The sequence below is a fragment of the Somniosus microcephalus genome, chromosome 9, assembly GCF_052327205.1.
Source record: "Somniosus microcephalus isolate GS21.2 chromosome 9, FLI_Smic_1.0, whole genome shotgun sequence".
Classification (NCBI taxonomy): domain Eukaryota; kingdom Metazoa; phylum Chordata; class Chondrichthyes; order Squaliformes; family Somniosidae; genus Somniosus; species Somniosus microcephalus.
Genome location: NC_140995.1, coordinates 200,874,269 through 200,945,975, shown reverse-complemented (window position 1 = coordinate 200,945,975; position 71,707 = coordinate 200,874,269). Strand labels below are relative to the sequence as shown.

The window sequence follows — 71,707 nt, the reverse complement described above, 5'->3', positions numbered from 1 at the left end:
CGCGGATCAGCGCCTCCGGGCCGGCCGATGCGCAGGCTAGCGCGTTGAGTCCCGGCCGGACTCACCTTAGCTGCGGTTGACGCGCCTCCCGAGCTGGTTTCAAGACGGCCGGCGGGCCCCGTTGCCGGGGTAACCCTTCCCGCTCGCCAAGCCCCTGCCGAGAGCCGCAGCGGGCCCCCGTTGCCGGGGTAACCCTGCCCGCTCACCAAGCCCCTCCCGAGAGCCGCAGCGGGCCCCGTTGCCGGGGTAACCCTTCCCGCTGTCCAAGCCCCGCCCGAGATCCGCACTCCCGAGAGCCCCGCCCCCCCGCCCGAGCCGAGCGGGGAACAGAGTGACCTGGTGACTATGGGTCCGGCTCTGGGGCGGGGCTGTTGACGCCGCGGGGAAGTTTTGTGCGCGGCGGCTCCCGGCACGGCCCGCAACTCAAGGCCCAGGCTTCCCGGGCTGCTAGGCCGCGCCCGGCGCCGGCACAGCCGCTCGAAACGGCCGTCAAAGTAGGCGAGCCTCCAGGCGAAGGGCAGGGGATCACTTCATTTCCTCCTGTTGCTAAACACAATTTAAAACTCAAATAAATTGTTATTTAATTCCCTAACACATAATTCAAATATTTACCTTAGTTCCCTAACACACAGAAAGTGTGGGGAAAAAATCGTGAAAAATCAAGATGGCGGCCACTCACCTCGGTTCAGAACGATAAGGTCCGCCCACACACGCACTGATTGGTCGACTGTCAGGTCACCGAAGCGTAGGATTGGTCAATCGTCAAGTCACTCAACACTCAACTGTAGGATGGCACGCGCCAGGAACCCGCCGTACGATTGGTCGACCTCGATGTCACACGGTCGCTAATGAGATGCTAATGAGCGGAATCTTGAACGTTTTTTGGATACCGCGGGCGCGATTTTTGTCCGGCCGAAACGTAAATACGCCTATGACCAGTCCGTAATTGCAAGCTTTCTTTTGACGCGACGCGCGCGTCGGTACGCTCTATAACTTTCAAACGTATAGAGAACGGACGGACAGACAGACAGACAGAAGAGCTGCTTTATTATATACTAGCTGAAGTGCCCGGCGGATCCGAGGCTTTTTCGAGGGAATGTTGTTGTTGGAAGAGAGAGAGAGAGCGACTGGGGGGAAGAGAGAGAGTGACTGGGGGGGAAGAGAGGGAGGGGGGGGAGGGCGGGGAGGGGAGGGCGGGGGGGGTATGGGGGGAAGGGAGGGCGGGGGGGGAAGGGAGGGGGGAAGGGAGGGGGGGAAGGGAGGGCGGGGGGGGAGGGGAGGAAGGGAGGGGGGTGGGGGGGGGAAGGGAGGGGCGAGGAAGGGAGGGGGTGGGGGGGGGGGAGGGCGGGGGGAAGGGAGGGGGGGAGGGGCGGGGGGGGCGGGGGGCCCCCCCCCCCGAGGGTCGCGGCCCCCCCCCCCCCCCGAGGTGAAGACCGCCGATTGCGCTCGCAGCAGGAGCTGAGACGCGGCGTCTCTCTCTGGCTCGGCCGGCCGACCCAGTTGCCAGGGTAACCGTGACGCTGACCAAGCCCCGCCCCCCGGGCCGAGCCAGAGAGAGAGAGACGCCATGTCTCAGCTGCTCCTGCTGCACGCGCGGCCCCCCCCCCCCTCGAGGGTCGCAGCCCCCCCCCCCCGGAGGGTCGCGGCCCCCCCCGAGGTGAAGACCGCCGATTGCGGCTGTGCGAGACGGCCGGCCGGGGTTGCCAGGGTAACGTTGATGCTCAGCAAGCCCTGGCCGAGCCAGAGAGAGACGCCGCGTCTCCGCTCCTGCTGCGCACGCACCCTAGCGGCGCTGGGCTGAGGCTCGGCCCTCCAGCCTGCGAGTGGGGCCGGGAGGTGCCTAGCTCGGGCGTGGGTGCGGAGGAGACGCCGAGGCTTCTAGGCCTACCTGGAAAAAACGGGGAAAGGTAGGAAAATTAATGAGATTAGATAAGTTAATTACTTTCTAAATCATTTTTTTCAAAAACAATATGTGTTTTAAAAGCAACGTTTTTTTTTAAGACGCAGAAAGCGGGAAAAAGAAAGGAAAAGTTTGGAATCAAGATGGCGGCGACGCACCTCGGTTCAGAACGATAAGGCCCGGCCACACACGCACCGATTGGCCCGGCGGCACACGCCAGCAACCCGGCGTACGATTGGTCGAGCTCGAGGTCACTCTTTCGCTAGGTATCAGTCTGGTGAATCTTCGCTGCACCCCCTCTATGGCAAGAACATCCTTCCTCAGATAAGGCGACCAAAACTGCACACAATACTCAAGGTGTGGTCTCACCAAGGCCCTGTACAAGTGCAGCAAGACATCCTTGCTCCTGTACTCGAATCCTCTCGCTATGAAGGCCAACATACCATTTGCCGCCTTAACCGCCTGCTGCACCTGCATGCTTACCTTCAGCGACTGGTGCACAAGGACACCCAGGTCTCCTTGCACTTTCCCTTTTCCCAATCTATTGCCGTTCAGATAGTAATCTGCCTTCCTGTTTTTGCCACCAAAGTGGATAACCTCGCATTTATCCACATTATATTGCATCTGCCATGCGTCTGCCCACACACCCAACCTGTCCAAATCATACCGGAATTTCTCTGCATCCTCCTCACAGCACACACGCCCACCCAGCTTTGTGTCGTTTGCAAACTTGGAGATATTACATCTAGTTCCCTTGTCTAGATCATTAATATATATTGTGAATAGGTGGGGTCCTAGCACCGATCCTTGCGGTACCCCACTAGTCACTGCCTGCCACTCGGAAAAAGACCCGTTTATTCCAACTCTTTGCTTCCTGTCTGCCAACCAGTTCTCTATCCAAGTCAGTACCTTGCCCCCAATCCCATGTGCTTTAACTTTGCACACTAATCTCTTATGCGGGACCTTATCGAAAGCCTTCTGAAAGTCCAAATACACCACATCCACTGGTTCTCCCTTATCTATTCTACCAGTTGCATCCTCAAAAAATTCCAGTAGATTAGACAAGCCTGATTTACCTTTTGTAAATCCATGTTGACTTTGTCCGATCCTGTCACTGTTTTCCAAGTGCTCTGCTATTACATCTTTAATAATGGACTCTAGCATTTTCCCCACTACCGATGTCAGGCTTACCGGTCGATAATTCCCCGTTTTCTCTCTACCACCTTTTTTGAATACTGGGGTAACATTAGCTACCTTCCAATCCATGGGAACTGTTCCAGAGTCTATAGAATTTTGGAACTACTAAACAAACTGCTAAAATATATAATGATGAAGTATAATATATATGTTATCCCAATGGAAGATGTCCTTCTGAGAGGTGCTAAGCCTCCAGTAATATATGTATTCATGTTACTACAGCAACAACTTGTATTTATATAGCACCTTTAACGTAGTAAACCGTCCCAAGGCGCTTCACGGGAGTGTTATAAGACAAAAATTTGACACTGAGCCACATAAGAAGAAATTAGGGCAGGTGACCAAAGCTTGGTCAAAGAGGTAGGTTTTAAGGAGCGTCTTAAAGGAGGAAAGAGAGGCAGAGAGGTTTAGGGATATGCTAATAATTTACTTATTAACAAAATCCTCTGACAAGTGTTCTAAACAGTATGTTGCTGTGGAGAAAACCACTTTACAACTTTCACTTTTTCATCGGTCAGTGGTAGGATGAATCCCACTGTCAATAGTCATGTGAAAAGAACTATATAAAAATCAATTCGCCACAATCCTGGAAATGTAGGAACACACTCCCTCTCCTGCAGAGGAATAGGATTGAACAAAAAGAGAAGTATATGTGCTACAGTAATACACTAAGTACCTGTACAGTAGGGAAGCCCGACTTTATCACAGCCTCTCTAAGGCAACCCCAGGAGGTTCTTATTGGTTGTAAGGCCTTTTACATTTTTTTAAATTCTTCTTTTGTTTCCCCTTCCCCTTTCTGTAAAAATGCTTCCTTCTCAAAGTCCAAATCCTCCCACTGGTCAGGATTATCTTGGAGGTTAAGGACAATGCCAGGCTATCCTTCTCAGTGACAAACCAACTCCTCAAACTCCTCTCCCATCACTGTCATTGAATCCCTTCAATCTGTTTCCACTCTGGTAAGTTACCAATAACATCCTTTGTGACTATGACCATGGTAGACTACCCCTCCTTGACCTCTGCACAGCATTCAACGTCGTCGGCATCTCCAACTCTCCTCTGTGGTCCACCTCCATTGCACTGCCCTGCATGGTTCCATTCCTACCTGTACCTGTAAGACAGAAAACATCACACCGCCTATGATGGCTTTTCCTCCCATGTCCACATGGTCACCGGGGTGCGTTTTACAGCTCCATCCTTGATGCCCTTTCCTTCATCTACATGCACCCCTTCAGCAGCATCACTTCTAAGCATGGGGTCAGCTTTCACATGTCTGCTGGTGTGATAACACCAAACTCCTTTTCTCTGCCTCTGCACGTGCCTCCTGCACTACCACTCTATTGTCTGACTGCTTAGCTGATATCACATCCTGGATGAGTAAGCACTTCCTTCAATTCAACATCCACAAGATTGAAGCCATCATGTTTGGCTTCTGCCTTAAATTTTACACCTTAGCACCTGACTCTCTCTCCTTTCACTTTGCCTACTTACTTAGGCTAAGTCCAACCATGCGGAACCTTGGTATCTTGTCTGACCCTCAGCTAAACATCAAACTACACATCCTAGCCACCCACAAGACTGCCTGTTTCAACCTCTGCAACATAAGCTGTCTTCACTCCATTGTCACCCCGCAGGGCTGAAACCCTTATTAAGCCTTTGTCACCTCCAGACTCCACCGCTCTCCTTTCCAGACTCCCAAATTCTCTGCCACGTGCATCCTGTCCCACACCCAGTCCTACAACCTGATCACCCGTACTCTCACCGACAACCCGATCACCCGTACTCTCACCTACAACCCGATCACCTGTACTCTCAGTCATACAACCCGATCAGCCCGATCATCCGTACTCTCACCTACAGCCCGATCACCCGTACTCTCACCTACAACCCGATCACCCGTACTCTCACCGACAACCCGATCACCCGTACTCTCACCTACAACCCGATCACCCGTACTCACCGACAACCCGATCACCCGTACTCTCACCTACAACCCGATCACCCGTACTCTCACCTACAGCCCGATCACCTGTACTCTCAGTCATACAACCCGATCACCCGTACTCTCACCTACAGCCCGATCACCCGTACTCTCACCGACAACCTGATCACCCGTACTCTCACCTACAGCCCGATCACCCGTACTCTCACCTACAGCCCGATCACCTGTACTCTGTCATTCAACCCGATCACCTGTACTCTCACCTACAACCCGATCACCCGTACTCTCACCTACAGCCCGATCACCCGTACTCTCACCTAGAGCCCGATCACCCGGACACTCACCTACAACCCGATCACCCGTACTCTCACCTACAACCCGATCACCCGTACTCTCACTTACAACCCGATCACCCGTACTCTCAGTCATACAACCCGATCACCCGTACTCTCACCTACAACCTGATCACCCGTACTCTCACCTACAACCCGATCACCCGTACTCTCACCTACAGCCCGATCACCCGTACTCTCACCTACAACCCGATCACCCGTACTCTCACCTACAACCCGATCACCCGTACTCTCACCTACAACCCGATCACCCGTACTCTCACCTACAACCCGATCACCCGTACTCTCACCTACAACCCGATCACCCGTACTCTCACCTACAACCCGATCACCCGTACTCTCACCTACAACCCGATCACCCGTACTCTCACCTACAACCCGATCACCCGTACTCTCACCTACAACCCGATCACCCGTACTCTCACCTACAACCCGATCACCCGTACTCTCACCTACAACCCGATCACCCGTACTCTCACCTACAACCCGATCACCCGTACTCTCACCGACAACCCGATCACCCGTACTCTCACCTACAACCCGATCACCCGTACTCTCACCTACAACCCGATCACCCGTACTCTCACCTACAACCCGATCACCCGTACTCTCACCTACAACCCGATCACCCGTACTCTCACCTACAACCCGATCACCCGTACTCTCACCTACAACCCGATCACCCGTACTCTCACCTACAACCCGATCACCCGTACTCTCACCTACAACCCGATCACCCGTACTCTCACCTACAGCCCGATCACCCGTACTCTCACCTACAGCCCGATCACCCGTACTCTCACCTACAGCCCGATCACCCGTACTCTCACCTACAACCCGATCACCCGTACTCTCACCTACAGCCCGATCACCCGTACTCTCACCAATCTCCATTGAAAGAAAAAAAGAACTTGTATCTATATAGCGCCTTTCACGACCCTAGGACACCCCAAGGTGCTTTACAGCCAATGCACTTTTGAGGTGTAGTCACTTATAATGTAGGAAACATTGACTCCTGATCCCTAACACATCAATTTCAATGTCCTTGTTCTCACCTACTAGTCCCTCTCTAATCTGCACCCTCCATCAGCCCTAGGTTCCACAGTATTCTTTCTGCTCTGCCGACTTTGGCATTATTTGCATCCACTTTCAGCCATAGCCTTTTCAATCCCACATTCTGGAAAAAACTCTCCCCAAAGTTCTCTAATTTCTTCCTATCTCCCCTCTTTCGGAAACCTCCTCAACCTACTACTTTAATCTTGCCTTCAGTCACTACACCTAACCCTTCTCCCCGCATAGGCTGGTGTCCAGTCCCTTCTGCCTCTGTGGAGCACTTTGGGATTATTATGCTGCAAGTGCAAGTTGGTGTTATTGTTGCAATAGTAGAAAACAGTGACTCATGGATTACATTTCCACGGGTATTTTTGGCTTCAGTACCTCACCCGTTTAGACGTTCTTCTCGTATGAGCGTAGACAGTGAGTAGGATATTCAACAATGGGGGTAACATCTACATATGTGCATTTTCCAGCTGGAGTCACCTGATGGTCGATAGAAGCAGGAATGCTGTCTGACTGTTCCTTCCCTGTCCTGGGAACAGAATTGTAGCAGCCGTCGTGCCATCCCAGCGGGATCAGCTAACTCGGCACGGGCAGCGATGGAACTTGAAATCCTCCTGCTCTGCTTGGCTCAGTACCACCTCTTGTGGGGCGTTTAACTATTCAGCTGTCAGGGTGGTCTCTACATCTGTAAATAAGGCTTCTAAAATCTGAAATAGCACTTCCAGTATCTGAAAACTAATTTTGGAGCTTTCCTCCCAAGAGTCCAAAATCCACTTCTAGGTTGTTAAGAAACGGAGTAGAACTTGCCTACCACGCACTAAATGGTTGTGGGGGTGTCCCCCAGCAAATAGCATGCAGGTCTGGCTGAAATATGCACCTTAAGGAACTCCAATACAATAAACCAGATTGATTATAATCAAGGTCAATCTCAAAAGAGTTCCTTCGGAGTCACTGCTTCTCCAGCGACTGGGCAAGTTCTTAGTCCCAATCTAAGATGTTCTGTTTGAACATTAAAACCTTCTAAGGAGTTTGAACTGGATGAGCATAGCCCTCAACACACCTGCCTCCATCTCATGCATTCAAAACTGTACCCCTAGGCCAGTGCACCTTCCCATTCTTACAGCCTTAAGTTCATTGTCTTACTGACTTTGTATAAACCTTATACTTTTCGAAACAAGGTATTTGCTTTCCTGTCGCACTAAAGAGGCATGGTTATCAACTGGTTAAATCCAGAAATATCTAAGGTACTGAAATTCTCTGGACATCTTTCTGCTTTAGCTCCGGTGTCCAAGTCAACTACAATTTTGTTCACAGGAAAGAGCTACAGCAAAATAAAGCTTGAATTCAATAATGAATACAACTGAGAAATCAATGAATGCTATTATCGTATTGTGGGAAAAAATAATTTGATAGCTTTATGTTTTCCTCTCCCCCTCACAGAGACAACAGTCAATATTGATAGGGTCAAAACAGAAATAAGCACCAAAGAAGATGATGTGGGCGGCTCCAGTCCAGACAGAGCTGCAGAGACCAGCAGTGTACAGGACGTAGCAAAACGAAAACAGTTACAGAATGGTTCTAGTGAGATGACTACAGAACACAAGAGTCCCGTCATCCTTAAAAGGAGACGAGTTATCTGTGAGGTAAATAGCGCCTGCACTCCAGTGCATTCTAACCGTGCAAAGATCTTTTAGCCTTTGTTTGGAATAATGCCTTGTCATTCTTTATTACAAAGAAACACACAGTTTAAATGTTACAGATCTATATGTAGTTATATTTTAATGTGCTTTAACTAGGGGCCACTGGGAGTTTGGTAGGGCTGTGCTTTGGAATACTGAAGTCCTGCAGTGATGCTATGGTAGAACGCAGGTTTGATTCCCCTCTTTGCGAAGTTCTTGATCTCAGTTGTGCTGCTGTCACTGAGTGTGGGCAAGTGCATCCCTACAGAATGGAACTGGACAACCCAGCTCTGATTTCCATGGGCCACGGTTGTGCACCTCTCGGCGGTAGGCTCAGAACAGCAATATCTGGACAGGTTGCTTCCCTGGTCCACAGGCCCACTGTCAGTGAGACATGGGGAAAATAGAGGGATTGCATTTTATTCAAAATAAATGCTAATACTCCCATACAGCATCAGTCCTTGTTTTAATTTTGTTCTCATCAAGGTGAGGAATGTTCATAGTGGGAAATGGAACTCTTCCCGGAAGGAGGCCATTCGGCCCATCGTGTCGGTGCTGGAAATAGTGTTTCTGACCTCATAGGTCAGGTATAGCAGAGTTAAGCTTCGACTACTCTGTCTGAACCTCAGAAGAGTACATGTTTGGTGATGTTATTTTAGAGAAGCTATTTGAGCGAGCTACAGTGTTCTTCCCCTCTGTGATTAGTGTAACTGGATTGTTATTCAATGGGATAGAAATTGGTACACATTGTGCCCTTTTTTCAGGTATAAAGCAGGCGCGAATCATACCAATTTAGTAGTGGCACAGCCTGCGGCCAATCTATTCAAACTATGCATTGAGTATCATTTAAAGAAAGTGAAAATATTTGCTATTGGTCTACTTTACAGAGATGGTCTAAAATCTATGTTAAGTTTTATGGAAAGCTGTTACATTTGCGGAGAGCTGTTACATTTGCGTATAGTCTCATTGCGCAATATTCACTAAAATTGTTTCACTTTGTATTTTAAGGACATGTTTGCAAGTCTGAAGGGCACAGACTCTGTAGTATCTTTCCAGAGAAACTATGAGGGTGCAAGCAAAGTCAAGGATGCTTTGTTGATGGAAAATGAAGACGCTCCTCAGGACAAGCCCTCATACAGGAAGCCACTATATAGCATCGCGCACAAAATATCAGACCGGCGAAACGTACAATCTGTGGACCAGCATGCGTCAGCTGAGGCTTCGGAGAGAGTTTACCTCAACAGTCTCTTACAACAGCGAAACCTCACTGACGCCCACAAGAATTACTCTTGCGCCTTGCCGGCCCATACTGCCGAGGGGGAGTCAACCCTCTACTCGTTGATCCATAAGATGTTTTTCACTCTCAACACTTTGAACTCTACGATGACCCAACTGCACAGCAAAATCGATTTGCTCTCGTTGGAGGTGAGCAGAATTAAAAAGCACGTGAACCCCGGTGAGTCGGTGGTGGAGTTCTTGCCACCAGCAGAGTACCAGCTCAACAACGCAGAACTGAAGCAGGTCCTAGATCAGAGCTCCTCTCCCGGAGACTTTGCCTGCCGGTTGCTTGTGCAGCTCTTCCCGGAACTCTTCACTGAAGACGAGGTCAGCAGGGGTTGCACTGCTTGTGGCTCCAGCTCTGAGAAGAAGCTGGACTCGCTCCACCTCCAGCTCATCAGAAACTACGTCGAGGTCTGTTATCCATCGGCCAGAAATGGCAACATCTGGCAGCAGGAATGCCTGCCACAGGTAAGCGACTTTTTCAACAGGTTTTGGGCACAGAGAGAAATGGAGAGCAGTCAGCAGAACATCAAGGTGATCAGCTTCTATGAGGCAGACCGGGCGGTGGAGCAGCCACAGCCTAACTGTTACATCGACGACAACACGCAAGATGAAGGACTGTCCTTGGATTCCTCCAGCAGTATGACCTCGGACTTGATTTTGGAACCCCAGGAGATAAACGAGTACTTGGATGAAGCTTCGTCACCTGGAGAATTTGCCATTTTGCTCGTCCACAGACTGTTTCCGGAGCTCTTTGACTTGAGAAGTTTGGCAGCACAATCCAGCTGTTACGGTTCGTCTGAAAAGCAGGCCCTTGACCCGCAAAGGCTGCAGATTGTCCGCAAATACACGGAAATCTACTTCCCCGATGTGCAAGAAGACGAGGTTTGGCTGCAGCAGGTCATCCACAAGATGGACGAAGAGCTAGCGAGCATTCATTCCGATGGAAGCGAGTGCGATATGTTCCGAAATGAAAGCCACTGTTCCTCGAATGTCTCCATGGTGGGAAGCAATGATAGCTTTGATTTCGATAAATCCACGCAGAAGCCCAAAACGATCTGGCTCATGCCAGTCGATTTTAACAGCCTCGTGATACCCCCTCCAGATTTTGAAGTAGCTTGCCCTGAGCACGTGCTCTGCAAACACCAGTTAAAAAACATTTACGAAAGCAGCCTGTCCATTGGGAACTTTGCCTCCCGGTTGTTGGTGAGGCTGTTTCCCGAGCTCTTCACGCCGGAGAACCTGAGGAAGCAGTACAACTGCAGTGGCTCCCTGGGCAAGAAGCAGCTGGACCCAGTCCGGATCAAACTCATCAGGCACTACGTGCAGCTGGTGTACCCCAGAGCCAAGTGTGACAAGGCGTGGAACCAAGAGTTCGTATCGAAGCTGGACGAAAGGTGCCGCCGCCGAGACACAGAGCAAAGGCGCGTTTATCAGCAGCAGAGAAAGAAAACCATCGTCGGCACCGAGAGCGAAGAGCCTACCACTTCAGCGGTGCAACCAGAGCAAGTCAGAAAGGAAGCGGTGCTGCTCGCACCAGAGCGAACCGACCGCTACAATAGGAACTTTTGCAAAGTGGCGCTCGATGAACTAACTGTCCCCGCCCTTGATTTCCCAGTCCCGAATAAGCACCTGCTGTCCACTAAAGAATTGAAGGAGATAGTGCAGGACAGTCTGTCGATTGGGAACTTTGCTGCCCGACTTCTCGTCAGGATCTTCCCAGAGCTATTTACTTCCGAAAATCTCAGGCTGCAGTACAACCATTCAGGCGCGTGCAACAAGAAGCAGCTGGATCCCGTCCGCTTAAGGCTCATTCGGCACTATGTAGAAGCGGTTTATCCTCGGGCCAGGAGCGATCAAGTCTGGCACCTCGAATGCATACCCAGCATTGATGAGAGGTGCCGGCGGCCAGACAGGAGGAAGTCCAAGATGATGGGCAAGTCCAAGGATAACAAAAGTGAAACGCTCACTTTGCCGCCATTAGAAATATTAAGTTAGGCTTTAAGGAGGTTTACCACAAAGTCGTGGCGAATATGTAAAGCTTACCACAGGCTCAGATAAGCTACAAATATTTTTTAAACTTAAAAGGAATCAAACGTGCCAGCTGAGAAAAGGGCACACCCTTGGAGTTCTCGCCTCTTATTTATTTCATGTGCAATTCATTGCTTTCCGATCCCTAACGACAAATGAATGAACTATTTGATAGCGTGCAGTCTTTGGACTGTTGCTGCCACTGGAGAAAAAAACTTAAATGTAAAGGAAATAAAATCTGCCCTGCTACTTTTTGTTTCTGTCACAAGGGGGAAAGATTTCCTCGGTGCCCTTCACTATGTGTAGTGAACTTGTAAACAAGGGCCGATTTTTAACCTGGGGTGGCGAACCTTTCAGCCCCCTGGAGCGTGAGGCCCGGGAGATTTTAACCTGATACTGACTCTTGCCCCAAGGCCAGCGGGAATGATGTCAAGACTGGTGAGGGGTGCGGTCTGGCCAACACTGGGGACTCATGGAAATGGTCCCCAGCGGGATAAATTAGGATTTGGGGCGGGGGGTGGTGGCGGTTTGACAAGTTTTCGGTCGTGGGGGTGGGGGGGAGGTGTATCCTGGGTTAGGGAGGCCCAAGGTATCACTGTGGGGCCAGGAGGAGTACTCTTTTTAAAGAGTTACGTACCTGGGCCTCCCATGGCTAGGATCCTTGCTGTCGCCAGCTTTTAGTGGCGGACCGGAGACTATGTGGGCATTAGACAGGCCGGAGGTTAAAATGGCGCTCCCGTCTCGATGACATCATAAGGACACGGCACCTCCATTTAAATTAGACCCCCATTCATCTGGGCCGGGCGGCCATCCCGTGCCTGAATTAAGGCAAGTAAAAATGGCGGGTGGTGGGAATGCATTGGGAAAATGGTGCAAATCCCCTGCCATCTTGACCCTCCACCCACACTATTTTTGCCGGGATGGGACGGGGTCGGGTGGGGGGGGTGGTAAAATAGGCCCTACAGTGCGTAAAATGAATATCGCACAACGTGGTCGGATGGGCTGTTGTTGAGTGTTTATTGCACTGACGTTTCATTTCCGAGGTCTGGCTTCAAATCCATGCCAGATCGATGAAAATGAAACTTCCCACGCCCCAGGAGCATGGGCAGGTGGGCCAGTGACCAGCTCTCAGGTCTCTGAGCTTTTTGCTACTGTTGCTGAAGGGGATGCACAAGAGCGGCCTGTGGTTGACTATCCCTGGGGAAGAAAACTGGCCTCCACACTGCAGCACCATCTGTGGAAAAACTGAGACCTGGAACTCGCGTAGCTTACCTCTCTGAGGCACAGCGTGTTAAGTGTTCAACACATCCAGAAATAAAAGCCTGTAGTTAATGTACTGAATGTGGAGTAGTGGTGCTGCTCCTCTGTCCTCATTGTGCGCAGGCTGAGGGAACAACAGCTGTTTACTCCCAGCACATGCCGTCTGTTATTGTGTTGCAGAAATATTTTTTTACCGGATCTTTCATAAGGGAACAGTTTTTGATGGTGAGGGGTGATGTGATGGAAGTATGTGCTTACCGAGTCTTGTTTGTGTGGCGACACCAGAGTAAGTGTGAAAAGCTGGTCTGGGAATGCTCGTTTCCGTGGAGATGACAGTGAGTATGGGAGGCTAGTCTGGCAATGCTCGTTTCCATGGAGACAACAGTATGAGAGGCTGGTCAAAGCTGCTCATTTCCATGGAGACGAGGAGAGGCCCGACCTTTTCCCCTACTGGAGTGTACAACTCAAAAGTTGTAGCTTTGCAAAGCAATTGCGAGTCTTCTGGAAGCTAAGGTGAGGTGAAATCATGCTGAAAACCATTTAAATATCCCACTCCTTTACCATTAGGTGTCAGAAACATGAGTACTGGAACTGGTCTCTCATGAACCATCCAGCTGATCACCAGTCGATGACACCTATGAGTTGCCTAACCGTTGTCACTGAAAAGCAATATCTAATGTAGGAAAAAGAATATTTTGAGAAAGAAACTGCTACCTGCTGAGATACTTGAATGTTTTCCAAGTTAACACTCGTTAGGTTTGTGGTAGTGGTTTTACTCAGAAGGAGTATTATAAACAATTAAAAACACAAACATTATATACCAAAGCGACGAGTGATACACCAACATCTGTGAGACTAGTTGGAAGGTTTTTATACTGAAAGAACTCTCGATTTTAGTGCTTTAAAAAAACTTGTAATCTGAATGAAATTGCATTTTTTTTAGTTTGTGCATTTGACTGCTGGACCCAGCCTGAGTTTTATAGTTTATTGTCACTTGAGACTTGGACATACTGTATCTTGTTTCAACATATTTGTGTATAAGTTAACTATAATCAACTCATGTAAATAATATGTTAAATAGATTTATTCCCTACATTAACAAAACCACTTGTATTGAAATGGACAAGTTTTATTTGTATGCTTTCTCTTGGAACTGTGAACATATTACTGCCAAAGTCCCTCATGGTTGTGTCAGTACAAAAGTACAACACATTCAACGTGACATTAAATTGAATGGCTTTCCTTTATAGAAAAGATTAAACTCGTGTAATGTTGATGACATTCTTTGAAATTTGTGTGATAGGCTACAATTTGTATTTTGCATTGTTTTAAGGTAAAACCTGGACATCAACCCAGCTTCTCACCATAATCCTTCAATCCCTTCTCCAGAAATGCATCCAGTTGTTTCTTGTACGCCTTTATATGCTGTGCTTCAGTGATCCTTCTTGGCAATTTAGTCCACAGCTCTTTATCACCCTTTGGGTTAAATATTACCATCTAACTTCCCTTCTCATTTTTAACTACCTAATTTTTAACTTGTGCGCCCTGGTGTTTGAACTTCAACATGGCGAAGAATTTGCCCAGATCAGTTTCGTCAGTTCCCTTATTAATCGTGAAAACTCCAATTAGGTCATCTCAAAGTTTCCACTTTTCCAAAAAAAAGAACCCAACTTTCCTCTTTGTTGTTGTCTCGGTACCTGCTCAAGGGCAGTAATATCCTTTGTATGATTATGTCTAATGAATCAGTCCCAAAGATCTTTTATGGCACATTGGCGGCTGGGAAGTGATTTTGTGGTATATAAAGGCTACTTAAAAGTGACTCTGAAACTGCAAAATAGATGTCCATAAGTGGGAACAAATTGCTCAAGATAAGAAAGCGCGGCGAAAAAACATCTATAAAGGCACCTCCTACTATGTGACCCATCGCATTGCTGATGCTGAATGCAAATGCCAACTGAGGACGTCTCACCTGAAAAATCAAGATCCCCAACCTGGTATATCCGGGATCCACTGTTCACTCTGTGGATACTTATTGCTAGCAAAAATCGGTCTCATCAGTCATCAAATATCTCACTGCAGAAAATGAAATGATATTCTGGCTGTGTTCTTCAATGTCGAAGGATGAACGAACGAATAATAATGATTATGTAAATTGCACTCCGGGTGGGATTTGGCTAATGCCTAGTTACTAATAATTTTAAACATACTCGTATTGAATTCCATCTGCCATCAACCGGTCCAGTTACTTGAAGGTTATCAGTTACCTCTGTACTGTCATTTCTTTGGTGAGGTAACAGAGGGTTGATGAGGGTAATGCGGTTGACATAGTGTACTTGGATTTCCAAAAGGCGTTTGACAAAGTGCCACATAATAGGCTTGCCAGCAAAGTTGAAGCCCATGGAATAAAAGGGACAGTGGCAGCATGGATACAAAATTGACTAAGTGACAGGAAACAGAGAGTAGTGGTGAACGGTTGTTTTTCGGACTGGAGGAAGGTATACAGTGGTGTTCCCCAGGGGTCGGTACTAGGACCACTGTTTTCTTGATATATATTAATGACTTGGATGAGGGTGTACAGGGCACAATTATAAAATTTGCAGATGACACAAAACTTGGAAGTATAGTGAACAGTGAGGAGGAGAGTGATAGACTTCAGCAAGACATAGACAGGCTGGTGAAGTGGGCAGACACGTGGTAGATGGAATTTAAGTTGTGAAGTGATACAATTTGGTAGAAAGAGGAGAGGACATATAAACTAAATGGTACAATCCTGAAGGGGGTGCACGAACAGAGAGACCTGGGGCTATGTGTGCACAAATCGTTACTTGACTAATCTACTGGAATTTTTTGAGGATGTAACTGGTAAAATAGATAAGGGAGAACCAGTGGATGTGGTGTATTTGGACTTTCAGAAGGCTTTCGATAAGGTCCCACATAAGAGATTAGCGTGCAAAATTAAGGCACATGGGATTGGGGGCAAGGTATTGACTTGGATAGAGAACTGGTTGGTGGACAGAAAGCAAAGAGTTGGAATAAACGGGTCGTTCTCCGAGTGGCAGGCAGTGACTAGTGGGGTACCGCAAGGATCGGTCCTAGGACCCCAGCTGTTCACAATATATATTAATGATCTGGACGAGGGAATTGGATGTAATATCTCCAAATTTGCAGATGACACAAAGCTAGGTGCGAGGGTAAACTGTGAGGGGGATGTCGTGAAATTCCAGTACGATTTGGACAGGTTGGGTGATTGGGCAGAAACATGGCAAATGCACTGTAATGTAGATAAATGTGAGGTTATCCACTTTGGTGGCAAAAACAGGAAGGCAGATTATTATTTGAATGGCAATAGATTGGAAGAAGGGGAAGTGCAAAGAGACCTGGGTGTTATTGTGCACCAGTCGCTGAAGGTAAGCATGCAGGTGCAGCAGGCGGTTAAGGCGGCAAATGGTATGTTGGCCTTCGTAGCAAGAGGGTTCGAGTACAGGGACAAGGATGTCTTGCTACAGTTGTACAGGGCCTTGGTGAGACTGCACCTTGAGTATTGTGTGCAGTTTTGGTCACCTTACCTGGGGAAGGACGTTCTTGCCATGGAGGGAGTGCAGCGAAGATTCACCAGGCTGATACCTGGGATGGCAGGAATGACGTATGAGGAGAGATTGTGTCGATTAGGCTTATACTCACTGGAGTTTAGAAGATTGAGAGGGGATCTCATCGAAACCTATAAAATTCTGTCAGGTCTGGACAGACTAGATGCAGGAAGGATGTTTTGGATGGCCGGGGAGTCCAGAACCAGGGGTCATAGTCTAAGGATAAGGGGTAAGCCATTTAGGACTGAAATGAGGAATTTCTTCACCCAGAGAGTGGTGAACCTGTGGAATTCTCTGCCACAGAGGGCAGTGGAGGCCAGTTCATTAAATATATTCAAGAAAGAGTTGGATATATTTCTTGAGGCTAAAGGGATCAAGGGATATGGGGAGAAGGCAGGGACAGGGTACTGAATTTGGATGATCAGCCATGATCTCATTGAATGGCGGAGCAGGCTCGAAGGGCCGAATGGCCTACTCCTGCTCCTATCTTCTATGTTTCTAAGGTGGCAGGGCAGGTTGAGAAAGCAGTTAAAAAGGCTTACGGGATCCTGGGCTTTGTAAATAGAGGCAGAGAGTACAAAAGTGTGGAAATTATGATGAACCTGTATTAAACACTGGTTTGACCCCAACTGGAGTACAGTGTCCAATTCTGGCACCACACTTTAGGAAGGGTGTGAAGGCCTTAGAGAAGGTGCAGTAAAGATTTACAAGAATGATTCCAGGAATGAGGGACTTCAGTTACGTTGATAGACTGGAGAAGCTGGGGTTGTTCTCCTTGGAGCAGAGAAGATTGAGAGGAGATTTGATAGAGGTGTTCAAAATCCTGAGGGGTCTGGACAGAGTAGATAGAGAGAAACTGTTCCCATTGGCAGAAGGGTCGAGAACTAGAGGACACAGATTTAAGGTGTTTGGCAAAAGAACCAAAGGCGACGTGAGAAAAAACTTTTTTACGTAGTGAGTGGTTAAGATCTGGAATGCACTGCCTGAAAGGGTGGTGGAGGCAGACTCAATCTTACTTATCTAATTCCCTTTTGAAAGATATCTGAAGGATAAAAAATTGCAGGGCTACAGGGAAAGGGTAGGGGAGTGGCACTAGCTGAGAGTTGGCACGAGCTCAGTGGGCTGAATGGCCGCCTTCCGTACTGTAACCATTCTATGATTCTATAAAATGTGACTAGAGGAGCCAGGTGCAGTTGAAGAGCAAGCACTGGCACAGGTGCAATGGCCTTTTTCTGTGCTGTAATTTCTATGATTCTCTGAGATTTAACAGGTAATGCCACACTCCCTACTGGGATTATCCCTCTAAATCCTTCTGAATCTGGTTGTATAGTTCCCCATTATTTGTGCTACCTCTCATTTCGATATCATGGAGATTTTGCACACACTACCTATTTTGTATTTCACGAGTGATTGATCCCAGGACCAGTTGCTAAGGTCTCTCACTCATAATTTCCTTCCAGACTGAGAAATTACTATTTATGGCTATCCTGCACATCCTGCTGTTAAGCCTATTTCCTTTCCCGTGCTGCGCCTCATTAATTACCAGTGTGAATAGCCTTCCAAAAATCTAGATTTCGAGAGCGCTCCTCAAATACTGAAAGACCCCTTGAGGCAATTTAAGGGACGGGGGAGGGGAAAAAAGAATGCGTGAAAAACAAAAGGCGAAGGTGAAAACCTAGTTGAAGAGGTGGGTCATTAGGAGGCTTTGGAGGCAGAGAGGCATGTGGAAAGGTGAAGGGGTTTGGGGAAAAGAGTTCCAGAAGGCAGGGGTGTAATGACTGCAAGAGTGCCTGCTGATAGTGGAGCAGAGGACGAGGACTAGGCCAGTGTCAGAGGAGTGGAGGGTGAGTTGGAATGTATGACCAAAGGAGATAGGTGAGGTGAGATCATGGAGGGATTTGAAAGCAAAAACAAAGGTCTTCAAGTCAATTCAGTGGGGCAAAGGGAACAAGTGGCGCTTGGCAATGAGATGGGACTGTGGGACTTTGTGTGGCTGAGGACAGGGCTGTGCCATTTTGGAACCATTTTAATTTCTGGAGATGAAGGCTGGCTTGGTGGGCTTCGAGGTAATAAAGGTATAGATTAGGGTTTCAGTGGGAGTAAATAACAGCTAGGAGTGGAGGTGGGCACTGTTGCAAAGGTGGACGAAAGGAGTCTTGGCAATGGAATAGATTGAGGGAAGGATATTCAACTCAATCAACAACAACTTCATTTATATAGCGTCTTCAACTTAGAACATCCCAAGGTGCTTCACGGAAGTGTAATCAGACAAAAGATGGCACCTAGCCAAAGGAGACATTAGGACAGGTGACCAAAAGCTTGGTCAAAGAGGTAGGTTTTAAGGAGCATCTTAAAGAAGGAGAGGTGGAGGCAGAGAGGTTTAGGGAGGGAATTGCTGAGCATAGTGCCTAGATGGATGAAGGCATGGCTGCCAATGGCAAGGTGAAGGAAGTGGGGGATAGACAAGAGGCCAGATTTGGAGGAACGTGTTGTTGGAGGAGGTTACAGATTTGGGAGGGGTGAGGCCATGGAGGGACTTGAACACAAATTTAAAATCAAGGCATTGCCAGACCGGGAGCTAAAGTAGGCCAGCGAGCACAGGAGTGATGGGTGAACGGGACTTGGTGCAAGTTAGGATAGGCAGAGCAGAGTTTTGGATGAGTTCAAGTTTATGGAGGGTGAAAGATGGGAGGCCGATCAGGAGAGCATTGGAATAGTCAAGTCTGGAGGTAACTAAAGCATAGGTGAGGGATTTAGCAGCAGATGGGCTGAGGCAGGGCAAAGACATGCAATGTTATGGAGATGGAAGTCGGTGGCCTTGGTGATGGAGAAGACATGGGGTCAGATGGTCAACTTAGGGTCAAGTAAATTGCCAAGTTTGTGACCATCTGGTTCAGCCTCAGTGGCCAGGGAGGGGGATGGAGTCGGTGGCTAGGGAATGGAGTTCGTGGCGGGGGCCAAAGACACTGGCTTTGGTCTTCCCAACATTTCATTGGAGGAAATTTTGGCTCGATTCAGGACTGATAACACAAAGGGAGTGGCGGGGTTGGGACAGGTGGGCATGAGGTAGAACTGGATGTCGTTAGTGTGCATGTGGAACCTGACGTATTTTAGAATGATTTCATTGAGGGGCAGCATGTAGATGAGAAATGCAAGGGGGCCAAGGATAGATCCTTGGGGGATTCCAGAGGTAAAGGTGCAGGAAGAGAAGCCATTGCAGAAGTTTCTCTGGCTATGACTGGATAGGTAAGAGTGGAATCAGGTGAGTGCAGTCCCATCCAGCTGGACAATGGAGGAGAGGCATTGACAGGGTAGATGCAGGGAGGATGTTTCCCCTGGCTGGGGAGTCTAGAACCAGGGGTCACAGTCTCAGAATAAGGGGTCGACCATTAAGGACTGAGATGAAGAGAAATTTTTTCACTCAATCTTTGGAATTCTCTACCTCAGAGGGCTGTGGAGGCTCAGTCGTTGAGTATATTCAAGACAGAGAGCGATAGATTTTTGGACACTAAGGGAATCAAGGGATATAGGGGTAGTGCAGGAAAGTGGAGTTGAGGTTGAAGATCAGCCATGATCTTATTGAATGGCGGAGCAGGCTCGAGGGGCTGAATGGCCGACTCCTGCTCCTATTTCTTATGTTCTTTGGTTCTTACAAAGAGGATGGTGTGGTTAACCATGTCAAAGGCTGCAGACAGATCGAGAAGGATGAGGAAGGATAGTTTACCACGGTCACAGTGACATAGGATGCCATTTGTTACTTTGATTAGTATGTTTCAGTGCTGTGGCAGGGGTAGAAACCTGATTTGAGAGGTTCAAACATGGAGTTGCGGGAAAGATGGGCATGGATTTGGGAGGAGACAACACATTCAAGGATTTTGGAGAGGAAAGGGAGGTTGGAGTTGGGGCAGTACTTTACAAAGACAGAGGGGGCAAGTGTGTTCTTTTGAGGAGGGGTGATGATTGCGGCTGATTTGAAAGGGAGGGAGACAATTAAGAAATATGCCAAAAGCTCCGCCCCTCCAAACTTATTTTGAAGTGTCTGGGCGGTCAGTGGAGCCAAGGCCAGAGACATTGGGTGCTGATATTAACTGGAGAAAACTTGGACTTGCCCGTATCTTTATATCGGATGGGCAGTTGGAGAGTGGAGCAACAGTCTTGGGATCAATGGAGAAGATGGCTGGATGGCATTAACATACATGAAAGCTGACCCTGTGCTTCTGAATGACGATGTCAAAGGGTACCATGTAAATGGTAAAGAGGAGACGAGCATGGACTGAGAGCCCTGAGGAGCACTGCGTGTGTCCATAGGCACTGGACAAATCTGTGCTTTTTGTTTCCTTTTTACTCTAAACCACAATCACTGACGCAAAACTCCCTGAAATGGGGTAATTTGATTGCAAATCATGTTCAGGGCTTAAAACTAAAGCACAAGCATTTGCTCCTGAATAAATTGGCAGTTATCAACGTGGACAGATGCAGCAGCTCACAGTAAATTTATACCATGTGAAATAAGCTGATGAGCTATGCAGTGTTGTGTTCTGGTACGGCGGGGTTGCTCCTGAGGGGATTCTGGTTTTCTAATTGCCTAATTTAAAATAAAAGGGCATTTGAGAAGAAACAAGACAAGCCTTCTAGTCTTTTTGCTCTCATTATTTGGTGACTAAACTAGACCAGTGGATTGCTCCAGTCAGACACAAGACTTTTGAAACAAATGCTTGATGAACTGTTTCTTATGTAAAAGACTTTATAATGTTTCAGGCTAGAAGGAGTGCTTTTCGCTGCTCTACAAATGCATTTTCTGTGAAAGATTGAGCTAGATGGGACAAATGGCCTCCCTCGCCTATACTTATCTTTGCAACGCTCGAAGAAATGCTAAAATGGCTCGGGTGCCTGCGCTGCCGATAACAGGAGCAAATCGGCGTCCTGCATTATAACGAGAGTTTATTATTACTGTGGGGTAAGGGGCAAGCTGTACCATGGGTCAACTAAAAAAAGTATTGCTGATCCGGATCATTTCAGACCATGGTATCTTTGCTGCGTCTTCCCCTCCCCTCTCACTCAGCACAGATGGTGAGAGGTTCATCATAAGGTTACAGATGTCAAGTAACTGTTGCCATTTCCCCATACAGCGGCCGGCCGATTTTATCTTCATTTAATTGAAGGCCTGTTTCAGACGTGCGGCCGTCCCCACCCAAATTTCCTCTGGCGATCCAGTGCAGTAACAGGAAAACCTGCCCCAATCTCTGCACTCGAGAAATGTTTCTCTCCCTCAAAGAATGTACAGCCAGGTCATTACTTCAGTCTCATTATTAATTTGCATTATAGCAGTTTCACAAATCAGAGCAGATGGGCTGATTATATTTGTTTGATGTAACTTTAACCCCTACCCCCATCTCTCGGTCAGAGAGATATACCGGTTCTTCGACTCTGTTGTTTCATTCAATGAGTGTGTAGGGCTGATTTCTCTGCATCCCTTCCCCCTCCCTGGCCCGAGACAGGAGCTTATCTGAAGTGCACTGCCCTTGTCCAGCTCCAGGATTGCAGGTATTTCCTGCCACGAGACATTTACCTGGCAGGGCCTAGGATCAGCGGAAAGGGCAATAAAGTCAAAGGTAGCTTCAGTTATGTAAAGAAATTGAAGAAGAAGCTGGCATTGTTCTCCTTAGAACAGAGAAGGTTAAGGGGAGACCTAATAGTTATTCAAAATTATGAGGGGGATTTGATAGAGCAAATAAGGTGAAACCGTTTCCTCTGGCAAGTGGGTCGGTAACCAGAGGTCATAGATTTAAAATAATTGGCAAAAGAACTGGAGGAGAAATTTCTTCAGACAGAGGGTTGTTAAGATCTGGAACACACTACCTGAAGAGGTGGTGGAATCAGATTTCATAGGAACTTTCAAAAGGCACTTGCACGTGTACTTGAAGAGAACTAATTAGCAGGGGTATGGGGGAGAAGTTGGGGTGTGGAACTAATTGAATAACTCTTTCAAAGAGCCGGCACAGGCACGATGCCCCGAATGGCCTCCTTCTGTGCTGTAAGATTCTATGATTCTAGTTACAGACCTCTCGGTCTGTCTGTCTGACCTCGGTAATCAGGACCTTTCAGAAGACAATGCTTGGGGTGAGGGGGGTGGTAGGGTGCTGTAACTCGTAAAATTCATCCTACTTAAAAGTCTTTGGTTTGTCCCAGAAATCCCGAGGCAATCCTTATGTATGCACAGTCTTGCCAAACCAAGGATAAGCTGGATGATTGAGACACAGTATCAGGAGTTGAGTTTATTAGTCTTCCAACTCTTCCCCAGAACAATTTACACAAAGTTCATTATTACAATTCTGCCACTTCATAATTTTTTTTACATTTCAGCTTTTTAGGGTATTAAATCCCTGAATTTCCTCAGGGGTTGACCCCCAGCTCCTGGTGAAACTTTGGAGGGAAATCAGTAAAATCTCCAGAGCAATGGCATAAACGGTTTTCCCAGGGTCTCCGCTGAAGTTATGGCAGAAGATCAGGGGAACCCCCGGGACTGAAGGGCCCCTATCTTTTGTTCCCTTATATTCCCCCCCTTTGGTATCCTGACACAGAAACATGCCCGAGATTAGGAACTTGGTGCAGAGAGACAGGAGGATGGGAAAAATCAAACTTAAGTAACAATATATGGCCGAGTGTGTAGCTACACCAGTGTTATATGCCATCGAGCCACCTGTATTTCAGTTTTATACTCCGGTGTTAAAAATATAAACTAATCATAACTAGTCCTGTTCTGTTTACCTGACTCTCTCCTGTTGTAGCTTATAAAGGTCTGACATCACACTACCGTTGTTTATATGATAAAGTTGTTTGTAATTAATAGATTATTTGGCCATTATCGCATTGCTGTTGGGACCTTGCTGTGCGCAAATTGGCTGCCGTGTTTCCTTACGTTACAACACTTCAAAAGTACTTAATTGGCTGTAAAGCACTTTGGGACATCCTGAGGTTGTGAACAGTGCTCCATAAATTCAAGTCTTTCTTTCTAATAACTGCAGATACATTTCAGCTAATGAGTAGTCAATATTCAAACTAGGCAGCATTAAATCCGGTGACAATTAATGGAGTTTTCTGCACTTCTTGCCAATGCCAACATGTCAGAGCCCACTTTGGCACAAGGCAAGGCAAACCGCTGCAACCTAAACAAATCCACCGCTTTCAATTTACTGGATTTGAACGCTCAGTATTTTGATTGCCTTTTCCACTGCCGGTTTTTCCCCTTCTCAACAGAAGTTGCCCTCCCAACACATAACAATATAGTTGGGTTTTATAAGCAGGTCAATGGAAACTATGCCTTCCAGGGCTTTACAAAAGATTTGCAGCTAACCCAAACCCCTCTCTGGCGCTCCCTGGAATCGCTGCTGCATCAGAAACAATTGTGTGCACTAAGCTTTGTAACCCAGCTTCACAGAAACATGCAACCCCTGCTATAATGCCCTGTACATTCCTCTTTCACATTACGTTACGTTACAGGCTAATATAGAGATTACTAGTATCAGGGTACATCACTGGTGAGTAAACAAACTGCTCTTTAAAAGTTCTAACTCCACTTTTATTTAAAAACATTTTTAAAAGCACAACATTCACTTTTTTCCTGTATAGATTTCATGAGGGGTGCACGTATTTCCTTTCAGAATGTCTTTGCTGCTGTTGATACTGCCCACCCTCGTCATTTAGTTACCTCTTTTCTAAAACAACTGACCTATTTTAGATGAGTGCAGCTCACTCGTGAATTCACAGCTGGGGTAGTGCAGAATGAGTGACAGACTGCAGCACCGTGCACTTGGAGCAGCCAAGCTGGCACTGGATGATCAGTCAGTCAGTCACGGTGCACCACTTGGCTCGAGGCAGGATGAGGAAGTGGTCCAATTGCCGCTTCTGTAACAGCAAGAGGAATAAAATAAATAAATTGTGCAGCAACATTGAGGAGAAGGGAGAGAAAGGCAAGCCAAGCGACGGCAGGGTCCTTCAATACACTGACGCCCTAGGTAATAGTTCTGAGCCCTCGCATTTTCTCAGTCTTGTGCAGTAGGCAACTTTCCAAAGCACTGCGACAGTAGGGTTGCCAACCCTCCAGGACTGTCCTGGAGTCTCCAGGAATTGTAGATTGATGTCCAGGGCATTGCCGTGAACAACCCTGGAGACAAATCATCGGGACGTTAACAAAATATATTCTTTGAACACTTTTGTTGGAGATGGGGGAAAAAGGGCTCTGACTGAAGTCGGGAATCATCCAGTCAGGTAATGAAGGGTCTGCTCGCTTCTCAATTGGCTTGGGAAGGTGGTGACCATGAGGATGGACGTGGTGGTAGACCAATGGTGGAGGCAGGCAGTGGGAAACGGGAGGTCAGGTGATGAAACTTCCAGGAATACGTCTAACCAGTGATGGGAACCCTATGCGGCAGGCACACACCATCAGTTAGGCCTGGGGAAGCGGAGTTTCTAATCACACTGCACCTCTGTAGGGAGCCAAGAGGAGAGAGACCTCGTCCAAACCAGTCACTCCAGGCTACTCTATTTCACCTCCCAGTGGAAGCTTGGACAATCGGCCAATCCAGGGTTGTCTAGTTCAAGGGGACATCTGGAGAAGGTGGGGTGCAGGTAGAAGAAATAAGTAGCTGCTTTAATAAATGTGTGTAAATCATAGTCGATCTCCCGTGGTGCTGCACATGAAGAGTCATGGCCAAGTGCAATATTCAGATCAAGCAGGGTTAGGGGGTGGTATGGAATAGCTAGGCCCAGACAAGGGGGAGGTGAGGAGAGAAGAGGGGGAGAGAAGGAGCACGTGGGTAGGGGTTAAGGGAAGTGGCTGGAGGAGGGGAGGGTGGGGAGAAGGATGATAAAGGTGGGTAGGGAGACCAAGAGGGGAAGAGGACACATGGTGGATTCGTGGTGAGGAAGGAACAGTTTCCCAGAGCCTGTTTTGATGCTCTGTGAAAAGGGGAGGAGACAGTAGACCGAGAATGATTTTATGGAATAAATATGGAAATGTCACTCATCGGTGTCCTCAGGAAACTCCGTATTTAATGCTTTGCCATATACGAGATTTATGGCTCATCAATAAAAAGATGTAGGGGCCATGGATTGAACATTTGAGAAACAGGTACAAACCACATCCAGAGAAACTTTAAAAAAAAAATCGATTTATTATTACCATGGAAACGTGTATATTTGCAGTACAGGTGATAACGTGTACATTCTGTAGCACAATGGTTCAACCGGTGAATAGGATCGCATGGGATGCACCAACCTTTGAAAAAACACACCCAACTTAATAGCTTTCAGCATAATCCAGGAGCGGGATCTGAGGAAACAGATATAAACACAACACAGCTCTGAACAACTGCACACCTTCATTTCTGAGGTGATGTGGTAAAATAGCTTGCCTAATGCTGGTGTTACGTTGCCACTTTGCTGGCGCTATAGGCACTGCACAACACATGAAGAGGTGGTTTCTACAGCACCCAGTGCTGCCCTGGTAGCTGGATAAATTGCAGGCTTGCTGTTTGGAGGCAGCCATGGTCTTTGGTCAGTCATCCTCAGCCACTGAAAAAGAACAACTTGCAATTTATACGGTGCCTTTAACGTAGCAAAACGTCCCAAGATGCTTAACAAGAGCGTCAGCAATATAAATGTTGACACTGAGCCACAGTAGGAGATATCAAGACAGATAACCAAAAGCTTGGTCAAAGAGGTAGGTTTTAAGGCGCATTTTAAAGGAGGCGAGAGAGGTAGAGAGATTTAGGGAGGGTATTCCAGCGCTTAGGTCCAAGGCAGCTGAAAGCACGGCCGTCAATGGTGGAGCGATTAAAATCGGGGATGCGCAAGATGCCAGAAATGGAGGAGTGCAGAGATCACGAAGGCTTGTAGGGCTGGAGGAGGTTAGAGAGATAGGGAGAGCACAGCAGCCAGTGAAACATTGTGGAATTGTGACTCCACAACAGCTGTACTTGCAGAAGCTTGTACCTGTACACTGTTTTCAACTGGAGCCGATTGCTGCAGAAACCACCTCAAAGTATAAGCCTTAACAGACTTAGGACCGGTGTAGGTTGCTCAAAGGTGTCACTAAGCAAATGGGGATATTCAACCAGCCCGACAACTTGTGAATGTGGAACTGAGGCACAGACTATGCAACATCTCCTGCAATGCCCATCGTTAGAGGAACCCTGCACTGTTACAGATCTTGCCGAATCCAACAACAAGGTGCAAAAAGGTGTCCAGTTCTGGCTGGGCTATGTATAGACTGTCCGTGGACACGATAAGAAGAAGAAGCCACTACAGAACCTCTTCCTGCAATGTAAATGCATTGTCGAGATACTTTTATGTTGACAGTAGAGCACAGGAAGACCCAAGATCCACGAGCACCATTCTGCCCTTTTCCCTTTAGCAGACCTTACTGGGTCTCTTCGAAGTCCTGTATTTTGATTGGAAACAATGACAGCTCTGGGAACCCATGAAAACGTGGTTCCTGGATGCCATCGGAGGTGGAGATAACCCTTAATAATGCTTCTGGTGTCTCGCTCCAAAAGCAAATGCTTGTGAGTTGAGCAGACTCCAAACCTACACCGTGATGAGTACAAGAAAACCTGGGGTTCCCACATCAGGCTCAATTGGAAGCGCTGGAGGATCCGAGAATCACATGATGATGCAGTGAAGCTCGCAGAGGGGCAGACACATATACAAAAATACTTTGAAAATGATCCAGGTTGGATGTTCCTTGGAGATGTCTGAGGAGCACAAAGCATTCTGTCTCAGGCTGATATGCTTTGGGAGGGCTTTCAGTCTTCTACGATCTATAGATTATTAAAATTATAAAAGGTAATATTAGTACCCACCCCCGCTCGCTACCACATGGAGTGGTTGAGGTGAATAGCTAAGTACATGAGGGAGAAGGGAATAGAAGGATATGCTGATAGGGTTAGATGAAGTAAGGTGGGAGGAGGTTCATGTGGAGAATAGAATAAACACCGGCATAAACCGGTTGGGCCGAATGGCCTGTTGTGTGCTGTAAATTCTATGTAAAGAGTGCCGATAGGTACAATGGCAGCACCTTTCCACATGGGAAGTTCTGACAACATCCTCCTGAGTGGGCACCCCATGCCTTTCCTAGTCTCTCTTCCCTGGTGGGTGCCCGCTGTTGCTATTATAATGAGGTGACCACCCCTGACCCCACATACTCCAGCGAGGTGTGCGTCGGAGGTTATCGGCAAATGACCCCACCACTTACACTGGGATGCCAATATCTATGAACAGGCTCATCCATCAGACCACTCGGGGTAAAAGCAGTGGTTAGAACATCGGTGCTACCCAAACATTTCACTTCTGTAATATTTTAAATAGGATCTGTACATTTAAGTCAATAAAGGGTAGTTTATAGAGGACTGAAAATCTTTTTATTCACATATTAATGATTTACATAGAGAATGAATACTTGAGAGCTAAAATAAAACTATATACAGAGATACTTTGTGTTTACTGCTGTGGATTATTGTTCCTTAAACCTACAATGTTTGCAGTTGTAATAATTGTCAATGCATCAGTGTGAAAATCACACACGAACACAATCTCACCCACCATACAACCAAACGCTCTGCACCAAGAACACACTGTCCATTATTATATAAAATATACTAACAGTTCACCCTCGGTATTACTCAAGAAGTCTGCAGTATGGCTTATGGATCTCTTAAGGCCACTGGTCTTAACAGGGAGATCTTAAGGTGGAGTTGAGGTAGAAGATCAGCCGTCTTATTGAATGGCCAAGCAGGCCGAATGGCCTACTCCTGCTCCTATTCCTTATGTTCTTAAATATAGCTGCTGAGATCAATTAGAGGGAAGTTGTAAGTACTTATACATTTGAGGCTCCAGGTCAACGATGGGCTTTGCTTGTTTTAAAAATAACGGTTTTGCATCTACAACAAAGTGTGGTGTCGGAGTTTGCCAGATGTGCACTAGACTTTTATATATGGTAGATCGCCAATGGCATAGTAACAGGAGTAGGCCATTCAGCCCCTTAAGCCCATTCTTTAGATCATGTTTGATCTGTACCTCAGCCCCATTGACCCACCTTTGCTCCATATGCCTCGATACCCTGCACATGCTCAGAGGATGTGCTCTTTTATAAGGTCTGCAGCACAATGCATTATTCTGCTGCTGAAGTGTAGGTGTGTGGCACTTTAAGGCTACAAGGTGCAATTATTCTGCATTCGCTCACTCAACACTTGGGTCAATCACAAGTCAGACTGGCTTTCTATCTTTTTTAATAAAAGTGTTATTGCTAAGGTGAATTAGAGGTTACAGACATTTTGTTTCTCTGTACAGTCTAAATGGATTTCTTTGTCTGTAAGAAATCTGCACATGAGCAATCAGGTGTAAGAAATTTGTTTGAATTTGGCTATAATTAAGTGTGACAGACTGTGACACACCAAGCATGATGGAGAAAAAGTGGGTACACATGCAACAAAAAGTGTGTATATATATATATATATATCATCAGAGTTCAGAGAATGATTCTAAAACCCTAGAGCTTTGTCCTAGTTGTTTGTTTAGTTATTTTAACCCTACAATGAGATTATAGCCTTGATCTTATTGGAGCTTGTGACAGCGCCTCCATGTCTCAAGTCAGATTGCTGCCCTGCAATCATTACCCGCTGTCCATTATTTAACAATGTGATTGAAGGGAAATCACATGGTGCCAGAACGTCAGGAGCAAATCACGAGAGATTGACTGGAACTCCCGGGGGAATCAGCCAGGCTCCCTGGGGGAGGTGGGGGGAAATTCAAATCCACAATATACTAGCTGACCTGGATTATTCTAATTCGAACTCTAGGAATACTTTCAACTGAAGAAAGTATATGCATATTGTACGTTTAAAAAATAAAATCCCACGCCATGCAGTTTACAAAAAAAAGTTAACAATTATGGCATAAAGTCCACTTGCTTATGTCAGTACAATGAGCTTCTGCAAAACATTAAGCGACAGTGGTGTGGCGTTTCAGCACACTGCAGCCTGGAGCATCAGGACACAGCATTGCGCCCACGACTCCCCACACAGCACATTGACGATCTCGCTCGTACTGGCACAGAGAGCTGCTGACTGACTGGAGGCTGGCTGCTTTGCCTGCAGGGAGGGAGAGAAATCGCCCCCGACCGCTCTCGTCCCGTGTCCCAGCAGCTGCCTCACGAGCAGCGGATGGTGTTGGCAGACGCAAGATTTAGGAAGAGCTCAGTTGAACCACTGACAGAAACAAACAGTAATGGTCGAGAACTGACTGCTGCCGAATTAGTGGACAAGTGCTTAACCCTCTCCTGTGACATTCCTGTTACTTTAGCAAAGGCGTCGCCAATTTAAAATAAATGTGTTAAAATAGCGGCCGAAGGAATGTCGTACAAACACATTCAGCTGTTACAGTAACTTCTAGGCTGAAGAATTCTCTTGATGTGGATAAACCAGGAACAGTAATACCACATGGTGCAGTTGGGGTTTGCATCTGATGTGTGGATTTAGGTTGACTGTTGTGGTCCAGTACAAGATGTTCCGCTCTGGCAGCTCGCTGTGCCCTACCTGACCTGGCCGTGCCCCATCTCTCCCCAACCGCTACCAAAACCCTAATCCATCCCTTCATCACCTTGAGGAACAACTCTTCAAACACTCTCAAACTTTTCAAACATCTTAGGATATTACCAGGGATGGGAGGGTTACAAAGAGAGATGCGAGAGGTTAGGTTTTTTTTCTCTTCACTACAGCGGAAAAGGTTAAGGGGTGATCTGATAGAGATCTTCATGTTTATGAAGGGCTATAATAAGATAACTAGTGATATTTCACTGGTCAGAGGTGGGAATGAGAGGACACAAATTTAGAAGAATCATAAAAAGAAGTAAAGCGGATGTTTTGAAATAAATTCTTCACAGAGTGTGGTTAGCATTTGGAATTTTCTACAACAAATTGTTGAAGCACAGTCTGTAAATTTTTTTTAAAAAGGGAATTAGGCAGTTGCTTGAAAAAGAGCGATATTAAAAGTTATTAGGGTGAGGAAAGAAAGATTAGACTAGGTGACTCATGGAGAAAAGCACTGGCATAGACTTGATGGGCTGAATGGCCGGTTTCTGCACTCTTAACAGTCTATGGTTCTCCTCGTCAGCCCGTCATACACAAATTTCAACTAATCAAAGACTCTGTAGGCCGTGTTCTCTCACACACAAAGTGCAGCACAGTCGTCACCCCTGTCCTCGCCAAACTCAACTGGCTCCCTGTGTCCCAGCAAATCAACTGCAGGATCCTGTTTCTCATCTACAAATTCCTCAATGGCCTTGCTCCACATTATCTGAGTAACCTTCTCCACCAATATGTCGGTCCCTGCACGCCCTGCTCCTCAGTCTCAAGATTACTGCTTCTTCCGTGTTCCCTCCACACCACCATAAGAGGCTGACTTTTCAGTCACTATTCACCTGCTTTCTTGAATTCTCTTCCAAAACCTCCCTTGCTGTCTTTAAAATGCCTTTTAAAAATCTCATTCCCCCTTTCAGCTCCCTACCACCACCGCCCCCCGCCCCCCCCCACCCACAATTCCTCCTTGGTGTTGATGTATCTCCTCATAAAACACGCGGAAATGTTCATGTGACGAATGATGCATAAATGCAAATTGTTGTGAATGCCTGATTGTTGTCATGGAGAAAAATGGGAAAAGAAAAGCTTCCGCCTTGCGATTCTTGTTGCATTACAGCCTTGTGTTTCGGAACCTCCTGCATCACATCTCACAGATAAATGGTCTCAGCTCCAGCCGGCGTTGGTCCAGTGGACAGCGCAGTCTTACTTAAACACTTCCTCTCTGGGCAGCGGCAGACTTTTCCAGCGTCTCAAGGTCACTCTGTATTTACCTGTATCCGTCATTTCCTCAGCAACTTTTCTAACCATCACCCTCATGACGGTGACTGTTTGGGCTTCCTTATCCTCCCCAACAAGATGATCCAGGACATCACCCTCCTTCACCTACAAGTACAAAAAGAAAATAAATACTCTTTCAAACCGCCAATTCAGTTGAGCCATTTAGAAACTACAGGTACCCATTACTTACACCCAAAATACAAACAGCGGGATAGAAGTTCCACGTTGGTTCTCCCGATCTCTTGCAACTTCAGCAGAAGATCAACAGAACCCTCCCCCAAGAGACGGTGTAAACAGCTGCTGACGCTATTTATGCGGGAGATCTCTGTGGAAATTCTACTTCCTTTTAGGTTTATTCCCTAAATACAACACACTAAACAACATTCTCATGGTGTCTATGCTCCTCTACTGTTGTGTTATTTTGTATAATTTAAAAAACATCTTTGTAGATGTGAAGTTGAAAAAAAGTCTAATTTGTAAACATATTAAAAAGAAACACCCACTGGAGGTTTTACCAGCGAGTGCGATTGATGAAGGATCTCCACCGTAACTTTAACTTGTTTTGACCAGCTGTGTATTTTTTGTTTGAGGAGCAGGGGAGTTGACTGGCTTCGGGTTAGTCTGCTGTAGAATCACAGTTACTTCCTCCCTAAGTGTAGACCGATCAGAGGTAAACAGGTGTCCTATGAGCACATTCAACTGCACCTGATCAAATATTATGACACCGTGGTTAAAAAAAAGACAGGAATGGTGTGATTCCACTAGAGAGGGTGCAGAGGAGATTTCTGAGGATGTTGCCAGGACAGGAGAATTTTAACTATGAGGAAAGATTGGAAAAGCTGGGGTTGTTTTATTTGGAACAGAGGAGGCTGAGGGGAGACTTAATTGAGGTGTATAAAATTATGAGGGGCCCAGATAGAGTGGATAGGAAGGACCTATTTCTCTTAGCAGAGGTGTCAATAACCAGGGGGCCTAGATTTAAAGTAATTGGTAAAAGGGTTAGAGGGGAGTTGAGGAGAACTTTTTTCACCCAGAGGGTGGTGGGGGTCTGGAACTCACCCCCTGAAAGGGTGGTAAAGGCAGAGACCCTCATCACATTTAAAAAGCACTTGGATATGCATTTGAAGTGCCGTAACCTACAAAGCTACGGACCAAGAGCTGGAAAGTGGGATTAGGCAGGATAGCTCTTTTTCGGCCGGCACACACACGATGGGCCGAAAGGCCTCCTTCTGTGCTGTAAATTTCTATGATTCTATGAAAAGGAAGAACGACTTGCAGTTATATAGTGCCTTTCACGACCTCAGGATGTTCCAAAGCGCTTTACAGCCAAGGAAGTGCTGTAGGTGATTACGACCAGATTATCTGGGTTTTTTTAAACTGATGTTGGTTGAGGGATAAATATTGGCCAGGACACCGGGGAGAACTCCCACGCTCCTCTTGGAAATAGTGCCGTGGGATCTTTTACGTCCACCCGAGAGGGCAGACGGGGCCTCGGTTTAATGTCTCATCCGAAAGACGGCACCTCAGACAGTGCAGCCCTCCCTCAGCACTGCATTGAAGTGTCAGCCTAGGTTATGTGTTCAAGTCTCAGGAGTGGGACTTGAGCCCACAACCTTCGGACTCAGAGGCGAGAGTGCTACCAACTGAACCACGGCCAACACCTAGTACCAGAATCTTTTCTCTCTTTGGAGGCTAATGTATTGGTTAGAGACCTCCTGGTTCTGATGAAGCCGCAACATTTTTATAGATGCTTATAGACTTGCGTTATATTTCCAGCATTTTGCTGATTTTAGTTCAGATTTCCAATATTTTTGTTTCTTTCCCCCAATTTGTAAATCTCTAGCTTTTAAATAACCTAAGAAATAGAAAATGCTTGTCTAATTTTTCCAAAATGAATTGTAAAATCACTTATCTTTATAACCGCAGCCTTCTGTAAGCAGTCTAAAGAAATCTGCATGGGCCCAGCATTGCCATCTTGATCGGGCAGGTGTTAGTTCTGCTGCAAGGACGGAACATCCAAGAGGAACTCGAATTCTCTTGCAGCATCTTGTGATTAGTGGGCTCTGCGAATGTCACTTTTGAAAAATGCTCCCTTCCCGGTATATAATCGTGGCAGCAAAATGACAGCAGCTGGGAGTGTTCACCAAGAGCTACAGGGTAATCTTATCACTGGGCAGATGGTTTCAATACTACCCACCCACCATGTCCATAATCAGGGATTAGGCAAGTGCATCAAATGCCATGTTTTGGGCTCAGGTGGAAATGTTCTGTTAGTCAGTTACTGTTTAATGACTTTTTTCAGTCAAACAAAAACAGCTCTTGTAGGATTGCAAGTACTGTAGAGATCCTCCATCATCTGCTGTAACAGGGGAGATTTCCACTTCTCGAGGCGGATAATCAAAATTCACAGTGAATTGAGAATCCTGGCATCCCTAGCTCCAGCTGGTTTCCTGGCTCCAGCCCACATGGCAGCTCAGTGTAGGTAAAAGACCGGCTCCGAATCCCTGACCTGACTGGACCGGACCCCAAAACTGCAGCCTAGCAATTAAACGAGGAACCCAACTCCCGCTGCACCGGCTCTTAGATAATGGAGGCTGCGGTGTACCTCTTTTTGCAAAAACAAAGATCAGCAATTGATTCGGGGGGGGGGGGGGGGGGGGGGAAATGTTTGTACGTTTGTTTATTGTTTGGGTAAAACTACTGGGAAATAGACATGATGGATGTCCGAGTGCCCTGGTGCCACTGTCGCACCTGCGATAGTAAATAATAACTGACAGGAAAGGCGAGTGTCGCAAAGGATGCAGACACTCCCCTCCCGTTGACTAAAGTTACGCAGTGGTGGACAGCTTTTAGATTGTTACAATGAGTACAATTTAAAAAAAATTAAGGTGAAAAAATAAAACGTACCACTTTACTTTTCTTCAGTAACTTTTCTCCGTTCAGTCTCAGTTTGTTACCATAGAAGGAATCCTCCACTTTGCTGCAAAGTGAAACACAAGCCCGTGTTAAAGAGGGTGCTGGCTGGTTCTGGGTGGGGCAACATTCAGCGACACCTGCAGGACCTGGCTTCAAATCCAATTCTAACCCTAACCCTAAATGCAGTTGGGACTGGTGAGCGACATGAAACCTGATTCAAACCAGTTTCGAAAAGGACACAAACTCAGTTCAGCAAGTACAAGCTAATTTCACCTTCTCTATTTGGGAGCCCGTAGACACAAAGTCTACAGGGAACGCTGGTGTCGGAAAGGCAGTGTTCTGAACTGTTGTGAGGTAGCAGAGCCAGTACGGCCGACATGTCTGATAAGCAGATGCCTTAGCTATCAACTGAAAGAAACACCCCCCTCACTGCCTCTTCCATTCCTCGCATGCCAAGTTATCCCAGGTCAAGGGAAGCCACCCAGTGAAAATCGGCTGCAGGAGGGACCGAGATAAAACCCCGCGGGCCGTAGCCAGCCAGGGTGGCAATGGCAGCAACACTGGAGGGAGGTGCACCTTGGTTGGGAAATGGTATATGGATGATCTAAAGATGACGAAGAGGAATAAAGTAAAGGTGCGAGGGGAAGGTGCATGGCCAGAGGAAAGCGCTAGAAATAAACATAGCTGCAGCCATCACACAGTAAGAATTCTTCCAGTATTACAACAGCAAGAGAGTTATCAATAAAGAAACGAGATCCCGTAAAAGATGCAACTGGAACGGAGGATGAACTAAAACGAGTAAACATACTAAACGATTACTTTGTTGAAGTGGTCACTAGAGACGCTAGTAGCATTTGAGGTTCCACAACTAAAAAGTGAATGGTTTTGACGTCACTTGCATGGAGGTCCAAGACAGACAAAGAATTCAAACTGATAAATCCCATGGGACAGAGGCAATACACCTGGGAATGCTAAGTGAGCTTAGGGACAAAATGCTGATCGTTATCACGAGGGAGTCAATTGGCAGTGAAGATCCCACTGGACTGGAAACCAGCCAAGAAAGTTGACAAAACAAATCCATGTAAATGCAGATCCACTCGTTTATCAGTAACTGGAAAAATAAGTTGAGGATTACCATATATGAAAATAACCTACTAAGTGGCAGCCAACTTGGTTCCAGAAGTGGAAGATCCTGCTTGACCAACCTCCTGAACGTTTTTGAGGAAGTGACATCCCAAGTGTACAATGGCAATCCCTATGATAAAGTCTACCAAGACTTCCAGAAGGCCTTCAGTTAAGTTCTATGTGAAAGGCTGCTACTGAAACTTAAGGCAGTGGATATCCTGGGCAAAACAGTATCCAGGTGGTTATAGTTCCAGCCACAGAGTGCCCACAGCGTCTGGTCTGCACTCAAAGCCTCCATAATCAGCACCTGTGAAGAGACGCTCGGTCACTCGACCAGGAAACACCAAGACTGGTTCAACGAGAATGACCAGGAGATCCAGGAGCTAATAAGCTGCAAGCGCAAGGCATTTCTGATCTGGAAACAGCAACAGAACTCGAGAGCAAGAAAGCAGCTCTACAGAAGCCGGAAGGCCGAGGTCCAGCAAAAAACTCACAACCTAAAGAACAGATGGTGGGTGGAGAAAGCGCAGGAGATCCAGCAGCTAGCCGACAACCACGACGTGCGTGGATTCTTTAGCGCAGTCAAGACCATCTATGGCCCAAGCACCCAAGGCCCTTCCCCACTGCGGGCCAAGAACGGAGAGGTACTCATCAATGACAGGGAAGCAGTCAGTGCCCGCTGGAAGGAGCACTTCAAAGATCTCCTTAACCACTACTCTGTCTTCGACACGAGTGTCCTCAACTCCATCCCACAGCATGCTACCCACCACCATCTCAGCACAACTCCAGCCCGGCACGAGGTTGAAAAGGCCATCCGACAACTGAAGAACAAGGCCTCAGGAGCAGATGGAATCCCCGCTGAGGCACTAAAGCATGGCAGAGAAGCACTACTGGCGCGAATTCATGAACTCATTTCTCTTATCTGGAAGGAGGAGAGCATGCCAGGGGATCTCAGAGATGCCGTAATTGTGACCATCTTCAAGAAAGGTGACAAGTCCGATTGCGGTAATTACACAGGAGTTTCCCTGCTATCTGCCACAGGGAAAGTCATCGTAAGAATCCTCCTCAATCGCCTTCTCCCAGTGGCCGAAGAGCTCCTCCCAGAGTCGCAATGTGGATTCCGCCCACTAAGGGGCACAATGGACATGATCTTCATTGCACGTCAATTACAAGAGAAATGCAGGGAACAACACCAACCGCTGTACATGGCCTTCTTTGATCTGACAAAGGCCTTCAACACTGTCAAACATGAGGGATTATGGAGTGTCCTCCTCAAATTCGGCTGCCCTCAAAAGTTTGTCACCATCCTCCGCCTGATTCACGATGACATGCAAGCCGTGATCTTGACCAACGGTTCCACCACAGACCCAATTCACTTACGAACCGGGGTCAAGCAAGGCTGTGTCATCGCACCAACGCTCTTCTCGATCTTCCTTGCTGCAATGCTCCATCTCACCCTCAGTAAGCTCCCCACTGGAGTGGAACTAATTTACAGAACAAACGGGAAACTGTTCAACCTCCGTCGCCTCCAGTCCAGATCCAAGGTCGTCCCATCCTCTGTGGTCGAATTACAGTATGCAGACGACGCTTGCATCTGCGCTCACTCGGAGGTCGAACTCCAAACCATCGTAAACACCTTCACCGAAGCGTACGAGAGCATGGGCCTTACACTAAACATCCGTAAGACAAAGGTCCTCTACCAACCTGCCCCCACCACACAGTACTGCCCCCCGATTATCAAAATCCACGACATGCCTTGGACAACTTTCCATACCTCGGGAGCCTACTGTCAACAAGGGCAGACGTTGACGACGAAGTCCAACACCGCCTTCAGTGTGCCAGTGCAGCCTTCGGTTGCCTGAGGAAGAGCGTGTTTGAAGACCAGGACCCCAAACCCGGCACTATGCTCATGGTCTATAGGGCAGCAGTGATACCCGCCCTGCTGTATGCCTCAGAGACATGGACCATGTACAGCAGGTACCTCAAAGCACTGGAGAGGTACCACCAATGCTGCCTCCGCAATATCCTGCAAATCCATTGGCAGGATAGGCGCACCAACGTCAGTGTTCTTGCTCAGGTCAACATCCCCAGCATCGAAGCTTTGACCACGCTCGATCAGGTCCGATGGACGGGTCACATTGTCCGCATGCCCGATACGAGACTCCCAAAACAAGCGCTCTACTCGGAGCTCTGGCACGGCAAGAGAGCCCCAGGTTGGCAGAGGAAATGCTTCAAGGACACCCTCAAAGCCTCCTTGAAAAAGTGTAACATCCCCACCTGGGAATCCCTGGCCCAAGACCGCACAAAGTGGAGGAGAAGCATCCGCGCCGAACACCTCGAGTCTCTTCGCCGGGAGCAAGCGGAAGCCAAGCGCAGGCAGCGCACGTCAACCCAAGCATCCCACCCACCCGCCCCTTTAACCACCGTCTGCCCCACCTGTGACAGAGACTGTAGGTCCCGCATTGGACTAATCAGTCACCTGCGAGCTCATTTTTAATGTGGAAACAGGTCATCCTCGGTTCCGAGGGACTGCCTAAGAAGAAGAGTTCCAGTCCAGCAACCCAGAGATCGGGAGTTCACATCCCACTGTGGATTGACGTGAAACTGAATTCAATAAATTTGTGGGATAGCATCAGAAAATGACCATGAAAGCTGCTGAAGTGTTGTAAAAACACAATTGGTTCACCAACGGCCTTCAGGGAAGAGAGTCTGCTACCCCGGCCTGGCCTACATGTGGCTCCAGACCCGCCCTATACGGTTGACCCTTAATGTGCTCAGAGGAACTAGGGATCGGCAATAAATACTGCCTTGCTAATATCAACCACATTTCCAAAAATATTTTTTTTTAAAGAGGCAAATGGTACAGAAGGAGCTTTGTACAACTTAACATTTTTAAACTATTGTGTGATTATGGTTGTGCTGAGTATCTCTGACATTTTAGATGTTATGACCAACACTTTTCATATTCTGAATGCCTGTTGTCCCATACAGAGGAATATCAAAACAGTAATAGCCGACAGTTATACCATGGGGGGTGAAAAGTGTGAATGCTGGAAATCAACAACACCACCGACATGGACTGGTTGGGCCGAATGGCCTGTTTCTGTGCTGTATATCCTATGTAACTTGTATTTATATAGCGCCTTTAACGTAGTAAAATGTCCCAAGGCGCTTCACAGGAGTATTATAAGACAAATATTTGACACTGAGCCACATAAGGAGAAATTAGGGCAATGACCAAAAGCTTGGTCAAAGAGGTAGATTTTAAGGGGCGTCTTAAAGGAGGAAAGAGAGGTAGAGAGGCAGCGAGTTTTAGGGAGGAAGTTCCAGAGCTTAGGGCCTAGGCAGCTGAAGGCACGGCTGCCAATGGTTGAGCGATTATAATCAAGAATGCTCAAATTTGATTTGAAAACCAAGGATGAGAATTTTGAAATCGTGGCATTGCTTCACGGGGAGCCAATGTAGGTCAGTGAGCACAGGGGTGATGGGCGAACGGGACTTGGTGCGAGTTAGGACACAGGCAGCCGAATTTTGGATGACCTCGAGTTTACGTAGGGTAGAACGTGGGAGGCCAGCCAGGAGTGCGTTGGAATAGTCAAAAGAGGAAGTGAGGTCTGGTGGTAACTACTGGAGGTTCTGTTGTACACATGGCCACATGATCAGTCAACCTCTTCAGAAGGGCTCAATCCCTTGTCTTAGGCTCACACGGGTCAGTAGAGTGATTGACATTTATTTACCACGGCCCCAAACTGGCATTGGCTTTCTCGTTGAGGAAATTGGAAGGTAAGTCTGAAAATATTTAGGACAATGGGAAAAAGGGGGTACGGTAGCTTAGTGGTTACGTTACTGGAGTAGTACTCCAGAGGCCTGGACTAATTACCCAGAGACGTGAGTTCATAATCCCACCACGTCAGCTGGGGAATTTAAATTCAGTTAATTAAATGTAAAGCTAGTATCAGTAATGGTGACCATGAAACCACTGGATTGTCGTAAAAACCCATCTGGTTCACTAATGTCATTTAGGGAAGGAAATCTGCCACCCTTACCCGGTCTGGCCTATATGTGACTCCAGACCCACAATGTGGCCGACTCTTAACTGCCCTCTGAAATGGCGGCTCACCACCACCTTTCCAAGGGCAACTAGGGATGGGCAATAAATGCCAACCTTGCCAGCGACGCCCACATCCCATGAATGAATAAAAAAAAAATTTTGGTTACAATATGATGAACACGTGATTGACTGAGCGCAATTTATTGGGAATTCAACATATGAACTGAAAGCAATCTAGTTATTCCTGTATTCTGATGTTCTAACAATACGTTACACCCACTTCCTCTACACTTTACATTGTTGTATTCGTGTATTTGCTCCATGCTTAAACCAAATGCCATTAGTAATAGTACATCTCTCTCCCCTTTTACCTCATCTCCACTGTTGGGTGGCCTGTAATGGACAGCAAGAATTGTACCATTTCACTTCCTATTTCTTAACTGTATCCATATAGACTGTCAGCGGTAACCAATTTATGACTCCCTAGAGCCAGTCCTGCAATTTTGGAAAGAAAAATGCAACAAGAGAGATGACACTTGTAAAATGAATAATCGCTGTGCGCTGCAACAGCTAAACAATGGAGCGGCATGTCCGGATTGACTAGCAGTACCTGCTGCTTAAATATGGCAATGGGGCCGACACTGTCATGCCTTCCCAGTGCTTTTTCCACAGTTCAAAGATACGGCACTTACTTCCTTGCCATATCCAGACCGGCTTTCATGATGAGGTCAAATCTGAAAGATGCCACTACTTTCTCAAAGTCTTTGTAAGATTTAGGCTGGATGTCATCATCTTCCTCTTTGCATTCATCCTCATTGTCACTCTTCTCGGGATCATCCTCCTCTTCATCCGGCTCTTCATGTAACAATTTCTTTTTCTCCTTTTTTGAGCTTTTGCTGCTTTTGTGTCTTGCGAATACAAGTGGAGGCTTCTCCCATAGTCCCGGCAGCGCACAGAGTCTTTTGGATCTCTGCTCAATGGTGTTTAAGTTCAAATAGAAATTCCCACAGATTGCTCTCGTGCTCCATGCTTCACGTGATGCACACTTCCTCCAAAAGATACTGCAGGTGCTGAAACTCTTCAGGACACGAGCTGGAGAGATCAAGCTGTTCATGCTGCCTGGAAAAAAAAGCACAGCGCTAAAATGTAAAGATGCCCTGAGGGGGTTAATGTTAAGTCAATCTATATGGATGAAGTTAAGAAATAGGTAGGGAAATGATAAGATAATAGATAGTTCAGATAAATTACACAAAAACGACAAGGCAATAGTAACATTGAACTAATGAACCGGGGGGGGGGGGGGAGGTGGGGGGACTCAGGAAAGGGTAAATTCAAAAGCAGTAAGAGAAATGTCAAGGCTGTGGAGCAGAGTAGTGACCTGGGTAAAGATAAACTGAGTGGGTCAGGAAGGGACAGAAAGATTAACAAAGATAATCGGCATTAATGACTAAAGTGACATCAGGGAAAAACAGAAAAAAGTTAAAGCTAAAGGCACTATATCTAAATGCATGAAGCATTCGCAACAAAATAGATGAATTAATAGCACAGATAGAAATAAATGGGTTTGATTTAATAGCCATTACAGAGATATGGTTGCAGAATGGCCAAGGTTCGGAACTAAATATTCCAAAATATTTGACTTTTAGAGACGGGCAGAATGGAAAAGGAGGAGGGGTAGCCCTGATAATAAAGGAGGGAATAAAGACAGAAGAGAAAAAGGATCTTGGCTTGGAAAAACAAAATGTAGAATCAGTTTGGGTGGAGCTAAGAAACAACAAGGGGCAGAAAACACTAGTGGGTGTAGTCTATAGGCCCCCTAACAATGGTTGTAGTGTCGGGCAGAGTATAAATCAGGAAATCATGTAACAAGGGTAATACAGTAATGATGGGGGACTTTAACTTTCATATAGACTGGACAAACCAAATGTGCAGAAATAGTGCAGAGGAAGAGTTCATGAAATGCATTCAAGGTAGTTTTCTAGATCAGTATGTCAAGGAACCTACGAGGGCATTGGCTATTTTAGATCTAGTACGGTGCAATGAGACAGGGTTAATTAATAACCTTGTAGTAAAGGAGCTTCTGAGGAGCAGTGATCATAATATGATAGAATTTTACATTGAGTTTGAGAGTGATTTAGTTGAGTTTGAGTGATTTAGTCGAGTTTGAGAGTGATTTAGTCAAGTCCAAAACTAGGCTCCTAAACCTGAACAAAGCAAACTATGTAGGTATGAGAGGTGAGTTGGCTAAGGTAGGTTGGAACCTAGATTAAAAGATATGACAGTAGAAAAACAATGGCAAACATTTAAAGAAACAATTCATAATTTGCAACAAATATATATTCCCTTAAGGAATAAAAACACCACAGGAAAAATGGTCCAACCGTGGCTAACAAGAGAAATTAAAGATAGTATTAGATTAAAGGAAGAGGGTTATAATGTTGCCAAACTGAGTAGTAAACCTGAAGATTGGGAGGATTTTAGAATTCAGCAAACGAGGACCAAGAAATTGATAAAGGGAAAATGGAATATGAGAATAAACTACTGAGAGACATAAAAACAGACTGTTAAAGCTTCTATAGGTATGTAAATAGGAAATGATTAGCGAAAGTAAACATGGGTCCCTTACAGGCTGAGACAGGAAAAATTATATTGGGGAATAGGAAATGGTAGAGAAATTAAACAAATACTTTGTGTCTGTCTTCACGGAAGAAGATGCAAAAAACTTCCCGGAAATAGTGGAGAACCAAGGGTCCAGTGAGAATGAGGAACTGAAAGAATTTAGTATTAGTCAAAAAGTAGTACTGGAGAAATTAATGGGACTGAAGGCAGATAAATCCCCTGGACCTGATGGCCTACATCCTAAGGTTTTAAAAGAGGTGGCTATCGAGATGGTGGATGCATTGGTTGTCATCTTCCAAAATTCCATAGATTCTAGAACAGTTCCTTTGGATTTAAAGATAGCAAATGTAACCCGACTATTTAAGAAAGGAGGGAGAGAAAACGGAACTACAGACCAGTTCGCCTGACATCAGTAGTAGGGAAAATGCTAGAATCTATTAAGGATGTGGTAACAGGGCACTTGGAAAATAATAATAGGATTGGGCAGAGTCGACATGGATTTATGAAAGAGAAATCATGTTTGACGAATCTGTTAGAGTTTTTTGAGGTTGTAACTAGCAGAATAGATAAGGGGGAAACCAATGGATGTGGTGTATTTGGATTTTCAGAAGGCATTCGATAAGGTGCCACACAAGAGGTTATTAAACAAAATTAGGACTCAAGGGATTGGGGGTAATATACTAGCATGGATTGAGGATTGGTTAACGGATAGAAAACAGAGTAGGAATAAACGGGTCATTTTCGGGTTGGCAGGCTGTAACTAGTGGGGTACCGCAAGGATCAGTGCTTGGGCCTCAGCTAATCACAATCTATATCAATGATTTGGATGAGGGGACTAAATGTAATATATCCAAGTTTTCTGATGATACAAAGCTAGGTGGGAATGTAAGTTGTGAGGAGGGTGCAAAAAGGCTTCAAGGGAATATAGACAGGCTAAGTGAGTGGGCAAGAACATGGCAAATGGAATATAATGTGGAGAAATGTGAAGTTATCCACTTTGGTAGGAAAAATAGAAAAGCAGAGTATTTTTTAAATGGTGAGAGATTGGGAAATGTTGGTGTTCAGAGGGACCTGGGTGTCCTTGTACACTAATCACTGAAAGTTAACATGCAGGTACAACAAGCAATTAGGAAAGCAAATGGTATGTTGGCCTTTATTGCAAGAGGATTTGAGTATAAGCGTAAAGACGTCTCACTGCAATTATATAGGGCCCTGGTGAGACCACACCTGGAGTATTGTATAGTTTTTTGCTCTCCTTACCCAAGGAAGGATATACTTGCCATAGAGGGAGTGCAACGAAGGTTCACCAGACTGGTTCCTGGGATGGGGGAATTGTCCTATGAGGACAGATTGAGTAGACTAGGCCTATATTCTCTAGAGTTTAGAAGAATGAGAGGTGATCTCATTGAAACATACAAAATTCTTACAGGGTAGATGCAGGAGGATGTTTCCCCTGGCTAAGGATTCTAGAACCAGGGGTCAGTCTCAGAATAAGGGGTCGACCATTTAGAACTGAGATGAGGAGAAATTTCTTCACTCAAAGGGTGGCGAATCTTTGGAATTCTCTACCCCAGAGGGCTGTGGAGGCTCAGTCGTTGAGTATATTCAAGACAGAGATCGATACATTTTTGGATATTAAGCGAATCAAGGGATATGGGGATAGTGCAGGAAAGTGGAGTTGAGGTCGAAGATCAGCCATGATCTTATTGAATGGCAGAGCAGGCTCGAGGGGCTGAATGGCCTACTCTTGCTCCTATTTCTTATGTTCTTATTTTTATCTATCCCAGCACAGACTGGAATAAAGCGATTGCACATGATCAGAGTGGAAATGCTTCCTAGATCAGTATGTTTCTAGTCCTGCAAGGAAAAAAATGTTGCCTGATTTAGTTCTGCGAAGTAAAATGGGGCAAATAACTTATGAGGGTCGGTGAACAATTTGGGAAATAGCAACCATAAGATAGTTAGGCTCAATATCAAAACAAAAAGGATGATGGATCAGTCACAGATAAGGGTGCTGTACTGGAAAAGGACAAAGGTCAGTGAAATAAGCGGGGATTGTGTCCAAATTAATCGGGTAGGAAATTATCAAACGTGGATGGATCGGCAGTGGGAAATCTTGAAATACAAGATGGATAGAATACAAAACAAATGGGAGCAAATGTGTTCTTATACGGCAGTAAGGCATCAAAGAATAAAGAGATTAAAATTAAGCAGAAGCTTAGGGCTGACAATTCTAAGGAAAACCATGAGGAATATAGGAAGTGTAGTGAAAAGGGCTAAGAGATAATGGGCCAGAAATTCGGGTCGGGGGCTTCCCGCGGGTGCAAGCCCCCGACCTGCACTTACCTTGCGCGCTGGCCGTTGAGCTGTAGGGCCCCGTGGAATTCCAATCCGGAGCCTGGTCCAGCTGTCGGCGCGCAGTGCTTGCGTATCCCAGGGGCGCAGTTAGTTCGATGCGTCTCCTGGGATCACGTGGGCCATGGGCAGCCAATCAGAGCAGGGAATGCTCCATTCATAAGTCTGACAGGAAGTGCTGTCAAGAATTATAAATACTACGGCCCCAAAATAGCACTAAACCTTCAAGTAAATTTTTTTTTCAATCACATTTTTTAAATAAACTATAAATTACATGAAATAACTATTTTAAACAATAATTTAAATTTTTGAAAAAATAATTTTATATTCTAACGGGGCTAAAAATAAACTTACCTTGCTTTAAAGTATTTAAAAATAATAAACCTGTGGAAAAAATGTTTTAATTTTCATTAATTCACCACTTACCTTGTAAAAAGCAGGCCTTATGCCTGCTATTAACATTTCTAACTTCTGCAGGCTTACGTTCCCGGAGAAACCTGTAAAAAAAACGTAAGTTTGATGCGCACGCGCAGCCTCCCCCGCGCACGCGTTCGACCTCTGAACCTCTTCGTTCAGGGGAACGGAAGTGCCGGTTTCCCGCGCATGCGCAGTGCATGCAGGAAACCGGCACTTCCATCGGGCCTACGGGTGAGTACCCTGTGCGTACTCACCCGTGGAGACCTGAAATTTCTGGGCCAATATTTAAAAAGGCTGGCAGATAACATAATAGAAAGTAAAAAGGGCTTTCATAGGCACGTAAAAAAGGAAAAAATATCGTTTGAGGGACATTAACACTGCTCAGGGATGAAGGGGATTCTAACCACGGAGGATAAAAATATTAAATAAATATTTTGCATCAGCTTTTACGAATGGGCACGGATGTGAAATGTAGAGGAGGCTATGGAACACCTGTTAGAGAGAACTGCAGAGAAGAACTTGCACAAGTCACATCCTCAGGCTTTTCCTATAGGGCTTCACAGTCAACAAATTATTCTTGATGACCGTAATGTAGGAAAATGCAGCAAGGGCCCACAAACAACAATCAGATAAATGATCTGTAAATCTGTTTTAGTTGTTGCTGGTTGAGGGCCAGGACACTTGGAGAACTCCCTGCTCTTTTTCAAATAGTGCCATGGAATCCTTTACATCCACCCATCTGAACGAGCAGACAGGGCCATGGATTAATGTCTCAGTACTGCAATGAAATATCAGCCTAGATTACGCGCTCAAGTTTTACAGTGGGACCTTGAACCTATGACCTTTTGACTCAGAGGCAAGAGTGTTACCCACTGAACCAAGTCAGCACTTGACTTGGTTCTGAAAAATAAGTGCAACTCAAGATGAAGTCGTCACTGGGCCCTGATGGCTTGCATCCCAGGCTGTTGAAAGAAACCCGAGAGGAGACAGCAGAGGCTCAGATCAATTACTTCATTATGCAAATTGTGCCATGAGACAGGAGGGTAGCCAATGTAACACTTTGGTTCAAAAAGGGAGAGAAGGATAAACCTGATAATACAGACTAGCCAGTCCAGTGTCAGCTGGGGAGAAACGCTTAGGCCGGAATTTTGCCAACCTCAGCGGGTCCGGTGCGGGCAGTGCCTGTGGGGGGGTCGCGACCCCGCTGCTGGCTCCATCCCGCTGCTGAAAATGAACTTACTTTAATGGGGCCTATTAAGCCTGCCCAGCGTGTTACCCAGCCCAATGAGATGGAGCGGGTCTGGTGATGTCATTCAAGACGCGTTTTCAGCTGGGATCTTTAAAGGGACCACGGCCACATTAGATTTGAAGTTTAATGTAACATAGTGCTGTCAGTGCACTACAGCACTGGAGTGCTGCAAACACAGACAATGACTGCATAGAGGCACAGGGCTGAACCCAGATTCTCCAACGACTCCCTCCATTTGCTTATGGAAGGAGAAATAGCACGCAGGGAGGTGCTCTTCCCTTCCATTGGGCGGAAGAGACCTCCACAGGAGACCAAGACAGCCTGGTAGCAGACTGCAGAGGAGGTAACAAGCAGAGATGTGGTCAGGAGGACCTGGATGCAGTGCCGCAAACGTTTCAATTATCTCATTAGATCAGGAAACGTTAGTACAAAGCCACACTAAACTGCATCCTGTTGTGCTTCTCATCACATCCCTATCACTCTGCCTTCCCTACCCTACTCCTGCACATCCTTACTCACACAAACATACCTTGCACCTCCACCCATCCCTCCCTATCTACATTATCACTTCCCCATCTCACTAGCCACCCTCATCCTAGTCCAATCACACCAACTGACAACACACGGGTTGCCACTTGGGTGTTTTATCCAATGTTTATGTAAAGTTTTTGTTAATGTGCTGTCAAACATAAAAAACTTTATTTTCAACACTTTGCATTCTTGGACAGATTTGTGTGCCCCTTTGGAAGTGGCATAGTGAGTTGCAGTGAATGGTGAGACATAACGGTACCCCCCGCAATGGTGACGAGTGTGAAAGGAATTGCTTGGTCATTCTAGGGATGTTTTATGGTGTTGGTGTGGGGTGGTGCCAACCTGGCACATCATATGGCAGCGTACAGTTTTGGTGTCCATACTTAAGAAAGGACATACTTGCTCGCGAATCAGTACAAAGAAGGTTCACTCGGTTAATCCCGGGGATGAGGGGATGGACATATGAGGAGAGGTTGAGTAGATTGGGACTCTACTCATTGGAGTTCAGAAGAATGAGAGGCGATCTTATTGAAACATATAAGATTGAGAAGGGGTTGGATCGGGTGGATGCGGGGAAGATGTTCCCGATGATGGGTGAAACTAGAACTAGGGGGCATAGTCTTAGAATAAGGGGCTGCTCTTTCAAAACTGAGATGAGGAGGAACTACTTCACTCAGAGGGTGGTAGGTCCATGGAATATGCTGCCCCAAAAAGCTGTAGAAGCTACATCATTACATAAATTTAAAACAGAAATAGACAGTTTCCTAGAAGTAAAGGGAATTAAGGGTTACGGGGAGCGGGCAGGAATGTGGACGAGTCTAGGTTCGGATCGGTCATGGCCCTGTGGGTAGCGGAGCAGGCCCAGGGGCCGTGTAGCCTGATCCTGCTCCTATTTTGTGTGTCTAATTCTGTTAGATTTAGGAGATGGTTCTGTGATAGTGGATTGGCGGTTAGGATCAGATCAGCCATGATCTTATTGAATGGCGGAGCAGGCTCGAGGGGCCGATTGGCCTACTCCTGGCTCCTATTTCTTATGTTCTTATGTACAGTGTAAGTTAACTAAATCTGGCCATGGTGAGCCCGCAGAAGGTTGGTGTTGTTGTTGGTACTTTTGGTGTGCCTGATGCTGCTGGTGTTGGGGCTCATCGTGGTCCAATTCTGAGGACCAAGGTGAGACAGTATAAAGGACACCCATGTTGATGGAATAGATGGCAGGTGAAGTACAGATGACAGAAGCAATGGTGAGCAAGTTCTTCCAATGAGGTGACACTGGATGGAGACATTGCTGGAAAGACTTGTAGCCTGCAGAATCTGTGCTGGAAATGGACTGAGCAACAGCTTCTGCCTGAGGAAAGTGATCCTCTGTCAGGTGGGATCTTTTACTGTACATTTGATGCTGCCAAGTAATCAGCTGGAGCAATGGCCACGGAACTCCCGCCTCAGGCTGACAGACGTGGTTCCCGAGCTGCGTGAATCCCATGGCCATGCAGGGAAATGAAAAAAGTCAGTGAAAAAAGGCTCAAGTGCCTGCAAACTACCTGATAATGATTTCAATTAGGTCGCCCGCTGCTGCCAGTCAGGTTGGCTCCACGATGAAAATAACAACTTTGCCACCCGACCCGCCACCGATCACGCCCACTACCACCCCAGAAAAGTACGGCCTTAGAATCCTTAATTTGAGATAAAATTAGTAAGCATTTAGAAATGATTTGATTAATCAAGGGCAGCCAGCACGTATTTGTTAAAGGCAAATCACGCTTGGCAAATTCTATTTTTTTTTTGTTGAAGAAGTGACCGATTGGAAGATAAAGGAAATGTAGTAGATGTGGCGCATGCGGATTTTCAGAAGGTTCAGAATTTCAACAAATAAAAAAATCTTCAAAACAACAACACTGGCTGCCTCAACAAATGCTTGCTTTATTGATATGATGATTTCCATAATTGAAGTTCTAATAAACTATAAAACGATATATTTTTTAAATCACTGATTGAAAAATGATTTCGCTCACATCAGAATAGTTGCTGCTGGTTTTACTGGGCAGCACAGGGCACCCATCTGTGACTGTCCCTAACTATCCAGGGTGAAGGGGCAGTCCTGGCCTGTGGATGTACTGTACAACAGACTGTTTTAACACATGCTTTCCGCATATGAACTTGATAGGGAGCAGAAAGTCTTTATGTGGCTTTGTTGGTGATGCGATCAAACAACAGTGGCATTCAATAAAGAAATTGTTAAAAGGTTACCGTGTCAGTCGGATTAGACTCACTCTTGCTTCTGTTGTTCCAGCTGCTCAGGACATGGGATGGTGGGAGGCAGGGCTGGCTGGACTATCGAAGCAATTCCTCAACTGCAAAATATAACATTTCAGATTCTTTTAAAGAAATCTCACGCTTCCAATTTGTCCTCCTCATCATAAGATGAGCACCAGCTTGCCTTCCAACAAGCATCTGAGTGATGGGATGTTACCTTAGCAACGACATGCTAAGTGGATCTAAGCGAAGTGTCGGCGTTTCAGATGTTGTGACCGAGCCAAATTTGTTGCATCATGGCACCGGCTCCCGCCGTTTTAAAGAGCCGTGCTGGCAAGTGAATTGCCTCCTGCAGGAGTCTCACTTGCTGCATCTCCTCCACACGTTCACAGATGAAGCCTCTCTGCCATGCACTGACCTAGCAGTACCACACTGCCACTCATAGGAGAGAAACAAATATACATATAGGAGAGGAAACATGAGCAACCTGAAACAACTACTTTAAAAAGGCACCTCACCATATGGTGGCACAGAACAGAGCATCTAATTTACATAGGATTACATCGGATATACGGCACAGAAACAGGCCATTCGGCCCAACCAGTTTATGCCGGTGTTTATGCTCCACTCGAGCCTCCTCCCGTTTTTCCTCATTTAAATCTATAAGCATAACCCTCGATTCCCTTCTCCCTCATATGCTTGTCCAGCCTCCCCTTAAACGCATCCAAACTATTCGCTTCAACCACTCCCTGTGGTAGCGAGTTCCACATTCTCACCACTCTTTGGGTAAAGAAGTTTCTTCTGAATTCCCTATTGGATTTCTTGGTGACTATCTTATATTGATGGCCTCTAGTTATGCTCTTCCCCACAAGTGGAAACACTCTCTCTGTATCCACTCTATCAAAACCTTTCTTAATTTTAAAGACCTCTATTAGGTCACCCCTCAGCCTTCTTTTTTCCAAGAGAAAAGAGACCCAGCCTGTTTATCCTTTCCTGATAGGTATACCCTCGCAATTCTGGTATCATCCTTGTAAATCTTCTCTGCACCCTCTCCAGTGCCTCTATATCCTTTTTATAATATGGCGACCAGAATTGTACGCAGTACTCTTAAGTGTGGTCTAACCAAGGTTCGATACAGGTTTAGCATAACTTCCCTACTTTTCAATTCTACCCCTCTAGAAATAAACCCGAGTGCTTGGTTTGCTTTTTTTTTATGGCCTTGCTAACCTGTGTCGCTACTTTTAGTGATTTGTGTACTCCGAGATCCCTTTGTTCCTCTACCCCAGCTAGACTCGCACCAAGTAATAAGTGACCTCCCTATTCTTCCTACCAAAATGTAATACCTCACATTTATCTGTGTTGAGCTTCATTTGCCAATTATATGCCCATTCTGCAAGTTTATTAATGTCCTCCTGTAATTTGTTGCAGTCCTCCTCAGTATTGACTATTCCCCCCATTTGGTGTCATCTGCAAATTTAGAAATTGTGTTTTTGATTCCCAAGTCTAAATCGTTAATATAAATTGTGAACAACAGTGGTCCCAGCACTGATCCTTGCGGAACACCAGTACCCACCTTCTGCCACTGTGAATAGCTACCCTTTACTCCTACTCTCTGCTTTCTGTCTTGAAGCCAGCTAGCTAGCCATTCTGCTGCTTGTCCCCTGACTCCGCATTCTCTGACCTTGTTCATCAGTCTATTATGGGTTACCTTATCGAAGGCCTTTTGAAAATCCAGATAAATTACATCTACTGCATTACCATTGTCTACTGTCTGTTACCTCTTCAAAAAATTCAATGATTTTGGTCAAGTAAGACTTTCCCTTTTGAAATCCATGCTGACTATTCCTTATTATATTTTGGTTTCCAGATGTTCTTCTATTTTCTCCTTTAGTAGGGATTCCAATATTTTTCCTACCACCGATGTTAAGCTGACTGGTCTATAATTCCCTGGACATGTTCTATCCCCCTTCTTGAATATAGGTATTACGTTAGCTATCCACCAGTCTTCTGGCACTGCACCTTTTTCGAATGAATTATTAAATATGTTTAGTAATGCCTCTGTTATCTCTTCTAGATTCTTTTTAAATGCATGAATGCAATCCATCCGGACCAGGGATTTTATCCCCTTTGAGTTTGATTAGTTTATTTAATATATCCATTCTTTTTATTTTAAATGCAGTTATCTCATCATCCAAAGTCATGACCACCTGTTCTATCTTCCTGGTAAATACTGAAGCAAAATATTGATTTACTATTTCTGCCATCTCTCTATCGTTACCTGTGGTATTATCCTGACTATCTCTTAATGGCCCTGTTCCCATCCCAACCTTCCTTTTTTTAATTGATGTGCCTGTAAAATATTTTACTATTTTGTTTTAGGTTCCTTGATAATTTAATTTCATAGTTCCTCTTTGCCTTCCTAATTTTTTTTTGACTTATCTCCTAATCTCTTCGCAATCTCCCTTATCCTGCACTCCCCTGCTGTCTAAGTACTTAATGTATGCCTCTTTCTTACCCTCAATTGTTCCCTTATGGCTTTATTCATCCATGGAGTCTCATTAGTGTTTAGTTTGTTCTTTCCTTTTAGTGGAATATATTGTTCCTTGACTCTGTTGAACACCGTTTTAAATGTTTCCCAGTGCTGCTAGAAAAAATTAACAAGCAAATAACTCTGAATCTTTGCACAAATTTCCAAACTCGACCCATACGCCATAGTTATTTAAGGAACTATATTATGTGTACACTCTATATAATGGCAATACTATAGGTATGATATACCCACGGAAACCAATAGATACTAGGAGCGATTGCAAGACAGGAAACCCACAAAAGGGGTTTTAAACAAAGGGATGAAGTATGAGCACAAATGTGGAGCAGTTTAATATGTTATCTGAACCCCGAGTGCAGATTACAGGCATAAAAATGGCTTCCAGGTCTCCGGTTATAAAATAATATTTACTGTGGTGTTCATGGCAAGGCATTTTCCTGCTTGGATTCCGATGATTTATGATGGTTACCCTATCAGTTTAGTGACTACGATATAATTGAATGATAATTCAGACCCTCTTACTAAAAAATAACATGCTCAGTGATGCGCTATCAACAATACCAAAGACTACGAGATGGACTTAAATGAAGTAGGCTTTTATTGACTAAGAACTAGAGCATGCCTCTGCTAGTGAATCCATCCTAAGAGCTCCACGGGGAAGGGTGGTGAGTCACCTTTATACCCAGGCTTAGGGGTGGAGCCAGGGGCTGAGACATGCCTGGACTTGTACAGGGTTAACAGTGGTTTACCACACAGGCATGTACAGGTTAACAGTGGTTTACCACACTCAGCAGATAAGCATATTGTTCAGTTTTCTGATCACCTAACGCTGTTACAATTTACAGTGCAGCATCATTATCTTATTTATGCTAACTGATAAAGCAAAACTTTCACGACAAAATTTAGTAACTGGATTCGCAGCAAACGGGGGAAAAGTACAAGTGGTAAACCGTGAACTGGAAGACGGGCGATCGTCAGGAGTCCAGTCCTGGATCGGGGAGTCAAAGTGAGGAAATGTTGGACTTGTAATGGCGTTCGGCTCTTGGATAGGTCCCACCTTCTGCCAAAGTCAAGGCAGAAGAGAGTGCAGGACACCACGTCTGGGTGGGATCATGAGCTCAGTGCAATGTTTACGCTGCTGATCATGAAAACTCAGTGGAAGACCTTGATGGCTATTCCTGCATTTTGTAAGAGACAGAAGTACGTGGGGGAGTGGCAAATCTTTTGGCGTCCAGTTTACAATTCATAATTTCTGGACAATTTGCACAAAACCAGCTTGTCCAGTCCAAAAACAGGACGGGTGGACCAACAGACTTCAGTCTGATTTGTAAACATAACAACTTTATTGTGCCTTTAATGTAGTAAAAAAAGCATCTTACGGTGCTTCACTAATGTGTAATCAAAAGAAAATGAATGGTGAGCCAAAGGAGGAGAATATTAGGAATTCGCTCAAAGGCTTGGTCAAAAAAGCAGATTTTAAGTATTAAGTCTTAAAGGAAGAGAAGTAGAGGTAGGAGGCTTAAGGCAGAGAACTCCAGTGTGTGGTGTCTAGGCAGCTGAAGACATGACCGCCATTGGTGGGCCGAAGGAAAGAGGGAGAGGGGGAATGCAGAAAAGACTGGAGTCAGAGAAACATTGGTTCGGGGTTGAGGGATTGAAGGGTGGAATTAAGTTACAGAGATGGCAGGGGGAGGTGAGGCTATGAAGGGATTTAAACAGGAGGTTGAGAATATTAAAATAGGAGGTGTTGGGGGACCAGGGGCCAATGTAGGTCAGTGAGCACAGGGGTGATAGATGAGCGGGGCTTGGAGCAGGACAGGATATGGGCAGCAAAGATTTGGATGACCGAAGTCTATGAAGAGTGGAGGTTGGGAGGCTAACCAGGAGAGTATTGTAATAGTCAATCCTGGAGGGGCCAAAGGCATAGATGAGGTTTGCAGCAGCAGATGGTGGGCAATGTTACAGGATATGGAATTTAGCAGTCTTTGCAATGGAGAGGATATGGGGTCAGAAGGTCAGCTCAAGGTCAAATAGGACACTAAGGGCTGGATTTTGCCAATGGGGAACTTTTGGAGGCGGGACTCCCACTTGTCGGGTTTTAGTCCCGCCTCCATCGACTTCTGGCCAACCCACGCTATTTTCCCTTAATTGAATTTGTTAGCTGGCGGGATTAGCAGGCCAATTAAGGGGAAGCCGGTTACAGAGAACGTCAACGTATGACGTTTCATCTGTCAACATTTTTTGGCAGATGAATTGTCATCGTTTGACAGCTCTGTGAAGCTGTCAAACACTGACATTCTCTGTAGTTTGATGAGTCCTTGTATTCAAGACTCATCAAACCTCTTTCTTTAGCAGAAATTAGATGGTTGTTGCATTGGAGAATGCAGCAGCCATCTGTCATCTCTGCCGCGGAGTTGCAAGACTCTCCGCATCCCCAACGATTGAAGCCTGCAGGAAGAAACAAAGGTTAGTAAACTTTTTCTAACACTTTCCACTTACCTCACATACTCATCTCTCCACACTTGTACCCATTACTTACCTTCACAGTGCACTTTCGCACCCTTCCGACCCCCGCAGATCCACTGCTCGCCTCAGTGACCCTGGCAGGGTTCACAGCCTTCGGGAAGCCCGCACTTGTGTGGATAAAATGGGGATAATCCTCTTATCTGCCTGTTAACTACCTGTTAACAGGCAGAAGTAGTTAAGCGGCTGTAATCCCCTTCCTGCCTCCAGGAGACGGCACCCGGCGCAGGTCGGCTACCCGCCTCCTGGGAAGATGGCACGGAGGCGGGTTGGAGCGGGATCGGTACCCGCCCCCAGATGCTGCCATTTTCCCGGCAGTCCCGCCTCCCCAGGGCTGGCAAGATCGTGCCCTAAGGTTACGACAGTCTGGTTCAGACTGAGGCAGTGGCCAAGGAGAGGGCTGATATAGATGTCGAGGGCACAGAGTGCATGGTGTGGACTGACCTGGGAATAACAACTGTGGCGGTTCTGATGAAAGGTCATTGACTTGAATCATTAACCCTACCTTCCTCTCTCCACAGATGCTGACTGACCTGCTAAGTGTTTCTAGCATTTTCTGCTTTTATTGCAAAATCTGGACTTCCCCAACAAAAACTGTTGTGTGAATCCCATCAGCACCAGAAACTGCAGTGATTCAAGAAGACCGAGCACCACCACCACCACCTTCTCAGGGTCACTCATAAAAAATATGCATTTGCAGCATAACCTGCATCTTGAGAAAAAACTAAATGATAAGTGAGTTTTTCAAATGAAATGAGGATTGGGAGAGCTTTAGAAACTAGCAAAGGATGACCCCAAAAAATGATAAAAAAAGGGAGAAAATAGGATAGTAAACTAGCAAGAAATATAAAAACAGATTGTAAGAGCTTCTACAAGTATGTAAAAAGGAAGAGAGTAGCAAAAGTAAACATTGGTCCCTTAGAGGCTGAGACAGGAGAAATTATAATCGGAATAGGAAATGGCAGAGACTTTAAACAAATATTTTGTACCTGTCTTCACAGTAGAAGACACAAAAAGAAAAATAGTGGGGAACCAAGGGGCTAATGAGAGTGAGGAACTTAAAGTAATTAAGATCAGTAGAGAAAAAGTACTTGAGCAACTAATGGGACTAAAAGCCAACAAATCCCCTGGACCTGATGGCCGACATCCTAGGGTTCTAAAAGAGGTGGCTGCAAAGATAGTGGTTGCATTGGTTGTGATCTTCCAAAAATTCCCTAGACTCTAGAATAGCTCCAGCAAATGTAACCCAGCTATTCAAGAAAGGAAGGAGAGAGAAAACAGGGAACTACAAGCCAGTTAGCCTGACATCAGTTGTCAGGAAAATGCTGGGATCCATTATTAAGGAAGTAGTAACAGGGCATTTAGAAAATCATAATATGATTAGGCAGAGTCAACATGGTTTTATGAAAATAAATTTGTTAAACACGATTTTCCTAAGAGTTTTTTGAGGATGTAACTAGCAGGGTAGATACAGTGGAACCAGTGGATGTAGTATATTTGGATTTCCAAAAGACATTCGATAAGGTGGCACATAAAAGGTTGTTATGCAAGATAAGAGCTCATGGGGTTGGGGGGTAATGTAATAGCATGGGTAGAGGGTTCGTTAACTGAAATAACACAAAGAGTAGGGATATAAACATGTCATTTTCAGGTTGGCAGGCTGTAACTAGTGGGGTGCCGCAAGGCCTCAGCTATTTACAATTTATATTAATGACTTAGATGAAGTCATCACCCCTCTCCTCAAAAACCAACCCTTGACTCCTCCGTCCTTGCGAACTAACACCTCATCTCCCACCTCCTTTTCCTCTCCAATGTCCTTGAACTTGTTGTCGCCTCCCAAATCCGTGCCCATCTTTCCCGCAATTCCATGTTTTAATCCCTCCAATCAGGTTTCCATTCCTGCCACAGCACCGAAACAGCTCTCATGAAAGTCACAAATTATATCCTTTGTGACTGTGACAAAGGTAAACTATCCCTCCTCATCCTTCTTGACTTGTCTGCAGCCTTTGACACGGTTGACCACTCCATCCTTCTCCAACGCCTCTCCACTGTCGTCCAGCTGGGTGGGACTGCACTCGCCTGGTTCCATTCTTATCTAATTGTAGCCAGGTAATCACCTGCAATGGCTTCTTTTCCCACTCCCGCATCGTTACCTCTGGTGTGCCCCGAGGATCTATCCTTGGCCCCCTATTTCTCATTTACATGCTGTCTCTTGGCGACATCATCCAAAAACAGTGTCAGTTTCATGTGTACGCTGACGACACCCAGCTCTACCTCACCACCACTTCTCTCGACCCCTCCACGGTCTCTAAATTGACACAATGCTTGTCCGACATCCAGTTCTGGATGAGCAGAAATTTTCTCCAATTAAATATTGGGAAGACCGAAGCCATTGTTTTCAGTCCCCGCCACAAACTCCATTCCCTAGCCACTGACTCCATCCCTCTCCCTAACAAGTGTCTGAGGCTGAACCACACTGTTCTCAATCTTGGTGTCATATCTGACCCTGAAATAAGCTTCCAACCATATAACCACGGCATAGCCAAGACCGCATATTTCCACCTCCGTAACATCACCCGTCTCCACCCTTGACTCAGCTCATCCGCTGCTGAAACCCTCATCCATGCCTTTGTTACCTCTAGACTTGACTATTCCAATGTACATCCTGGCTGACCTCCCATGATCTACCCTATGTAAACTTGAGATCATCCAAAACTCTGCTGCCTGTGTCCTAACTTCCATTCACCCATCACCCCTGTGCTCGCTGACCTACATTGACTCCCGATTAAGCAACACCCCGATTTCAAAATTCTCATCCTTGTCTTCAAATTCCTCCATGGCCTCGCCCCTCCCTATCTCTGTAATCTCCTCCCCCCAGAGATATCTGCGCTCCTCTAATTCTGCCCTCTGGAGCATCCCTGATTATAATCGTTCAACCATTGGTGGCCATGTCTTCTGTTGCCTAGGCCCTAAGCTCTGGAATTCCCGGCCTAAACCTCGCCACCTCTCTTTCCTCCTTTAAGACACTCCTTAAAACCTACCTCTTTGACCAAGCATTTGGTCACCTGCCCTAATTTCTCCTTTTGTGGCTCGGTGTCACATTTTGTGTCTTATAATACTCTTGTGTTGTTGTTGTTATTGTTGAAGGGACCGAGTGTAATGTATTCAAATTTGCTGACGCTACAAAGCTAGGTGGGAAGGTAAGCTGTGAGGAGCATACAAAGAGCCTGCAAAGGGATATAGACAGGTTAAGTGAGTGGGCAATAAAGGTGGCAGATGGAATATAATGTGGGGAAATGTGAGGTTATTCACTTTGGTAGGAAGAATAGAAAAACAGCATATTTTTTTAAATGGTGGGAAACTATTAAATGTTGGTGTTCAGAGAGATTTAGGTGTCGTTGTACAGGAAACACAGAAAGCTAGCATGCAGGTACAGCAAGCAATTAGAAAGACAAATGGCATGTTGGCCTTTATTGCAAGGGGGTTGGAGTATAAGAGTAAGGAAGTCTTGCTTCAATTGTACAGGGCTTTGGTAAGACCACACCTGGAATACTGTGCATAGTTTTGGCCTCCTTATCGGAGGAAGGCTATACTTGCCTTAGAGGCGGTGCAACAAAGGTTCACTAGATTAATTCCTGGGATGAGAGGGTTGTGGAGAGATTGAGCAGAATGAGAGGTGATCTCATTGAAAACATACAAGATTCTGAGGAGGATTGACAGGATAGATGCAGAGAGGTTGTTTCCCCTGGTTGGGGAGTCTAGAACTAAGGGGCATAGTCTCAGGATAAGGGGTCAGCCAGTTAAGACTGAGATGAGGAAGAATTTCTTCCCGCAGAGGGTTGTGAATCTTTGGAATTATCTACCCCAAAGGGCTGTGGATGCTGAATCGTTGAGTATATTCAAGGCTGAGATAGATTTTTGGATTCATGGGGAATCAAGGGATCTGGGGACAGGGCGGGAAAGTGGAGTTGAGGTTGAAGATCAGGTATGATCTTACTGAATGGTGGAGCAGGCTCGAGGGGCTGTATGGCCTACTCCTGCTCGTTATACTTTTGTTCTTATATATTCTTAAATCCGCTCAGTAAACTAGACTAAAATGCGCCATCCACGCAGGGAGCTACTTAACCATAGAATAGAAACATTAAAATAAACTCAATAAACATCGCGGCAAATATATACATTGCAGGGGAAAATGAGAGTTTGCTAAAAGATCATTACGTCTCCATTCTTGCGCGAGAACAACTCTGAAAATCTAGTTGCCAACCTCAACACGGTGAAGAGCAAGTGGCAATGTCGTGCTTTGTAATTATAACTCGGAGGGAGTCTCTTGATAACTGTTGACCTGCAGTTTACTTTGCACAAGTCCAATCGACAAGACAAGGAGACAGAATGCAACCTTAAAAAAGGCCCCCGGGTGTTTGGAGCCAGTCCCTGGTGCCCAGCAGGGCTGCACTCGCTCAAACCCCACACAATAAGTAACAGGCGCTGTATCCAGAAACCTTACTTGTTGCAGATGTGAGACGCTGTGTCTTTTTTCCTCTCTCTCTCTGACTTGCCCTTTAATCTTTTCACTTTAGCCTCAACAGCCCAACGAGTGCACCGCAACAGAGACCGGACAAGATGAGCTCTCCTGGTTCAGGTTCCTGAGTCACCAGCTCCTCTACAGGAAGAAATGTGCAAACGCCAACAGGCACACTGCTTGCTGCTGTGTGGTCGCACTGCTCTTTCACTGCAATCGTGCTGGCCGCGAGTGAACATCAAAAATGCAACAAAAAAAGTCCTGCAATACAGAGCTCCCAACTTCAGGCAAAAACTTTGTAGCACTTAATCCTGGATAAGAATTTGGCAATTCTTGATGTCGGTATATTCTACATGATGATGTGTGGGGTTTATTTTCAGGGGGCGGGGGGTTGACCCTCGCAACTTGTGATTGTTGGCACTTGACTTGGTGCATTGGATTGGACAACCAAATTTTAATTTGATTTACTAAGGATTATTTAAGGTTTTATTAGTTACAGCCTATTTGTTTATTTTTGACTGGTCCTACCAAAAGAGAGGACTTGGTGCATCTGCCAGCATTTTGGAGTAGATTTTTACATATACACAAATATTTTCTGATGTGTATATTACTTAATATGAGACAATATACCTTTGGTTTTGGTCTCAAAATGAATCACTGATAAATATATGATAGTATAATTTAATAGAAAGAAAGAAATACTTGCATTTATATAGCGCCTCTCACAACCACCGAACGTCCCAAAGCGCTTTACAGCCAATGAAGTACTTTTTGGAGTGTAGACACTGTTGTAATGTCAGCAATGCGGCAGCCAATTTGCACACAGCAAGCTCCCACAAACAGCAATGTGATTATGACCAGATAATCTGTTTTAGTGATGTTGATTGAGGGATAAATATTGGCCAGGACAGCAGGGATAGCTCCCCTGCTTTTCTTCAAAATAATGTAATGGGATCTTTTACATCCACTTGAGAGAGCAGACATTTAACATCTCTCCGAAAGATGGCACCTCCGACAGTGCAGCACTCCACTGCAGGATCAGACTAGATTTTTGTGCTCAGAGTCTCATTCTGATTCAGAGGCAAGGGTGCTACCAACTGAGCCACAGTTGACACTGGCAGAATATAGCTCTTTGTTACAGTACCTCCCAAATCTGCACACGCCCCCACCTAGAAGGACAAGCATGGCAGGTGCATGGGAACACCATCACCTCCAAGTCCCCCTCAGAGTCATACACCATCCCGACTTGGAAATATATTGTTCTTTCATTGTCGCTGGGTGAAAATCCTGGAACTCGCTGCCTAACAACTGTGGGAGCATCTTCACCACACAGACTGCAGTGGTTCAAGAAGGCGGCCCATCACTACCTTCTCAAGGGCAACTAGAGATGGACAATAAATGCCGGACTGGCTGGCGATGCCCATTTCCCGAGAATGAACAAAATAAAAAAATTACCACGGAGACTCACAATCTTCATCAGAAGATCGGAAATTTTGTATCCATCTCTCGAAATTCCCCGTTCAAATTCCTCCCTGTGCAGTTTCCACCTTTCTCACAACATCGAAACATCTCGGCCAAAATTGCAAATAGCATCTGTGACTGTGCTTTTTCCCTCCTCGTTCTCTTTGTAGCTTCATTAAAGCTGTCCATGCCATCCTCCCCCTTTACCTCTCTTCTGTCTTTGATCTTCACAGGACTCCCTGCGCAAAGTTCCATTCTGACCTATCTGAACACAGCAAGTGCATCTGCAGTATACATAGTATTACAACATGAAAACAGACCATTTGGCCCAAACATGCTATGTTAGTGTTTATCCTGAACACAAGCAATAGTCCTAATTCCATGTGACCCCCGATCCCATATCCCTTTATTGGAACAAACTTGCATTTGTATAGCGCCTTTCATGACCTCAGAACATCCGAAAGTGCTTTACAGCCAATGGAGTACTTTGGAAGTGTAGGGCTGGATTTTGCCAATGGGGAGCTTTTGGGGACGGGATTCCCACTTGTCAGGTTTCAGTCCCGTCTCCATCAACTTCTGGTCAACCCACGCTATTTCCCCTTGACTGACCTTGTTAAGCCCGCCCAGCGGGCTTAGCAGGCCAATTAAGGGAAAGCTGATTACAGAGGATGTCAGCGTATGACGTTTCATCTGTCAAAAATTTTTGACAGATGAATTGTCATCGTTTGACAGCTCTGTGAAGCTGCCAAACAGTGACATTCTCTGTAGTTTGATGAGTTCTTGAATTCAAGACCTCATCAAACCTCTTTCTTTTGCAGAAATTAGATGGTTGTTGCATTGGAGAATGCAGCAGCCATCTGTCATCTCTGCCGCGGAGGTGCAAGACTCGCCGCATACCCAACGATTGAAGCCTGCAGGAAGAAACAAAGGTAAGTAAACTTTTTCTAACACTTTCCACTTACCTCACATACTCACCTCTCCACACTTGCACCCATCATTTACCTTCACACCCCTCCGACCCCCGCAGACCCACTACTCGCCTCGGTGACCCTGGCGGGGCTCGGAGCCTTCAGGAAGCCCGCACTTGTGTGGGTAAAATGGGGATAATCCTCTTATCTGCCTGTTAACTACCTGTTAACAGGCAGATAAGTGGCTGTAATCTCCTTCCCGCCTCCAAGGAGATGGGACCCGGCGTGGGTCGGCTACCCACCTCCTGGCAAGATGGCACGGAGGCGGGTTGGGGATGGGTTGGACATCCTCCCCCAAATTCTGCCATTTTCCTGGCAGTCCCGCCTCCATACCCACCTCCCCAGGGCTGGCAAGATCGCGCCCCATGTCACTGTTGTAATGTATTGAAATATGGCAGCCAATGTGCACACAAGGTCCGACAAAGAGCAATGTGACAAATGACCAGATAATCGATTTTAGTGATGTTGATTGAGAGATAAATGTTGGACAGGACAAAGGGCGAACTCCCCTGCTTTTCTTTGAAAATTGCCATGGGATCTTTTACATCCACCTGAGAGGGCAGATGGGTTTAACATCTCATCTAAAAGATAGGACCTCTGACAGTGCTGCACTCCCTCAGTACTACACTGAAGTGTCAGCCTGGATTATGTGTTCAGGTCCCTGGAGTGGGGCTTGAACCCCTAACTTTGACTCAGAGGCGAGAGTTAGCCAAAACTGACACCTATCTAACCTGTTCTTAAATGTTAACATGGTATCTGCTTCAGGCACTAACTCTGGTAGTGGATTCAGCAGCCTCACAACCCTCTGTGTAAAATCTCATACGCGTAATCTTATATCTACGTCCCCTTGTTCTAGACCCCTCAAACACACAGAACTGTCTATTTCTATCTACCCTGTCCCATTTCTTCATAATTTTAAACACCTCTATCAATTCACCATGTAATCCCCTTTCTTCTAATGAAAGACACCCAATTCTTCAAGTCTTTTTTTGTATTTATATTTCTTCATACCAGGCAGCATCCTTGTGAATTTGTACTGTTACCTCAACATATGTCCTATAGTGTGGAGCCCAAAATTGCACACAGTACTCCAACTGTGGAGCTACTAGGTCACCATTACATCTTGTCTTTTATATTCTATGGAGGGGGGATTTTCTTCCGTGATCCAGAACACTGGAAACAGTGGGAAAATGGAACGACAAGGCCTCATCACCTGACCATACTAACAGGTATTCCCTCCCCCTGTCCTGGCCGGGACTACCACTGCTGCACCTTTCCTGCCCTCCACACGCAAATGGTGGTGAAGAGGCAGGCCCCAGGTCCTAGCTCATTTCTTTCTTTCCGATACTTCCTGGAGTCACCATGGGGAAGGTGGCAGTGGGTTCTAGATAGCAGCAGTAACTGCGCTGAGAGAGCCTTTTGGCAGCCACTTCTCTCTCCTTTCTCTCCCCAATGACATATCTGTTGAAGGCCTCAGTCTCCTCCATGGTCTTGATTTCTGATCTACAGGGTGCTTCTGCCGCTTTAAAGGTCCCTTGCTAGATCTTCTGATGCTGCAGTGGCATCCCCAGTGGAGTTTCCCCCTTTGCACTTGGCAGGCTCGCCGTTGAAGGCAAGAATCCCACGGAGCCTGCCATACATACTTAATGGTTCCCGAGCACTGACTCTATCCCTCTCCCTGGTCATTGTCTGACGCTGATCGAGACCGTTCACAACCTTGGCGTCCTATTTGACCCTGAGATGAACTTCCAACCACATATCTGCTCCATTACCAAGACTGCCTACTTCCATCTCCAAAACATCGCCCGTCTGCGCCCCTGCCTCAGCTCATCTGCTTCTGAAACCCTCATCTGTGCCTTTTTTACCTCTAGATTCGACTATTCCAATGCTCTTCAGGCCGTCCTCCCATCCTCTACCCTCCATAAACTTGAACTCATCCAAAACTCTGCTGCCAGTATCCTAACTCGCACCAACCTCCGTTCACCCATCATCCCTGTGCTCGCTGACCTATATTGGCCCCCGGTCTGGCAATGCCTCAGTTTTAAAATTTTCATTCTTGTTTTCAAATCCCTCCAAGGCCTTGCACCTCCCTGTCTCTGTAATCTCCGCCAGCCCTACAACCCTCCAAGATCGTTGCACTCCTCCAATGCTGGCCTCTTGTTCATCCTCGATTTTAATCAATCCACCTGCTCACTGATGCCCAGTTTGGGTTCCGCCAAGACCACTCAGCTCCAGACCTCATTACAGCCTTGGTCCAAGCATGGACAAAGGAGCTGAATTCCAGAGTAGAGGTGAAAGTGACTGCCTTGACATCAGGGCAGCATTTGCCCGAGTAAAACTGAAGTCAATGGGAATCGGGGGGAAAACTCTCTACTGGCTGAAGTCATACCTAGCACAAAGGAAGATGGTTGTGGTGGTTGGAGGCCAATCATCTCAGCCCCAGGACATTGCTGCAGGAGTTCCTCAGGGCAATGTCCTAGACCTAACCATATTCAGCTGCTTCATCAATGACCTTCCCTCCAACTTAAGTTCAAAAATGGGGATGTTCGCTGATGACTGCACAGTGTTCAGCACCATTCACAACTCCTCAGATAATGAAGCAGTTCATGTCCGCATGCAACAAGACCTGGACGACGTTCGGGCTTGGGCTGATAAGTGGCAGGTAAGATTTGCACCACACAAGTGTCAGGCAATGACTATCTCCAACAAACGAGAGTCTAACCACCGCCCCATGACATTCAATGGCATTACCATTGCCGAATCCCCCACCATCAACATCCTGGGGGGTCACCATTAACCAGAAACTTAACCGGTCCAGCCACATAAATACTGTGGCAACAAGAGCAGGTCAGAGGCTAGGTATTCTGCGGCGAGTGTTTCACCTCCTGACTCCCCAAAGCCTTTCCACCATCTACAAGGCACAAGTCAGGAGTGTGATGGAACACTCTCCACTTGCCTGTATGAGTGCAGTTCCAACAACACTCAAGAAGCTCGACACCATCCAGGACAAAGCAGCTCACTTGATTGGCACCCCATCCACCACCTTAAACATTCACTCCCTCCACCACCGGCATACCGTGGCTGCAGTGTATACCATTAGACCAGTACATTGAGGAGCCAATTAGGGAACAGGCTATTCTAGATTGGGTATCGTGCAATGAGAAGGGGTTAATTAATAATCTTGTTGTGCAGGGTCCTTTAGGAAAGAGTGACCATAACATGATACAATTCTTCATTAAAATGGAAAATGAAGAATTCCAATCCGAAACTAGGGTCCTAAATCTAAACAAAGGAAACTACGATGGTATGAGGAGTGAGTTGGCTATAATAGATTGGGGAGCTTCAATAAAAGGCATAATGGTGGATAGGCAATGGTTAACATTTAAGGAACGAATGCATGGATTGCAACAGTTATACATTCCTTTCTGGCGCAATAAAACAAAAGGAAAAGCAGCCCAACCATGGCTAACAAAAGAAATTAAGGATAGTATTAGATCCAAAGAGGAGTCATATAAAGTTGCCAGAAAAAGTAGCAAGCCTGAGGATTGGGAGCAGTTTAAAGTTCAGCAAAAAAGGGCCAAGAGATTGATTAAGATGGGAAAAATAGAGTATGAGAGTAAACATGCAAGGAACATAAAAGCGGATTGTAAAAGCTTCTACAAGTATGTAAAAAGAAAAAAAATAGTGAAGATAAATGTAGGTCCCTTACAGTCAGAAACGGGAGAATTTATAATGGGGAACAAGGAAATGGCTGAGCAATTAAACAAATACTTTGGTTCTGTCTTCACGGATGAGGACACAAATAACTTCCCAGAAATGCTAGGGAACCAAGGGTCTATTGAGAAGGAGGAATTAAAGGAAATTAGTATTAGTAAAAAAAATAGTGCTGGAGAAATTAATGGGACTGAAAGCTGATAAATCCCCAGGGCTTGATAATCCGCATCCCAGAGTACTATGGAAATAGTGGATGTATTGGTTGTCATCTTCCAAAATTCTATAGATTATGGAACAGTTCCTGAAGATTGGAGGGTGGCAAATGTAACCCCACTATTTAAAAAAGGAGGGAGAGAGAAAACAGGGAACTACAAACCGGTTAGCCCAACATCAGTAGTAGGGAAAATGCTAGAGTATTATAAAGGATGTGATAACAGGACACTTAGAAAATATCAACGGGATTAGACAAAGTCAACATGGATTTATGAAAGGGAAATTGTGTTTGACAAACCCACTGGAGTTTTTTGAGGATGTAACTGGTAGAATAGATAAGGGAGAACCAGTGGATGTGGTGTATTTGGATTTTCAGAAGGCCTTTGATAAAGTCCCACATAAGAGGTTAGTGTGCAAAATTAAAGCACATGGGATTGGGGGTAATCTACTGGCATGGATTGAAAATTGGTTAACAGACAGGAAACAGAGAGTAGGAATAAATGGGTCTTTTTCGGGGTGGCAGGCGGTGACTAGTGGGGTACCACAGAGATCAGTGCTTGGGCCCCAGCTATTCACAATATATATCAATGATTTGGATGAGGGAACCAAATGTAATATTTCCAAGTTTGCTGACGACACAAAACTAGGTGGGATTGTGAGTTGTGAGGAGGATGCAAAGAGGCTTCAAGGCCATTTAGACAAGTTGAGTGAGTGGGCAAATACATGGCAGATGCAGTATAACGTGGATAAATGTGAAGTTATCCACTTCGGTAGGAAAAACAGAAAGGCAGAGTATTATTTAAATGGTGATAGATTGGGAAATGCTGATGTACAAAGGGACCTGGGTGTCCTTGTACACCAGTTACTGAAAGCAAACATGCAGGTGCAGCAAGCAATTAGGAAGGCAAATGATATGTTGGCCTTTACATTGCAAGAGGAATTGAGTACAGGAGCAAGGACATCTCACTACAATTGTACAGGGCCTTGGTGAGACCACACCTGGAGTACTGTGTGCAGTTTTGGTCTCCTTACCTAAGAAAGGATATACGTGCCATAGAGGGAGTGCAGCAAAGGTTCACCAGACTGATTCCTGGGATGGGAGGACTGTCGTATGAGGAGTGATTGGGTCGACTAGACCTGTATTCACTAGAGTTTAGAAGAATGAGAGGGGATCTCATTGAAATGTATAAAATTCTGACAGGGCTAGACAGACTCGATGTTTCCCCTGGCTGGGGTTCTAGAACAAGGGGTCACAGTCTCAGGATACGGGGTAGGACATTTAGGACTGAGATGAGGAGAAATGTCTTCACTCAGAGGGTGGTAAACCTGTGGAATTCTCTACCACAGAAGGCTGTGGAGGCCAAGTCACTGAATATATTTAAGAAGGAGATAGATAGATTTCTAGACACAAAAGTCATCAAGGGGTATGGGGAGAGAGCGGCATTATGTTATTGAGATAGAGGATCAGCCATGATCATATTGAATGGCGGAGCAGGCTCGAAGGGCCAAATGGCCTTCTCCTGCTCCTATTTTTCTATGTTCTATGTTTTCTATCTACAAGATGCACTGCAGCAACTCGCCAAGGCTTCTTCGGCATACCTCCAAAACCCGCGACCTCTACCACCGAGAAGGACAAGGGCAGCAGGCACATGGGAACACCACCACCTCCAAGTTCCCCTCCAAATCACACACCATCCTGACTTGGAAGTATATCGCTGTTCCTTCATCGTTGCTGGGTCAAAATCCTAGAACTCCCTCCCTAACAGCACTGTGGGAGTTCCTTCACCACACAGACTGCAGCGGTTCAAGAAGGCGGCTCACCACCACCTACTCAAGGGCAATTAGGGATGGGCAATAAATGCTGGTCTTGCCAGCACTGCCCACATCCCATGAACGAACAAAAAAAATCCATTGGTGGCCATGTCTTCAGCTGCCTGGACCCTAGGCTCTGGAATTCCCTCCCTAAACCTCTCAGCCTCTCTACCTCTCTCTCTCCTTCATTAAGACAATCCTTAAAACCTATATTTTTGACAAAGATTTTGGTTACCTGTCCTAATATCTCCTTATATGGCTCGGTGTCAAATCTTGTTTGATAACGCTCCTGTGAAGCGTCTTAGAACGTTTTACTACATTAAAGGTGCTATATAAATGCAAGTTGTTGTTAATGAGCACCAACCCAGGTAAATGGATTAGGGCTGGGGTGGATCTAGAGGTGTGGATAGATGTCCCATCCCACTGGTACTCTGCCCCAAAGAGGAGAAACTCGATATTATTCCTCTTGCTGTAAAACCCAAAGGCTTTCCTCCACCATGCTGTCACTTCTGGGGTCCCCTAAAGATTCATCCTTAGCCGCCTACTCTTCATTATCGACATGCCATTTCCCTGATGGCATCATCTGCAGGCATGAAATCAGCTTTCACATGTATGCTGAAGTTACTCAGCTCCACCTCCTTGTCACTTCTCTTGACTGTGTCTGCGCTGTCAGAGCACTTGTCTGACATCAGTCTTGGATGGGTTACAACATCCTCCAGTTCAATACTGGGAAGACTGGAGTCATCGTCTTCAGCCTCCACCACAAACTGCACCCTTGCTACTGATTCCATCTCCCTTCCCACTGTGATGAAATATGCCATTCATCACTCATCTGTATTCTCTGTGTGATTGTGCCTGTGACTGTGGTTTAGTTTCAGTTTCATTTCCCTTACCTCAGTTCCGTTTCCTCACCTTGTATTGTATTGTGTGTAGGGCTCCGCCCATACCTGGCCCCTATGTAAGCAGGCTCAGCGTGCCTCACATCCAGTACTGCAGAACTCTGGATGGAAGACACCTCTCCACTGTGTGTTACCTTCTAAGTTAATAAAAGCCTTCTTTTGTTCCGCTAACATTGAGTCTCGGATTTATTGAGGCACATCAATTTTATTAACTTACTTTTCAACACAATGGATCAACTCTTGAAACCCGAACGTTTGGATTTGGACCAGCATGCTTCGGACGCATTGGCACGCTTCGGACACTGGTTTATGTGTATGGAATTCTTCCTGGACAATTCCGCAGCCGTCACAGGTGCTACGGACGCTGAAAGTATGAAACTCGGAATCCTGCGGAATTGGGTAAGCCACAGGGTTTACCCCCTCATCCAAGACGCCGACACGTACCCGGCCGCCTGCGACATCTTAAAGGCGCATTACCAGCAGCCTACGAATGAGGTGTATGCTAGGCATCTGCTCGCTACTCGCGCACAGCGACCTGGGGAATCGCTGGATTAGTTCCTAGTCACCCTGAAAACGCTTGGCAAAGACTGCAAGTGCCAAGGTGTAAAAGCCGCAGTGTACACTGACGAGCTTGTTCGCGATGCCTTCATCACAGGCCTCAGCTCCACTTACATCTGGCAGAGACTGCTGGAAAAAACGGGATTGGACCTGAAACAGGCTGTGGACACAGCGCGATCCCTGGATGTGGCCCAGAGAGACTCGGACGCCTACTCTTCAGCCCGCGCCGCCCACGCCACCACGTGTGCACCAAGGGCGGCACCATCTTGGAAGGCATCTTCCCCGCCCGGCAGCCCGACACCGTCGGGGCCCCGCTCTCCCCCCAGAAGCCCTACGACAGCCGCGACGCGTCGGGGACCCAACTGCTACTTCTGCGGGCAGTCAAAGCACACCAGAAACCTGTGCCCGGCGAAAGGCACCACCTGCTTTAAGTGCGGTAAGAAGGGGCACTTCGGGAAGGTGTGCAGAGGGAACCCCGCCGGAAAACCCGCCACCGCCGCGTGTGCGCCGTGGGAGCGGCCATCTTGGACGCCATCTTGCCCGACCTCGTGGGGTCCGCCATCTTGTGAGCAGACAGCGTGGATGCCATCTTGTCTCGATCAGGGCCCTACAGTGGCATCGGTCACAGTGGACCAGACCAGGCCGCACCCGCTATCCAAATCAATGGTGGACATCGAGGTAAACGGGTGCGGGGTTAAATGTTTAATTGACAGTGGAAGCATGGAGAGTTTTATCCACCCTGAACTAGCACAACAACTCTCCCTAAAGGTGGTTCCTACTCGGGGTACCATCTCTATGGCTGATAAAACCCAGACATCGACCATTATGGGTTACTGCACGGTACAATTGTCCGTTAACGGAACTGTATACGATAATTTTAAAGTACTAATCATGAAGAATCTATGTGCGAGCGTGATCTTGGGCCTGGATTTCCAGTGCCACCACCAAAGCATCACGCTCAATTACGGTGGGTCCCAGCCGCCCCTCACAGTGTGCGGTCTGGCTACCCTGAAGGTAAAGCCGCCTTCGCTATTCGCGAACCTTACCCCTAACTGCCGGCCAATAGTGACCAAAAGCAGGAGGTACAGCTGAGAGGACAGGCGGTTTATCGCGACCGAGGTAGACAGGCTCCTGAAGGAGCGCATTATTGAACGCAGCAACAGCCCGTGGCGTGCCCAAGTGGTGGTGGTAAGGGGTAGCGAGAAGAAACGGATGGTGATCGACTATAGCCAAACGATCAACAGGTACACCCAACTAGACGCCTACCCGCTACCCCGCATATCAGAAATGGTGAACCAAATCGCCCAATACCGGATGTTCTCCACCATCGACCTCAAGTCAGCGTACCACCAGCTCCCTATCAGACCAGAGGACCGCCCGTACACCGCCTTTGAGGCGAACGGACGCCTCTACCAATTCCTCAGAGTCCCCTTTGGGGTGACGAATGGGGTCTCGGTCTTCCAGAGGGAGATGGACCGCATGGTCGATGACCACCACTTGCAGGCAACCTTCCCCTACCTCGACAACGTCACCATCTGCGGTCACAACCAGCAGGATCACGACTCGAACCTCGAGAGGTTCCTGAAAACCGCACAAAAACTCAACCTCACTTACAACGAGGACAGGTGCATTTACAACACCATGCGCCTCTGCATACTAGGCAGCGTGGTGGAGAATGGGGAAATCGGACCAGACCCCGACCGATTGAGCCCCCTACGGGAGCTGCCCCTGCCCAACACTCCCAAAGCCCTGAAAAGGTGCCTGGGGTTATTTTCTTATTATTCCCAATGGGTCCCCAACTACTCCGACAAAGCCCGCCCCCTCTTGAAACATCCTCTTTTCCGCTCTCTGCTGAGGCCCACGCCGCCTTCAAAAGCATCAAGCGGGATATTGAGCGGGCCACGCTACAGGCAGTGGACGAGAACACTCCATTTCAAGTGGAAAGTGATGCGTCTGACTTTGCCTTGGCGGCCACCCTCAACCAGGCGGGGCGGCCCATAGCTTTCTTCTCGAGGACCCTCCAAGGGCCCGAGATCAGACACTCCTCCATGGAAAAGGAGGCCCAAGCCATCGTGGAGGCAGTGCGCCACTGGCGCCACTACCTAGCCGGCAAACGCTTCACCCTACTTACCGACCAGCGGTCGGTAGCGTTTATGTTCAATAATAAACAGAGGGGGAGGATTAAAAATGATAAGATTCTTAGGTGGCGGATCAAGCTCTCCACCTTCGATTATGACATCATTTACCGGCCAGGGGCCCTTAATGAATCCCCCGACGCCCTCTCACGAGGGATGTGTGCCAGCGCCACCGGGGATCGGCTACAGACCCTCCACAACGACCTCTGCCACCCAGGGGTCACGCGGCTATTCCACTTCATAAAGTCCCGTAACTTACCCTACTCGATTGAGGAAGTTCGGTCTCTGACCAGGAACTGCCGCACTTGCGCTGAGTGCAAGCCTCGGTTCTACCGCCCAGATAGAGCCCACTTAATCAAAGCTACACGGCCCTTTGAGCGGCTCAGCTTAGACTTCAAGGGCCCCCTCCCGTCCGTCGACCGCAATGTTTACTTCCTGAACATTGTGGACGAATACTCCCATTTCCCATTCGCCTTCCCCTGCCCAGACATGACCAGCACCACGGTCATTAAATGCCTCAACAGCCTGTTCTGCCTGTTCAGTATGCCGAGCTACATCCATACGGATAGGGGGGCGTCCTTCATGAGTGAAGAGCTACGCCAGTACATGCTGTCCAGGGGGATCGCCACGAGCCGTACCACCAGCTACAACCCCCGGGGTAACGGTCAAGTGGAGCGAGAGAACGGGGCAGTATGGAAAGCAGTCACTCTAGCTCTAAGGACCAAGGGCCTCCCTATCTCCCGCTGGCAGGAAGTCCTCTCAGATGTGCTCCATTCGATACGGTCGCTATTGTGTACTGCCACTAATGCCACGCCTCATGAACGAATGTTTGTCTTTCCCCGGAAATCCACCTCAGGCGTATCCATGCCATCATGGCTCTCCACCCCAGGTCCGGTATTCATGCGAAGGCATGTGAGGGGCCACAAGACGGACCCTCTCGTGGAGTCAGTGCACCTACTCCACGCCAACCCCCAATACGCGTATGTCCGGCACGCCGATGGAAGGGAGGACACCGTGTCCATAAATGACGTCGCCCCAGCCGGTAACGACAACAACCACGACAACAGCAGCAACAACGATCACAGCAACTCTTACCCACCCACTACTCTTTCATCACCCCCGGAAGAACATCGACCAATGGTACCCCCACCAACTACCCCTTCAACAACCCTGGCGGCGCCCCCGGCAGAGACCCAGGAGGCCACCGGGGACACCCAGCCGACACCTGCGGCACCACAACAGCCACGTCGGTCACAGAGGACTATCAAACCCCCGAACAGACTAAATCTATAGAAGGGGTGAATGTGATGAAATATGCCATTCATCACTCATCTGTATTCTCTGTGTGATTGTGCCTGTGACTGTGGTTTAGTTTCAGTTTCATTTCCCTTACCTCAGTTCCGTTTCCTCACCTTGTATTGTATTGTGTGTAGGGCTCCGCCCATACCTGGCCCCTATGTAAGCAGGCTCAACGTGCCTCACATCCAGTACTGCAGACCTCTGGATGGAAGACACCTCTCCACTGTGTGTTACCTTCTAAGTTAATAAAAGCCTTGTTTTGTTCTGCTAACATTGAGTCTCGGATTTATTGAGGCACATCACCCACCACTCTCACGGGCAGAACCAGATCATCTGTAATCTTGCCA

The 71,707-nt window shown here is 46.5% G+C and overlaps 2 protein-coding genes across 8 annotated transcripts in view; one reads left to right on the top strand and one right to left on the bottom strand.

Annotated features, from left to right (window-relative positions):
- The window catches only part of bend3 (BEN domain containing 3), an 18,737-nt gene extending 6,779 nt beyond the window's left edge, over nt 1–11,958 (top strand). For all 3 annotated transcript variants that reach the window (XM_085997746.1, XM_085997745.1, XM_085997747.1), the window contains exons 3-4: nt 7,889–8,091; nt 9,136–11,958. In XM_085997746.1, coding sequence (XP_085853872.1) covers nt 7,889–8,091; nt 9,136–11,406 — 2,474 coding nt within the window. In that variant the 3' untranslated portion in view covers nt 11,407–11,958. The remainder of the gene's footprint in view (nt 1–7,888; nt 8,092–9,135) is intronic.
- A 15,725-nt stretch (nt 11,959–27,683) lies between these two features.
- On the bottom strand, nt 27,684–58,432 carry mtres1 (mitochondrial transcription rescue factor 1). Of its 5 annotated transcripts, none has more exons than XM_085997750.1 (6): nt 58,287–58,432; nt 48,706–48,809; nt 44,691–44,761; nt 39,983–40,409; nt 34,106–34,178; nt 27,684–31,303 (listed from the first exon to the last, which is right to left on the bottom strand). In XM_085997750.1, exons 4-6 carry the CDS (start codon nt 40,402–40,404, stop codon nt 31,124–31,126), a joined length of 675 nt encoding a protein of 224 aa, XP_085853876.1. In that variant the 5' UTR covers nt 40,405–40,409; nt 44,691–44,761; nt 48,706–48,809; nt 58,287–58,432; the 3' UTR covers nt 27,684–31,123. The 5 variants fall into 5 exon arrangements, with proteins under 5 accessions (XP_085853876.1, XP_085853875.1, XP_085853877.1 ...); XM_085997749.1 differs by lacking the exon at nt 44,691–44,761 and adding an exon at nt 51,227–51,355 and having other exon boundaries at nt 58,287–58,423; XM_085997751.1 differs by lacking the exon at nt 44,691–44,761 and having other exon boundaries at nt 39,983–40,405.
- Nucleotides 58,433–71,707: the final 13,275 nt, after the last annotated feature.

Excerpts from the sequence above, each read along its gene's own strand:
- mtres1 (XM_085997750.1), bottom strand. The coding sequence starts at position 40,404 with ATGAACAGCTTGATCTCTCCAGCTCGTGTCCTGAAGAGTTTCAGCACC. Across the intron at positions 34,179-39,982 it reads GGTCTGGATATGGCAAGGAA|CAAAGTGGAGGATTCCTTCT; the intron begins GTAAGTGCCGTA and ends TTCACTTTGCAG. Across the intron at positions 31,304-34,105 it reads TACTGAAGAAAAGTAAAGTG|GTGAAGGAGGGTGATGTCCT; the intron begins GTACGTTTTATT and ends TTGTACTTGTAG.